We start from the raw sequence: 52,898 nt of genomic DNA, 5'->3' as shown, positions 1-52,898 counted from the left end.
TTTGTCCTTTTCGTTTGTGAAATGATATGAAGGAGCAGTTGGCATTCTTAGGTTCAGTTTGTCTCGCATTTGCTATATAGACATATTTCTTTTTTTGTATATTTGTTAGTAGCGATTAATAATTGAAGGTAAGTGACCTCTAGATGACAACGGAGCTTGAGCTCAGTCTTCTTACAGTATTTACCACAGAGACGGCATAAATCACATCATAGCGTTTCAGACTGAAAACAAGTCTTGATGGCCCTCATGTTAATCAAGTGTGGTATTAAAGAAGCACACTGGGAATAACTGTTTTTTTAAGAGTCGGATTACAGCTGCAGCCGCAGAGAAAGCAACGCAGGTGGCTGTGGATTACAAGAGCTGAGCCGTGTCGCTAATGACTGCTACAAAAGCGAGGGCCAGATCATCCCTGGACAGGTCAGCAAGGTTAAGGAGCATGTTCCAGACTTGATGCACCAAAATACTAGTGCAGGCTCAACTCCAAAGCATCTAGACTGAAAACAATTGAAACATTACCATTTATGACACAAGTTACAAGTAGTTAAAGTTGTTATACATACACAGTTCTTATTTAGTTTTTACGGATTTCAGTTTGAGGGAAGAAAATTATCACTGGTCTGAACGTGAAATGTGTTTTGTGTTTGAAAAGCTGACAACTTTATCATCATCTGGCAATATGATGATAATATCTGGCCACATTTTAATGATCATGGGAGTTTCTCTTTTGCTTTCACTACTTTAACTGCAGACTTTGTTCCTTGGTGCTTGTACAGTTTTTGATCTAGTTTAATGAGCAATTATAAGATAACACAAGATAACAAAACTCGCCTTGCAATGTTGGTTAAGTTCGTAAGTTTCTGTTTTGGTCCAGTCATCTCTTTTGAATCCGAGGAATCTTTCAGACCGCGTCAAGGAGAAACTATTTCATTTTCCTGACTGCACTCAAAGGCATCATCTGTGCACCTGCGTCTGAAGGACGCGAGCCTCTAGTTGCACTGTGATTGGCTGGCTACTCTCGGAGGCGGGCTTTTTTATGGAAATCACCCCCTGTCATTGGGAAATGCACTTGTCAATCAACATCACCGAGTCTACCTGTCACTTCCTGCTGTCGGTATTTATTCATTCGCGTTTCTTTTCTGAAGTCCCGAGACGGTGTGGGACGACTCGGACCCGCTTATATGAATTCGTCTAATGAATCCTGCGCAGTTTGTGTCTTCCACAGACCAAGCGTTGCGACCTTGGCTTCATGTTCGGCTTAAAAGAGGACTAACCCCCGTGGACGTTAGTGGGAAAACACCGCTCTGGTTTGATGAACCTCCGTGGCTGGACTCTCTTCAAATTGGACCGGATTTGTCGTTGGATGAATGCAAGTGCAGCTGCAGCGCGGGGTTGTGGCCGGAGGAAAGGTAAGCAGCTAACTGGTTGCCTTATCTAGGGGGAGCTGCTCGGTAGAGAAGAGTCCGAGCTGACATCGGCAGCTGCAGCCGGGCCTGACCGGGCGCATATAACCGCCTGTCGTGACTGAATTCTGCAACGGAACCCTACGACCGAGACATGCGGACATGGCTGCAGTGTTTACACGGTCATCGTGCCGTGCCTTCTCATCGACAATCTCAGCTATCGATTCATGTTTGTGCGCTGCGCAGGGCCGGTTATAGCTCATATGAGGCTGGAAACATGACCCTCCCACCTGGGGGGTCACGATGTGGATCGGTCATGCAACAGAAGTGGTAATCTACAATTTATTATAAGCAAATGCATAGTATGGGTTAGAGTGTTTAGCCCAACATTTCACCACAAGTGTGCTCCAAACAATATCCATTTCAAAAGTGATAGTGAGATTAGACTGATATGTTGACATGTTGGGCTCATTTACCTCTCTGTCTAGGTCAGATCTCACCTGTCCTATTCTTGAGTTCCGTTAAAAACGAAAGGCAACAATGTGATTTATTTACTTTTTACCATAACTGTACTGCAATTTAAGTCGATGATGAAAGTTGATAGAGGTGTAATAAATTGTAGATTCAGCTGTTACAAACAAGCATAACTCAATAGAGGGAGGACATGGTCTGTAGAATAATTCAAGGTTATCAACCCATCTATGTATTTTCGGTCAATCTGACCCAACACGCTCAACCATTGTTAAAAAGTACCTTCAACGGTAGGGAGGAAGATACAAAATGGAAAGCCTTGATAAAGCCCTGCACGAAATTTCATGCTAGTGATGGATCCTCTTCTTCATCCCCAGAGCTTTCCTGCTGCAACGTTTGTTTTGACTGTGCTCAAATTTATGCCTCAGCTCTGCAGTACTTCAAGTAGAATACTAAGTGGCATTGGTAGACACTAATGCGCCATGGAAGATGAAACCAAAAAACAAAACCCTGCATCAATCAAGCTTGGTGCACTGAAGATCCAGTTAAGCTCGACTGACTTGCACTGTGATCAAATCTTTCATGAAGGTAAAAGTAGCTAATGAAAACAAAATCTATTTGTTTTTATATGGTATATGGTTGGTTTTTATGGTTTTAACTTTGCAAATGCTCTATGTATGAAGGAGTTCTCTTTGAAATCACGCAACGATGTTCAGTATGTTTTGAGTTAAACTGAAACCATCTTGTGTTCACCTAAAACTTTAATTGAAGGAATTTGAAGGATCCCTTTCAAGTTTACAAATAGAGCCACCAACCATATTCAGACACAGTAGATTATATAAAAAAATCCATTCTCACATTTGTATGTAGTTGTAAATTGATATATGGCCCAGTGTGCATGTCATTCTGTGTGGCCATTTTTTTAAATTAATTCTTCATCAGGTTTTTATGCACTTTTTGCTTTATGTGAAACGTATATTAATGGTACTTTGTCATAACAGGACCACCGAATGTGTTGCAAATTTCTGTCCTGTCCTGGTCACTACTTACTTCTAAGGTCTTTTAATAAATGATAAATACAGCTTTCATAAGTGTTGATGGAGATGAGTGCAAGTACACCAAACTCAAACATGTGTGACAGAGAGGATTAGGAGTAGTTTGGATGACAATGCTAATGGTTAAGGTGCGTGTGGAAATCACATGGTGTCTTAAATGAATAAAAATAAACAATTGAACAACGTCTTTAGTTAAGTTCATCACGGATGATGATACCAAGCTTCAGATTTGTTGGTGGTTACACAAATCTCCTGTTTCACCGTCTCACTGAATTTAGGTGCTCAGATGTTTTGAAATGATGATGAAAACAAATTATTTTCAGAGGAATTCTTCTCACAGACACAGCATGTGGTTCTAACAGGATCAGAATCGAAATCAGAATCTGATAATCTTCATTAATCCCAAGCGATTTTTTTTTTTTTTGTTTTGTTTTGTTTTTTTTAAACTTAACATGCTACATAAACAACAAAAATATAAATATACGATTTTATGTCCACATGAAGAAAGGACATCAGTCGCTCTTTGAGATGAGTAGTCTCAGTCCATGGCCCAGGATCTTCATAGTATCAGGATCATCATCAGGACATGGTAGGGAAGGGAAGATCCCAACACCCACAAATTGATCACCATGGATACTGATGCGTACATTACTCCATGTGGTGAAAACTGCTAATGACACCTCACCCAACATGGGCTGTGAAAGAAGTGTTGAGATGGCTTGCTGCACAAAATGAACGAAAAACAAAAACGGAAATAATTGATACTGATCTAGTGCCCTCTTCGAAAAAAACACTTCCCAAACAAAATATAAACTGTATTTTTACATGTCTTGTCTGCAGGAAATAAAAACTATGAATCCTTTCAGATGATATTTGGGAAAAAAAGCTAAATTTCCTTCAAGTTCAGCATTGACATTTGAACGTACCCTGCATGACTTATGGTAAAACACATTTAAAGTGCCATTTTAAATAATTCAGTCTTCACACGTAATATTTTTTTTTACATAGAATGCAAACAATGTCGGCAGCTGTCTGAAGAGTTTGTCATGTATAGATATTCTCTCAACAAGGAATTTATTCTTCACGTATCCCACAGAGAAATCTGGGAAAGTTTGCTAAAAGTTCTGTCAGAAGAAATTCACTGTGACATTTTAAGTGTGAACTTGGTATCGCTCCAGGTTTCAGGCAGGTTTGATGTATATCATGGTTGACAGGAAACCCCTCAAGAGTATTGGAGTAGAGAAGATCTGTTGAGCTGTGCAGAACTGGAGAGGTGTATTTTGGTGTTAAAATGCGCTTTCTTTCTTTAACTACTGCAAGCCTATTTCTCAATTAAAACTTCATAATCACTGGTTAAAAGCGCATTTTGGCTGTTTTTAGATGAGAACTAGGTTATGAATGATCAGAACTCGAGCATTCTTGTGTGCCTGCCAGCAAAAGCTGCATAGCTTTTACTCATGGAGCAAGAAATCATGCCGCATCCCGAATGTGCTTCTGGTTGTTAACTGTATTGGCTTCAGTGGAATCATCAGCCAGTGGACTTGAGTAACAAATCCACCCGAGGGAACAAGATGGAGCCTCCATCTGTTCACTCTACATTAGTCAGGACCCTGCACAGATACTGTTCCAACTCCAAGCTGAGCTGCAGTTTTGATTGGAACAAATGGAGGCTCAGTTGTTGATCCCCATTTATCCTCTTTCCTCTATTTATTTAAGACCTGCTATTTTCCATGAACTGAAAGTGGAAAACTTTCTTATCCTGTAGTGAAGAAATTTGTATCTCTAGATACAAGTGTGATTATGTTGGCTAATACTCTCCGAAAGGAACCTCCTCCTTTTCTAATTGTGCCCAGCTTACAGAAACCTCCAACATGTATGTGGTCAGAATATCAAGTAGAATTGATATTCTGACCACATTCCAATGCAGAAGTGATATTAAATATTCTATTCAATCAGATCATCATTTTCAATGCTTAAAAACACACTTTTTTAAAAATACACCAATCGTTCAATTTTTGGGGCTAATTTTCTCTCAAACTATGCCAACAATCCTTCGACTTCATTGGACATAGTACTGGTTTTGTGAAGAGATAAGTGCAGTATTTAAATATCTGTCCATATTTGTGGAAGAAAGACCTTCCACTGCCACTAAAAAGAAAGAACAACCACCACCACCTTTTTGAAATCTTTTCTGTGGGTCAAAGTTAGCAGTTGTTTGTGGTTCACGCCTGAGGAAGATGAGTCATTTACTTGTGTAATCTCATATCAAGATAAGACCATGGTCCACCGGCGTTGGGTTTTTACACTACCTGGATCTAGTACTTTTGAGTCAAACATTTATCTGTAAAGCAACATTTTTTCAGCCTTCATTTCATGTGTATGGCTCTCAGGGTCACAGACAACTAGATCTCAATTTGTAGTTTTTTATGTTTCTGCAACAGAAAAGCGACACGCAAATAAAAGAACAAACAGAAGAAAACCTTGTTGCTAAAAAGTAACTGCATGTTGAGTTTTTTTTGTTGTTCTCGTTTGACATTTACAATGTATCATCAAATTGTTCCCTCACAAACTTGAGTCTAAAGTCTAAAAGTCTAAAATTACTTAACTTTTTCCAGAAAAAATACAGCAATCCAATGTAGATGGAAAGGTGTTGGAATTGTTCACATGGATCAGGATCCAATCACCGCAGTATGTCTCATTATGCGGAAGACTAACTGAACTGCTGACATGTTACTGTCATGTTGGCAACGATCACTTTGCCCTCCTCCCAGTGTTACTTAATATTTGATAATCTATTCTTCAGTGGAGATTGCGTGACCCCATTTTCTGAAACATGTCTTCACTGCTGAAATTGAGGGTATGGTGAGAAGCTTTTGAGATGAAAACATCACCTTTGAAAGTGCCTGTACAAAGATTGTGATGTTTTAAATTCCTTTTTTGTTTTCACTGTGTCACAGAGTGACAGTCAAACTCTACCATCTTTTCATATAGATGAGGTTTTCTTGTTTCACCCTGATTATGCTATTACCATGACATGACCAGAAGTCAGTAAACAGTTGGACTCTCAAAGGTTAAACCAAATTTGAGTCGGTGCTGCAGAGCCTCTTGGAAGAGCCACTAGATGTCAGCAGTACAACACAGACATAATAGATAGTGATCACTTCAACGCCTTCCGTACGTTCGTTTAGCGTGTGTTTAATACAGTTTAAATTGAGATTTATGCAATTCCACAACGACAACAAGGTGGAACCGAAGTCGTGTTATGGTCAAGTAACAAAGAAGCATGCATTCTTTACAGAGGGGCTGGCACCTGAATTGCATCTGACACCATATATTTTGGAACATTTCTTCATCTTCATTCGTTTACTGAATTAAATGATGGTGATTTCCTGCTCTTCTTTCTTCAATACTGTTTAAAACAGGTGATTAGTAATGCAATGTGATTATAAGAGCCACCAAACTCCTGAATCAGAGTCATTGGTCATGCTTCTGTAACTCCTCATGTTTTGCCGTGACTATTGTTGACTGGCCCTTAGAATCAAAATCAATAAATTGAATGTATTTTGTAGTCTGTAACAGGCTGGCCACCTCTTCAGTGTGCCCTGGTCCTCTAGCCCTGAATTGTTAATGCGCTCCAGGCCCTGCCAATCCAAAAGGGATTCAGCAGGAGAAAGTGATGGATAGATGCTATTTATCTAGTCTCCTTTAGGTTCTTTTGTCTGGCACTCGAAGAATGAAATGAATGAAACTATGAAACATCGTGTTGCAATTGTAAGATTTTGTGAAAAGCAGTTGTTTTTGTAGTATTTTCTCCCTCACCCTGGCTGGCTTTTCTCAATGATGAGTTGCAGTTCTACTTCTAGACATATAGGGATAACTGAGGTTCTCACCCTGTTTGCAAAGGAGAGTCTATTGTCACTTGTCTATCACTATTGGGAGGACTGCAATTTCGGTTGTGGGATTGGATGATTTAATTGACTTTTTTCCCCCCTTAATCCGATGTGGTAGTGAACTCCTGTGGTCTTATTACTCAGTTAATCAAACAAGTTTCTCTTCTGTCGGCAGGCATGGATAAGTTATGTGCATCACCAAGCTAGAGGCCTGTGTCGCCGTGACGATTGCGCCGCCCCTCTGTGAGCATGTATCGCAGGAACGGGCTCTCGGATGGCACCAGCATCAATTCAGTCACCTCAGAGGTAAGCAGCTTGCAATTTCTGTGATCCCACTTGATGGTATTGACAGGCAATGGTTGACTCTACTTCTGACTGCCGCCAGTTGCTGCAAAAAAGTTGTGCCTGGCTTCAATCGTGGTCTGCATCAACAAAGATGCAGTGCATTCCGCAGTCTGGTAGATGCACACCAGAGATGCCCCCGAGGACAGTCCACATTGGTCTCCCTTTTTTCTTTTTGTTTATGATTGAGGAAAAAAATAGTTTAGTTAGGCATAGATAAAATTAAATTCCCATGTGTGGATGTTGATTTTCAAATGCCTGACTCAAGGCAAACCAGATCAGGTTTATTAAAGCCAGGCGAAACATCTGATGCTTTGTATCTGTATTATCCTAATCTGACGTTGGGTGCATTCCATAAGCATTTGTTTTGACTGGTGGGAGTTTTGATTGACTGTGATAATCCGGTGATTCACTATTTCTCTATTCTATTTTTAACCTGTCGACTGTTGTGGTATACAGTGGTTAGATACTGCTGAGCTGTTTCCCAGTCAGCGAATGTTCTGTTTGCGCGTTGGTTTCTTGTGCACACATGTACAAGCCGCAGGAGTTTCGTAATCCGTGTTCCAGATGACGATGGCTTTTTCCATTAAAAGTCAAATGGTTGAAGTTGAAACTAGAAAGGCCCTGGGACTGAATAGTGCATAACTCTGTCAAGCCTATCACTACCATTCACCCAGCCACTTACTCAAAAAAAAATTATGAAGGAAATGGATTTGTACGTACATAAGCGGAACTGGTCGATAAGCCGCAAGAACAGCGGTGCAGTCTATGCCATTGAAAGGTCAGTGATTCTCTGTACCAGCATTAAAATGTAACATTATTTCTGAACAGTATTTGAAAACAAGGTCCTGGATCGAGAACAATTAATCATGAATACAAATATGGCAATGTTCTGAACATGCGGCTAATGTAAACAAATTCATAATATCAGATCAATGAAATTGCAGGCGTTTGTTACATTAAACACAATTGTACAGCAGGTGGCTGTAGCGCTGTGTAACACCAGCAACACATGCAGCGACCGAGGAGGCCATGCAACTGGTAACTGTGGGGTAACCGTCCATGAAAACATTGATAGATCCCCATGTCATCGCTCCAGTTGGATGAAAGTTTATATCGGTGATTCAGAGATATACAACATCCGTAAATCCAGACAAATATTTTGAACACTGCCTAAAGCAAACCACATCCAAGTCTCCACAACCAACTGAAGTGTGTTTGAAATGTGGTTGCCCGTTTTGCAGTTATTCCATTTACAAACAGTTGAACAGATGCATAAACAAACAGAGCATTATTACGTAACAGCAGAGATAAAAAGTTTTCTTCACTCTTCAAGCAAACAGGTCTTTTAGACATATGGTTCAATGGCTGCTCTGTGCTTTAAGGTGAAGTTTGAACTTGCAAATTATATCATACAGCTCCAGTTGTTGAATTCATTTTTCAATGGCTGCTCTGTGTTTTAAGGTGAAGTTTCAACTTGCAAATTATATCATGCAGCTCCAGTTGTTGAGTTCATTTTGTAATACAACTGTTTTCATATCTGCTAAAGGAATAATGTTATATAGAGCTTGGTGGATAATTGGAGCACAGCTGTGGCTTCTCCACCTGTAGTCCTGCTACTATCATTGTGTGCTCTGTGGGTTAAGGGAAACAGAAGTGAATTGATCACATTTCTGCAGTTGATCCCTGTGATATATTTTAACCCCTCATGATTACACTTTGTAATTCTTTTCCAGGTGAGCAGCAGCTCTGATTCTCTGGATGGCTCCTGTGTGGACTACGCCAAGAGTTATGATGCCGTCATCTTTGATGTGCTGAAAGTCACTCCGGAGGAGTTTGCTGTGAGGCCGTTATTCCTTCATTTATTTCTTTGAATAAAAATGCACTTTAGTAGATATCACTGAAAATTCAATGAAAATGTAGATGAAGATGTCATATTTGTGTCACGGGTCAGACATCCTCACTATGACAAGTAAAACTGTTAAATTACTCAATTGGGATTTCTTTCATCATCTTGTGGCCACAAATCTGATTTGTTTTCTGGCAGGCCCCCACAGATTCATAAATTGCATTAATAATTAACTACCTCATTCAGCTTTCAGGCTGCATTCACATTTGGCCGTTGTCTCAGGAACGATCTAAGGACTTCAAAATTGATGTTGCCAGCTCTTGCGTAAGCGCTGCAACTGTTATCTTGGTATCTTCACATATCGCCCTCAAGCTGTCCAGAAACACGCTGTAGGTGTAATCAAGAAGTTGTCTGTCTGAGGGTTTTGCTTTCATTTGTAAGCCAAATATCTCTGCAAATATTTACAGGAAACCCATCCAGACAAAGTTGTGTTTGTGAACCTGGTTCTGTTTTTGCTGCTTTTGGTCTTGACCTACTGTTATTAGCTCAAGGATTTCAGTGAACGATGATGATGAAGTTCCAGAGCAAACGTAAAATGGCAAGTCAGTGAACTATCTCCATGACTCTGATCGACATAGATATGCATTTAAACAAATCATTATTCTGCTCTCCTCCTCCTCTCAGTTTTTACATCCAAATATAGCGGTAGTGATGTGTGCTGCAACTAGTTGACCTAAGCCAATTCCACTTAAAAGCCTTTATATTCTGCCAGAAGATGCAGTATGCTCGTGGTTAAAGTTTTCAAATATTTGACATCAAAACAATGATGAGTGAAATAAACACACATTATCACTATTGACTGACTGACAAGAAACCGTGGTTTCATAAACCATCTCTCCACTGTTTGTTGACTGGCCTAGTGGTTTCATCACCAACATAATAGGTCTTGACTCGCAGACAGTTTCCAAATTTGGCAATTAGGGTTGCCACTTAACAGTGTCATTTTTATATGACTCTGGTTATTGCCAAAAACGAGCAGATGTCATGTTTGAAAATATTGTACGTTCTGTTGTTGACTGCGCTAATCTGACTAAAATTATGCATTTTATGACTGAGTCTGGGGGCTATGTACAATATGTACACTGTGATCTATATGATAGTGTATTGATTGAGTATTGAATTCTCTGTTGGAATGACTGTGTGTGAATGGTTGTTTGCTTTTCGCTGCTTGAAGCTGGCACCTCCACAAGGGGAATAAGTGGAAGAACCGGGAGTCGCCCATATGATGCCTGTGGGCTTATCGTGTTTGATTTTGTGTTTCCTTTCTTGTTTCACCATCGGTAATTACTGTGAAGAATCATAAATATTAGAGGAGTGTAATTATTATTATCCATCATAACTATATTATGTTAATACTTGGTTTGGGCCACGCAGTGCCCTAGGATTAGCTTGCAGTTGCAAAAAAGTTGGTGAGCCCCATGGTAGAAAATGAAAGGTTGTATTGAACTAAATGCTAATTGTTTTCTTTTGGGGTTTTTTTTGTTTACATTCCAGAGCCAAATCACTCTGATGGACGCTCCTGTCTTCAAAGCGATACAGCCAGAGGTAATGTTTGGTTGTCCTATGTAATAATATACATTGTTATAATAATATACATTTTAATGGTCTTACATAGTAAAAGGTTGCATGCATTTATGATTTATTTATGATTTATTAAATGGCCAGGTGACCATTCCTAACTAAATGGCTTTTCTTTACATGATCTTCGATGGAGGACTTGTAGGTCTTAACAATGCCCATGAATAATCATATCAGTATGTGTTGGGGTCCATTGATTCAAAATTAAAACAAGTGGTTCTTGGAGGTTGTAAGTAAGTGCAATGCATGACTAGCATATTTTGTGGAGTCTGAAATACTTACCCTTGATAGCTTAATTTAAGTACGTTAAATGTGCTGTAAGATGTAATCTTTTTCACTGGATGATGGCAAATGAATTTCTTTGCTCATCATCTTGAGACCTTCACAGCTGTTTTAACTCAGGTGAACCCTAAATGGCCTCTGTGGTCACAGCTTTGGCTGGAAACTCTGGGCAGCCTCAGATAGTCAATGAAATTCCTCTCACTGTTCTGCCTGGAGGGTGGACTTGTCACTTCACTTTCACCACAGACAACCATGTAGGGATTGAAGAGACATTAATTGCTAGCTGATGCTGCGTTCCCTGCACTGAACTTTCCTAGTGTCTACCATTAGAATCATATCGAGTGAAATTCTCCGTTTGAAATGCTGGGAGATGTTTTCTTTAGCTGTCTCTGTCGTTCGGCTTTGTTGTGTAGGAGTCTTGACTGCACCCGTTCGTATTTAGGCTTACAATACAGCTAGCAGATGCTTTATTTTTTTTAACTTGCAATATGTTCCGATCCCACACGTAATAAAGAAAGGTGTGTGCAGTAAAACGCTGCAGGCATGTTTTTGTCTCGAAAGGATCAGCTCACCAGTGTGGGCTGACAGGATGCCTTAGGAAAATGTAAGGTTCATATAGAATATTGAATAAAGTGAAATAAATATCCAATTTTGACTGGAAGCTATTGAGGTAGATGTCAGACCAATCTTACATAACATGTCTGTGAGCGTTCCTGCTGTCTGACCCCAGATAAATGAGAGGAAGGAGAGGGCTATTTTTGTTTGTGTGTGAGTTACTGTGATCAAGGTTGAAAAATAATGACTATTGATTTTCCAGATTGTAAATGCTTTGGGGAGACTGTCTTTTTTTGTAATTTAATGTTGTGATGAACAGGAGCTGGCCAGCTGTGGGTGGAATGGAAAAGAGAAGCATAGTTTGGCTCCCAATGTGGTCGCTTTCACTCGCAGGTTCAACCAGGTAATTCAAATACTTTTGCATTAGTTTAGACACTTTTGCCCATGTGAAATGCTTACTTTAAATGAGTCCAGTTTTCTCTGACCAACTACTCTATTAAGTGTTTTCTAGTTAGAAGGTTATTCTACTGTTTGTTTATCTTAAAACCAAATGGATGACATCTAAATCTTACCAACAGGTGCTTTTGCAGTTTTGGGCCAAGCTTTATCAAAGGCTAATGTTAGGAAAGGATGCTTAAGTAATTCTGCATTTCTTTGATTTCTCAAGAGTTTCCTAACCAAACATATACCTGTCTCATTCTAATGGCTTTGTGTCTTTTCATGGTTCAGGTCAGCTTTTGGCTGGTGAGAGAGATCTTAACTGCACAGACACTGAAGATCAGAGCAGAGATATTAAGTCATTTTGTCAAAATAGCAAAGGTGAGTTTTGATTTCTGAAAGTAATGTAACTTCTGTAACATTATAAAAGTGTAAGATGTCTATAAATTCATTTTGTTTAATGTGCATGTAAACAGCCATGATGAGAATACGACTTTAAGGCTTCTCTAATGCTGAAATGAATGATTAACTAAAGCTTGAATGATTTCATGTATATTTGGCCAGTAGAGCGAGCTACGGTGTTGAGTTCTACATTCCTCTTGATCATCATTATGAATAGCTACTGTCCAAAATCAGCATCCTGTCGATTTGTCAGTCGACAGACGAGTAGTTCTGCTGTTACGCATGATGAAGAACGCAACCTGTCTAGTGACCAATGGCTTTCCAATGTAATTGTCAAGTTTTTTTTTTTTTATTGAACGTGCTAATTTCATTTTCATTTCTCTGCTTTACTCCAGATGATAAATGATGGTCTTGTGAAATATGGCCTTTGTCCTTCAACAACAAACACATTTCTCTATTTGTTTTCAGAAACTGTTGGAGTTGAACAATCTTCACTCTCTGGTGTCCGTGGTGTCAGCCCTGCAAAGCGCCCCCATCTTCAGGCTCAGCAAAACCTGGGCGGTGAGCTTTTGGCACAAAAGAACAGGCCTCTTGAAAACATGAAAATATTGACATGTCGAATGTGGTTTCATCCTTTTTTCGACTCCACTATAATGGGTCAACATCTTGACCAGTTCATCACTATGACACGTTTGTGTGAAAATCATATGTAGCTTGAACCAGTCTCCTGGTCTTGTCCATCTAATATCTATATCATCTAATATAAAATTTGTTTATCACATTTGCATCTCCCTTCAGCTCTATAAAGCTCTGGAAATCTGCTTTTAATCCACATTTTGCCTACTTTGTATTGCTTATATTCTCATGTGTGAGACATTTCTTCCAGTTAAATGAAGGAATTTGATGGAATATTTTTTCTGCAAAACCAGAAAGTTTACATGTAGGACTGATCTCACAATGAGGAATTTGTGAGTCATTACAACATGTTGATGATTTGCCAAAGGAGATTGTTTCAGACATACTCTCTACCCCACCTTCCAGCCCACATGGGCCAACGTCGGCTAAATTCACATTTTTGTCACTGATAGCTCATTCATTTGTCTCCTTTTTTTCAGCTTCTATCCCTCAATATTATTTTACCTTTTAGTTAGGATAAACTTTCTATTATGTTGATGTGTTCGCAGGCTTGTTCTCTCATTTTCCCTTTGCTCTGTAAATATAATAATATAATAAATATACCTGTAATATGGAAATCTTTTCAAAATACCTAAAATTCTACTAATTTCATACATCAATCATGAAAAATTCATTTTCTTTCAGCTCATCAGCCGAAAGGACAAAGCCACATTTGAGAAACTAAACTATCTAACATCCAAAGAAGAGAACTACACCCGCATGAGAGAGTACATTCGCTCTCTAAAAATGGCGCCATGTATTCCATACCTTGGTAAGTTCTATACAGCTGTTATTCTGTTTTGTGGGCAAGTATGTTTCACTCTTTTATTTAAAAAATGTCCAAGCTACAGCCGCAGAAGGGTTGAGAATCGACCAATTTCAGTCATATAACCCCGCTTTCATGGAAACCAATGTGATGACACTACGAGTAGGACATTTTGCAGGCTGTAATAATCGGACATTTACTGTAGGACGTCCTGCTGTGAAAAACTGGGCGTCCATTTTTTCATGTTTTGCGCCCTCCTAGCTAAAAGCCTTTAAAGATACAGACAGATAGATTGACATAGCCTTCCTATATTTTTCTCTTACCCAAGCCAGTTTCATATGAATCTTTCTGCATAAATACAATGTTGGAGTTATGATGATTTTGTGTATCACCATCAGCTGCTCTTCTTTGTTTTACAAAATTTTTGTTTTATCTCCAACTTGAGCTAAAATTGATTGACCTAACTACATTATTATTTTCAGTGAGTTTAGATTGTTTTAAAACTTCACTTTCTAATTACTGGACAACGGTGAAGGTGAATTGAAGAACACTTTATTTTTGGATTAATGACATACACATAATCTGGATGAAACATCAAATATACACAGAGCACCTTATTACAAACTGAAAGAAAAGTATTTGCTCGCTGGTATTGGTGTCATGACTGTAAGAAATGAGTTTACACAAAAGTGTTCTGTTGCACAAGGGTCTGCACTGAGAGAATGATCGTTGAGGTATTATGAATCAACCCCTTTGGTTCAACTTTATTTAAATACATTTTTAACAAACATTGGTCCCATACAGCGTCTCTTCTTTGTTATCATGAAAAAAAACAGTCATTAATGTTGGGTCAAATATCCCTTTATATACAAATATCTTTACATGTGTTATACATATTAACTTTAGATGTTATTACTAGTTTACAACCGTTGTATATTACATTTCACAAGAACAGATCAATCTGCCACTGAGCGCAGTGTTAATTGTCGGAAATGGTATATTTGGGGAGAAAAAAACAAACATCTGGTGTGCGCTGTAGAGAATCAAGCAAAAAAATGTCCTGTGACTTCAGTTTTTCTTTGAATCATATCAATGGAGATTGTTTGCGTTGGGACGGATCATCATTGTCACTTTCTTCAATGAGTAAGCTCCTCCCCTGAACTCGGCCCAGTAGACCCCGTCTTGATATCGGCTGCGATAGTGCCCGCCTCGATACCACACACCGTTGAGGTTCGAGTGAGCGCAGGCGTTGTACCACCATCCTCCCTTCTGGTAGTGGGCACAGTTACCTGGAGAAAGATGGAGATAGAACTCAATGATTCATGTTTTGGCCATTGTGTCCCACTGCTCTGGTGATCCCCTTTTTTTAAATGTCTCTCCAAGTGGTTATACTGACCTGCATAGGCATCATGGTCTCTATCCAGTGTTGTGAACTGCTTGCCATTGTGCCAAGTTAAAGAATCTCCCGCATTTCCATGATACCGGCCCACCCGCATCCTGTAGAAGTCTGATTCGGGCTCGACTCGAAAGCTGGCATACTCCGCGAAAGTCTTGCGTCCAGACCAGTCTTCCAAAGTCACCAGCAGCTTGTAGGTTCCCTGGTTGGTCAGCCAGTAGATGTTTTCCAGGCCTAACCAGTATTCACTGTCAATGTTTCCAAACCCTTGCTGTAGAAGAACAAACAGGAGAAAGCAAGCAGATTGTTTATGTCTCGTGAAAACTTGAAGACTTGATGGTTGGTGGAGCAAAAGGCTCGAATGGTGAAGGCGTGTGTGTGATTTGTGATACAATGTGTACTGGCTGGTAAAACATGGACAATGATGTCACTTGTAAACCTCACATGGACCTCTTTAGAAAGTCGAGATTGTGGAAAGTTGTTCAGGTGTCTTCTTTGTTTATGTGAGTAATTTTGGATGGGTAGTGCAAATTTGACAGATGGTAAACTATTGCTCAATGGTTACATTCATTGGAAAAGGATGTCCACTATATTAGTAAACTACTCTGGTACATCAATTCATGGCTATCTAAATAAAACAGCTATGTCGGAACATAAGTAGGAGTGGGCCCGCCAACAACAAGCAGCAGCTTTCTGTTCCCTCTGGACTTCGCTCAGTGAAGTCAAGTTAAGTGCCAGAAATGTGAAACATTTTGGAAATGAAATTTATAAGCTTCAGTCAATCTATTTAGTTAAATTATATTGTCGTGCATTGAGTTCCTCCCTATAGTCGCTTGGGCTGAAAGCCATGCTGGAATTTGGATGTTGTGGTTCTTCCAGTGGAAATCATGTTTAGGTGATGACAGTGAGCTCTGGACCCTTGGTGAAGGCTTGTTACAGAGGAGCATAATGAATTTTAAAGTGTCAGCTGATTAAGTTGTTATATAACTTTCGTTTGGCCTTTTCACTTGTAATCTAAACTATAAAGTAGCGGTGTTTTCCAGGAATTTGTGAAGCAACACACTGATGTAACAAGCAGAGACTGTCAAACCAACAAGCCATGTGTGGAAATTACTAACTTCTCAATGTCAAGTAAAAGAAGGAAATATAATTTAAATACATTTGGCAGGTTTTGTTGTGATCTGGACATAATTAGTTCAGAGAGTGGAAATATCCACAGTTGGGTAATGCTACAATCTGGATTTGTTTAACTGCATATGGATTACATCAAGGCTGAGTTCTGGCTCAAGATGCTACATTGTCTCATTGACATGAGGTGAGTTTAGGAGTCGTTGGCTTGAGCTCCTGCTGAAAGGACTTCCACTTGAGCTCATATTGGATGTTCTTTTCATGTTTTGATACTGAATAGTGACAACACACTCCCACTTTTGCACCCGTGTTTACGCAACAACTGATGATCAACGACTGCTGATGACGTTTTTGGATCCCTGCTTCGACTTAGATCAGTGGAAATTGAAACACTGATCTCAGCTGTAATTTTGTTGCAGTTGTGAACTTCAGTTCTGATATTTACTTAGACAGTGATGAAAAGACTAGCTGTTAGTTCTATGGTAGGGACTTTATGAGATTAATTTCAATTTATTGCACAAAAATACACCCAGATAACACAGATTAATATTGTATAAATGTTCATGCACAGGACTGATCAGGTTTACAGTGCTCTACCTTCATGTGCACTGCACTGTACAACGTGATGGCATAAACAAAACATCCATGATCCATGAGACTATGTGAGATTGGTCTGATGGACGGAAATTGAAACTTCAGGATAGAAACCTAAAAAATGTTGACGGATTTCTTGTCACTGAAGCACTTCCACCCTGATGTTGTAGTTGAATGATCACCCTGGTGTCAAGTATAAAAATGCGAGTGTGATTTTTTTTTTTTTATTTATTTATTTTTTTTATCGTTTTGTATTTTTTTATTTTTTATTTTTTTTTACCAAGTCCAATCCCTAATTATTGCAGTACAATTATTTGTCTGCCACATACTCTGAGCACTCCAGGTTCACAGGGGTCTGCACCAGTTTACCTGCTGAGAGGCGGGGTACACCCCTCTAGATACACACCCTCAAAAAGGAGGACGGTTCAGAATCACCAATTTTTACCTTATATGTGTCCCAGTTCCTGAAGAAGTTAACGGAACCGTCCTGTCTCCTTTGAATGACGGTCCAGCCACCGGGGTCGTGTCTCTGGTCACACCAGGCCTGCATGAGACTGTTGCTGTTTTCTGGTTTCAGTAGGTACATGCCACTGTTGGTGTACCCTGCCTCCAGAGCCTCCAGACAGTCTTTAAAAGGACCTGAAGGTCCAAGAGACAGCGGATGTCAATGTAGGAAATGCAACGTAAAGTCCCTATTGTCATTCCCTTGAAGTCCGAACTTCATGAATGTACTTTCCTACACCTGTGCAACTTTTGCAAGGATTCCATGTCTAGTGTAAATGCATAATTGATTTTAGCTGGAAGCAATAAATGTCGATTACAGAAAGGCTATCCTATGTTGCCGGTATAGGTATTTGAAAGGTCTCACCTGAGGGTTCATTGGTGAAGCTGTATGTGGCACTGGGCATTGTGGGCAGCGGAGGTGGCAATGCTTTTATGTTCTGATCATTCTGGATCTCATTTGTCATTGGTTTATTGATGTTGCGATTGTATGTGGGTGGGTGGAAAGGTCTGTACCCTCCAGGAGACAATGCAGGTCTAGCTAGGGGAGGTGGTGCGACGGCTGGAGGCTGTGATCGGACTGCCGGTCGGACCTTGTCTTGCGCCGTGCTAGCTGGAAATGTGGGGAGTCCACCTCTCTTGCATCGCTCCTCCAGCTGCACCAGTAAAGCACTTTGGTTGCTAGCAATCCCTGACAGGTGTTGGTATTTGTGTTCTAGGTCACGGTAGCGTGCCGTGAGCTTTGCCATCTCGTTTGTCTGGTTGAGCACTCGGGTCTCCATCTGTGACACTTCCAGAGCATTGTCCCGTTTGCGAATAATCTCGTGCAAGAGCTGCATATATAGCTGCGTGACCCTGGAGTTCATGTTGCGGCTCTCTTTACGCAGTAGCTTGACCTCATTGATTATACCCCCGTCCACTTCCACCAACTGCTGCAGAGCTTCGATCTGCTTCCTCTGCTTCTGCAGCTCTATGTTCAGAAGCTCCAGCTCCTGTTTGTTCACCCTGTTCTCCAGCACAGAGTCCGGGTCTTTGGAGTTCACGCAGATGGCCCCAGTATTCTTCTGCTGAGGAACAATGAAGGTGTAGGAACATTTGTCCGTCTGGGAGGCGCTGTGGTCAAGCACCGCGCGCTTTTGACGAGTGGAGTAGGTAAACCCACGTGCCAGTGACTCCTCACTATTCCCAATTTCCTGAGTGTCCCCCTGGAGTGAGGAATCTGGTCCAGATAGCAGCAGCAATAGCAGCGGCACCACAACGACAGGGAGAAGCATGGTACAATTGTGTTGCACCACAAACACAGAAGTTCTGGAACAGAGAGCAACGGAATTCATGTGAGTCTCAAAGGAAGAAGTGGAAAGTGAGATACATGTATTTAGTTGCATGGTGAAACAAATCCCCTTCTCTGTCGGTCGTACAAATGAAGAATTTAAGGAGTCCACTTGTGACGCAAGCATGTGCAGTCGGATCTTTTACTGTGCACGTTCTTCATCTGACCTATTTTTCATGTTTTTCATCCCCGATTTGCAAATCTGGGATCCCAAATGCCAGTAAAATCATCTCCCACATTGCTCCCCTTGTTGTGGTTTCTGTGGTTGCCATGGTTACACACCATGGTCTCACAGGGGGTTTTCTGTTGAACCAACACCAACTATGAATGTAGCAACAAAGCGTTAATATCATTCAAGACCACCTCTTCCCCCCACCCCCTGTTTGCTATTGAAAAGGAATATGAAACATTGATGAGACCTGCAAAAGAAAATACATCAAAACAAACTAAAGCTTATTTTCCTATAACCTTTGGGCAAGAGACTTTAGTTATTTAGCAAATCTGAATTTGTTATCAAAGACATGTATTTGATTTTTAAAGCAGTCTGCTCATCCAGAGATTACAGGATCATAACTCATATGTCCGTCATGGTCGGTCTGAGATTCCTGCTATATCCAAAGCTAGCTTGTATGGAAACCTGTTGTGTGATAATATTTCTTTGTGGTGTTAAGAAAAGCCATCATGGTGATGGAATGTTCTAAAACACCACAGAATGTTGAAAAATCTGCCCCTGATAGTATCATTGTTGGCTTTTCTTGTTGGAGAAGGGTGTTCCCACTTGTGAACAAGTTCTTTCACCCGCAGCATCACTCCGTCACTGACTTCATCCACGTGGCAGCATACAAATTGACATGTTGCTGGCAACTTGAGTTTTCTGTCACAACAAAAGTTGTGAGATAAATGTTGTTGATGGTAAAAGTGATCATGTGAGCAATTACTCTTTATATATACAAGTATGGCATATTTAAAGTCCACACATGTAATAGATTGTCTGCTCAGAAATGTGGGTGAGCCACAAATGATGTCAACTTTAAATCTCATGTGATGTCTTGAAATGGAAGTTGAAGAACCTCATTCAAACTTCATAAGAGCCAAGATGGTGTGAGCAGATGGAGAAATAACTTCATGGTATATCAGCACCAGTAACGTTTTGCTTCCACCAGAATGAAATCGTCACCCAAAAAATTCTTGTGACGTTTCAGAGAACTTGTTTTGGTTTGTTTTTGAAGTTTCTGTCTGACTGACCACAGGGAAATGCTGTTTTAGCCGTTGCTTTTTTGAACAATTTTTGATGAAAGATCAGGGTGGACTGACTTTTTCTAAAATGGCGAGCACCGACTTTTCAATCAAGGTTTCGTATCATTTTATATGTTTGTGTTTGAATAGTTAAGTAAAGAGAAGTCGTTGGGTTAAGTCATCGTAAATGTTGTGAGCGACAGTGAAATTGAAATGAAGAGACAAAGCTTTGCTGGTTTAAAAGTTTCCAAATCAATGACTTTATGAGTTGTGCATTTTTTCCTTACAATGGGCCTCTTTTTATAAGATTTGACTGCTCACTCTCAATATAAACTTTTTTGCTCCAGATTTCAAACTTCTAATTCTGGTGGCTTTATCTGTTTCTCACATGTACTCTCGACCACACTAAAGCACCCCAAGAAACGTGAAGCCCATTTTTACTGGTAGCTGTGTTCCTTTTGTAAAATGTGTTGGATTGCTGAGGCAAATCTCCACACAAGTTGCTAGTACAAAATGACTTGCACCAAAATGTATGCGTGACTTCTGTGTAACATAGGAAGCTTTTCGATCATTATTGACATTTAGGTTTGTGCCTGAACTTATCAGTCAAAGTATACATGACAATGCTTTTGGTTTTATGCTCTGAGCAATGATGTAGTGCAGCGGTGCTGTTGCCAACAGTTGTGAAGGCTCTGTTCTACTCACAGAACTTCCACTGTTTCACCCAGTGGTTGTGCGTGTGCTGTGCTGGATTACGTAACCTGACTTTATCAGTACACTAAACTCAATCAAACAGCTGTACACATGAATTCTGTTCTTCTTAACTGCATCGATCATTGTTTGGGTTTCCTCATTGAATGTCAAGTCTAGTTAACGTCATGATTCTTGCATGAAGTCAGTAATCAGTTCACCCACGGCTCAGTCATTTCATTGAAAAGAAAATGGTGTATTACTTGAAAATTCTGGAAGATTATCTCATCAACGTTTGGAGTCCAACTCAGTGAAACACTGACGCAAATGAGGAGCAGTCGTAATTCAAGTACAAATATTTTTTCACCATAAAAAAAAACAAAACATGATGTAATTTGGAAAGTTGTTTTCAGAAGTGAGACTGACATTTTTTTTTTAACTTATCATTTGTTTGCATGAGAGTGACTTGATTTGCGACAGTAAGTAGTTATTACTGTTTCCATCACATTGCCACCACTTTCATTTGCCCCCACATTATATAGCGTTGTTGTGTAAGAAAAAAGTGGATTATTGGCTTTAAATAACATTCATTTCTGCCAGAATGTCAGATGTTGCTGTGCATAATGGGACTACAAATATCCCACGAGTGCACTACACATTCGTGGGATATTTTCAAACAATGTTGTGGGCTGTATGTGATTTTTATCGCTGGTTGAATAAAGGCCTTGTTTAGTCTTGGTTTATAGTGCATTTTTTTTCCATCCATTTCTTTCCTCACGTCATTTTGGAATGCAAATTACCAGATTGTTCTTGGGTCTTCATCTGTACATGCATGCATGACACACTAAAGTGTTGGCCAGGGCTATTGGTTTGTTATTGAAAACCTAAAGCCAACCAGTAAAATTCCTGGTATCTGTTTTTGAGGTTAACAAACAGATCCAAGAGCTGTAAGACTACATTGATTCTGGGAGGAAGCTATGACTTGGATAGAGGACCTGAGGCTGTGGAATTTGCGTTGAAAGGACCTGGCACAGGTGTTCAAGTGAATAGCTAACGCCACTTGTGTTGCCCTTAAGAGGTCTGCTGGCTGCAGACAGAGCTGCTGGTTTCAAAGATCTGTTTCTGAGGTTGAGAAGTGGTGAATTTATAAAGGTGTGAGTATGGAAACAGAACAGGAAACTTGAACTTGAACTACTCTGCTTTGTCGTATTGGAATCGAAGAAAGTCAGCTTTCTTCTACTGAGTGACTGTGGACCTGTAGAGTGGTAAAAAGCAGTTGGTCGTAATGTTTTATAGCCCAGCTGTACTGAAATGAAGCTTTTTTTTTCAGACTTGGCTTTTCTATACGCCCCCCCCCCCCCCCCCCCCCCCCCCCCCCCCCCAATATTAAATGGCACCAAGCAATTCATTTGTAATATCTAAATGTAGAAAAATGCTTTTTCGGTTGTCAATCATTGTGTTGGTTCTACAACCCTTGTAGAAAACATTGTTTTCAACTAATGTGTAAATTGCATCGGCACCCAACTGTTGGTACTAGCATAGTTTTGGAAGAACAGGAGACTCTTAAGTTTGTCTTGATACTTGGAACAATACTTAATACTTTAAATCAAGTCACTCTTTTGAACATATCCGACACTGTCTTTCAGCCATGCATGTGATCTTAAATTGTTTTCACACAATTAATATACATTTTTAAAGGTTTTGTTGTTTTAATCAAAGTTATCAGGTTATTATTATTAAGATTATTAATGTTGCATAACTCTCCGTTTGGGAGTGTTCTCTATAATAAGTATATGAAACCATTACAGGCATCATTTTTTTGTGTTAGTTTGACACAACTCTGAAAGGGACCTAACAGGCTACCCACTTTGCTGTAAGAGGGTGTCGGTGGAAAATGCAGCATGAACCCGTAAAGTTGGTCCAGACACACACATGACCATCTGTCAGGCAGACGTCGTGTAGGTGCCAGCAGACACCTTCACGACTGCACAGAAAACAAACATGACCCTTTTTCAGACGCTTTGCAGGACAAAGGTGATAAATCAGTTTGTCACACTAGACGTGCCCCACTCACTCTTATTTTTATCTCTGTCTGTTTCTGGCTTTCGTTCAAGAGTTCACGCACAAATACACACCACAGGGGGAACAGTTGCTGGTGGCCCAGAGTCGTCTTCGTTGCAAATGGACTGAACAGGTTCTTGAAACCGCTGTCTAAGAGAGACACTCGTCTCTTCTCACTCAGCAGATTTTGGCGCGGGTGAGGTTTGAGGAAGCACTGTATTAGAAAGACCTCACTGTGACCAAATCTTAGTGAGGTTGCTAATATAACAGGAGAAGTTTCTGTATTTGGTTAGAATCTTATCCTTTGTTCCTTTGTGTGTTCAGTTAATGAAAACAGCATTGATTAAAACATTGGGTTCCATCATGTTCATGTAGCAAAATATCATCCCCACACATACATCTATACTGCTGATAAATGCATAACTCCCGAATCTCCTGCTGCGTTTGCTAATTATTTTGATGTGTTGTGTTGTGTGTGTGTTTTGTTGTTTACTTGTCCCAATATTCTTGTTGACTGTAGATTTTCGCGTGTAGACAATAATATATCTAATCCTTTTGCATTTGAAAATTTGTCATTCATGGTCATATCAACCGTTTCGATTCTGCTACAAATTAATACAATACCAAAGAATAGTGAAATATTAGTGCTAAATCTAACAAATAAATGAATTAATGAAACATTTAAGATCTTAATCTGACCAGGTCATTCAGTCTCGCTATATTTCCAGCCTTTCTGTGTCCGCTTGAACATCATGCACCTGATTTGAGGAGGCATTTTAGCATAACTGATGTGAGAGGCAGAGTCTCAGGCACTTGAGGAGAAACAGTTCAGTGGGCACACAGGTCAATTATTATTCAGAGTGTTGCACATGAAATGAACACGTCAGATTAAATTAGGTTTGCACTCACCTCCGCTTGTGTCGACCACGTGTCCTCAAATGCCCTGCCTCATCGGCAAGTGGGACTGAAAGTCTTCACTAGTCATTTCACTCTTCTTTGTTGGTGGCTGAACTTGATATTATTTCCATCACCTGCTGACAGTCAGAGTCAGTGTCCCGTTAAAAAGTACTGTGATCCTTAATTGTCCAGTCAGTCTGCAGTAACACTCAGTCTATCTTCTCTGTAGTTTATTCATCTGCACCAAAGGTCTTAAACATTTTGTAGCGGAGTAATGAGTCAGAGTTTAGAAGTAACTGCTCCGCCGCGCTCAAATAGAATCGGTTTCTCAGTGACTCAACCTCCCTCTCTCCTCCTGCCATTAGCAGTGAGATCCTCATTGTTGGTTGAGGTAATTAAGCTGTGAGCTGGGGACACGCCCCTTTCCCCTCCTCTTGACAAAAGGGAGCTCACAAAACCAGTCCCCCCACCTCAACCCTTGTCCCCTGCAGCCCCCCTGTATCTCTGAGTTCAACATGTTTTTTCCACCGCTCTCCTCCGTGGAGGGGACCAGGAAAGCAGACGCATGACAGCAGATGCATGCGCTCGACTGAGGTCACTCTTTGGAAGCAGCAGGATCTTGACCTGCACATGTGGAGAATTGCTACTTTTCAGATTTAACTTCAGGAATTTGCACTGCTCTTTTATGTGGATGAACACTGTGATAGAAGTGTTTAATTATAGTTTTTTCAATGTGGTGCTTTCATTCATACCGCCACGTTGTCTGCCATCCGCCCTTTATCTTCCAAATAACGTGTTGACATTGCTGATCTAGAAGAACTAACAATGTTATTGCTATTTTTCCCAAATTACAATTTTAAATTTACAATTATAAAAATTATATATTTTGAGTAATTCTTTGAAATGGACCAAATTCCATGACTTGTCCACTTGGGTCTGCACTATATATTTGGGGGAAACTTGAATAATCCTTTTTTGATCTTTGCTGTTGGTTGAGGATGGAACCAATTATGTGCCGAACATATTGGCACAATCATGCCTCCTTTGTCTGGTGTTTTATAAATTATGCTATTGATAAGAGTATTTACTCTTCTGGTGTTGATTCTCTCTGTCTGAGAGAGTCACCTCACTTGTCCAGGGAATGTTGAGGTTCATCGCCCAGACTTCAGTAAAACTGCAGCCTCAAAGTGAAGAGGTCCATGGCTGTGGTCCAGTTTTGGGCAACCCCACAAGAGGGGAGGGCTAGCAGATTCCTCAATGCAAAACAACACAAGATGATGGACTTCTGTACTGTATAATTGTGATTTCCTAAAAATAATGGGTTAATGCTTATTCTTAGTATATCATATTGACATAATAACACACTTTAGAAAAAATCTATTTTCAATCCAAAGTGAATCTGTTTTCTGCTCGTGGTAGTAAATCAAACATGGAGAACATCATTCTTTTCTTGCCGAGCTGCAATATATCAGAAAACCATCAAAATGTTGTTTTTTTTTATTACTGTACTGTTAGTATTTAATATTATCACATTAAAATATGGTACTCTGCTCATCCATGCAGGTGATGTATTTGTATATTATACCAAATGTATTTATTTATTTATTTTTAAATCATAAAGACGTAAATGACCTACATATAAAGGTTGCTTATGAACTGAGCTGTAATCCTAGACCTGAGTACAAACAGTCTAAAAGGCGCATGAAAAGGTCTGAAGAGTATTTTGTTATCTTTTAAGAACTACTAATCTGGGCATCTGATTAATATCTCCCAACTCGCTGGAGACGGTCTGTTGACACACTTTGCTAACGGCAGAGGTGGAAGTGTTTGTTGTGTTGTCATAGAAATCAGTTACATAAAACCTTCTTCAAACAAATATTTGGTGAGTCATCATTTTTGTTTGTAATAGCATGAGATGCTCACACATGCGCGCGGTTGTCCAGGGATTACACTCAGACAAAAGAGGAAGACTGTCATCCTCACGGAGCAGGGGTTAACGTTTGTGTAAAGAGTAGCAGAACATGATTTTGATTCATCTGTCGCCCAATGTTTTCTCAGGTGATTTAACCTCACTCTTGCATGTAAAGGAAAGAAAACAGGAAATGATGCATGTCAAATGATGCCATCTGATTCAACCTGCTTGCAGCTGCGAATACAACATCGATAACATCACCATCAAGATTGTGTTTGAATGGTCGGAAATATTTCAATTCCCTTGCAGCTGTTTTGGATCATCATAATCATTGGGTGTTGTGTGTCTGTCCAGCTGTGATGAAAAAGGCTGACAATTTACTGCTCCATGTTTTACTAGAGCAATTCATGTTTGGAAAACATGCATATAAGGTAGAGTTGTTGAAACCCATTATCAATGCATGTACGGTATAAAATGCTCAAGCCCTGCATATGTTTTGAAACCAACACCAGATGCAGAGGTGTTCATGAAATTCCATGTTAATTTGAAAAAGACATTGTAATATGGCTTAACTGTCATTACATCAGTACCTCCCTCTAACTGCCCCTGTATATCCCCTCATTTAATTTTTGTATTTGAATACATGGTAAAGCTGTGAAGCAAAAAAAGTGTTTTCTTCAAAACAAGCTTGACTATCCCATTATCCAATTCTCTAAAAAAATGACCGCACAACAGTGGTTGAAAAAAATGGAAATCCATGAAAGAGAATTTAGTGGCTCAATATAGTCTCGAAACGGCACACATCACATCAATGAGCACCCGAGCATGAAAGCAGACCCATGACTCCTCTTTGTCCCAATGTTTCCTGTGCACTGGCAGCCTCTGAGAAATTCCTGGCACTTCCAGTTTTGCCTTTTATTCAATTTAAGTTGTCTTTCTATTACATCTTGCTGTTTAAAGATGAAGACAAGCCACTGCATGTGACTCTCCTCACATGTCTGTCTTCTTTATATGTTCACACAGGCAGCATTGATGCTTCTCATTGTGAACTACTGTACACCACCTAGAATTAAACAGCAGGGATTTAGAAAGAAGCGAGGAGCTGTGATCTGTATTACGTGCTCCTTCCTGCTCTTTCTTTCAATGTTGTCGTGTAGAAGCTCAAATCATATTAACAACATACCTTGTGAAACTTAAACCAACATATATGTCAACGCCAATAAATAGTTTTTTTGTCTTTGTCATACTGTATGATGTATGGATCATACAATGTTATGCATAAGATGCTTTGTCAGTCAGGTTATAGTGGATGTGGCAAGAGATTGTGAATGAGTGAGCAATTGCTGTGGCCTGAACATCACTGTACTATAAAGACTTGATTGATTCAGTTGTCAAAAAGCATTACTGCTCTTAAAGGAAAGTATCAGTAATACATAAGATGCAACAGTATTTATAAGTTTTGAAGTGTTGACTGAATGTCGGTGAATGTTATGTTCAGTCCTTTGCTTTGGACGGTGAGATTTCAGGTGAGAAGCTGATGAAAGCATTATGTCAATTAGTGGACCCCACAATGATGGCGATAACGACAAGAATGTGTGTTTGTGTGTGTGCATGTGTGTGTACCCTGCAACCCTGAATTGTTGAGGCAAGGATTTGGAGCTCCTAAATCTTACCATCACCTTGAATGCAGCTCAGGTTGCTGAAAATGGTAAACTAACAAAATGTATTTGTTGAAAATTGAAGGTTTTTTTTTTTTTATACAATATAAAGTGAATCATTTGACATTTTATTTCATGCATTGTTATTGTAGGCTGAAATTTAACCACAGGATTACTGTGAACAAACAGTGCCCATAATATCAAAGCTTGCCTTTCAGAAGCTGAAAGCCTGTTTTGCTTCTGCTATTAAACACATAAACTAATTTACACATTAAGAAGAACAACATGCACTTGTTTTATGACTGCTGGCTTTGTTGCTCCAGCTGACTGCTGTTCTTAGAAACATGTTTCCTGCCTGCAGTGGTCTCACAGTGTTGGTTCCATCACATAAACCGAGTCAACGCCTGAGCACTCTAAAAGGTACTCTTGTGTCTGGGCTTTGTCATATCAGATAAGCAGTTAAACTGGAAACCATGAGGCTGCGCGCATCTGACATTTATAACACTGGGAAACACACACAGATTACCATGCGCACTAGCACTTTGAAATCATATCATGTTGAAGTTATATCGGGCGTTGGTTTCAGGTTGTTCAGCCAGTTTTCATCATGGACCATGGAAGAGTGGGTAAGCTTTGATGGAAAGCTGAATTTCGTAACTTTCACGGAAGCTTTGCGTCACTGTGGTTTCTTGGCAGACTACACAGTCTTCACAACTTCCTGTGCTGTTGAGGTTGTAGACTGTGCTTCCTGTTGGGAATGTTGTTAAAGAATATAACATTAGAAAAAAAAAAAAAAAAAATATATATATATATATATATATATATATATATATATATATATATATACATACACAAAATTGTCATTTACAGGAACTCAAAGTTAGCAGTTAACGCTCCATCATGTTTCATGCTTTGCCAAATTTGAGGTTCGAGGAGCATGCCAGAGTTGCTACCTTGTATTTCCAAGAGTCTTTTCCAGCTCTTACTAACACCACATTTTCAGCAGTTGCTGAATACGCACCCTGCGTGCTGGTCAACGTGATGTGTAATCATTTATGATAAAAAAGAAAATGCCTGCAGTTTTTGCAAATGCACCATCTGTTCTTTCACTGCTGGAGGATGAAATCATTATTTTCCACAGTGAGTGGGAGTGATAAATGAAAGTGAAAGATGGGAGTGTCGGTCATTCAAAATAAATGTTGCGACTCTGTGATTGTGCTCGCCGAGTTATCTGCTACTATGAAGTTTGCTCTGATCGACTCAGTAAATTGCGCAATTTCTTTTTATTTGTATTTATTTTATTCAATGGAGATCAAGGTGAGACCAATCTAGTCACATTTGAACAGAACTATTGCCATTTCCATTAATGCTGGGTGGATGACTAGACATGTACTCATTTTAAATGTGTTACTATGCTTTGATGTGTGATGTCAAAATTAGTTAAGTGTTCCCACAATATTTCTGGCACCTATCAGAAGAGGCTCATGCGATTCTCTAGATTATTGCGCCCTCATGCCCATGTAAATTTTGCTTCCCAGCATTATCTATGACTGGAATTCCGTGTATCATAATATAAATAACTCTGTAAACTGTAGACGCTCTTGTTATTAGTGTTTCAGAACCAAATGTTGAAACTTGTATTCCTGGTTAAACACTCACTGTTGAAGCTGTGTGGACTTTTTTTGTATTAGTAAGCACAGTAGTGTCCATCATATTTTACTATAGTGAGTTTGAATCCTCTCTGTTGAAGTAAAGGTTTTGTGGTGCACACACACGTTACTCATTGTCAATCGTAGAAATACCTAATGAAGTCAACTTCTTCTAATGAGTGGTAGTCTGATAAGTCAGGAGATAATGTGGATGATCCCATTTATCTTTGCCCTCTTCTCAGCCCTCATTGTCGTTGACAAAATAAATGAGGCCTACAGCTGTCACTTCTGACCCCAGAGCAAAGCAAGTAACAACTTATCTTGTCTGGCAACAGAATAGAAGTGGACGCATACAAATGGTTTCTGTCCTCCTCTGCCTTTGAGAAGGATTTTGCTACTTCCAATACTGCACTTGCTGCATTGTTTGGCCTCCTTTGACTGTGAAGCTGGACCACACATGTCGTTGGTAGAAGAGATGGTGTGCCTCATGTTGACTCCAGCAACACGATTATGGTTTTGGAGTGTTTTGGTGTTGGGTGATGCGGTTGTAAGCCTGTGGCAAGTAAACATCAGGGTACAACTTTGTAAACTTGTCACCCTCCTCCCGTCCCTCCTGGGTGTAGTAGACCGAGAACAAGTGACCCTCAACCTCTGAACTCCGACCTCCCTGATGCCTGGGCCCCTGTGGGGCGTGACTCCTTTGTGCTACTTAAGATTTGTTTTACTGCAGGGTGAAGGAATTTCTATTGTTAATTATATTATAAATTTACTAGGTGGTAAATTGAACATGTGTGGCAGTATATTTTCATTGGCTTGGATATCAACATGCAGTTTCAATACAATAATTTCCACTTCCCAAGATGAGTAAATTGTGACAACAAGGTCAATAATTTTAGACCTTAAAATAAGAAACACTCTTAACACAAGCGTCACTCTATTTTAATCTTATTTTTCATAATAATACACTTGCATCTATGCGTACAGCAAATATAAAGGATGCTAGTCCAAAAGCCCAGACAGAACAAACAAACAAACTGATGTACTTTGATCTGGCTCATGAGAGTGTGCGATGTCTTGAGGCCATCACATTGAGATGATTAATCACACACTCTTAAAATAAGCACCCACACAAACACATTCCCCACTGATCCTATTGTGTACAACGGTGATTCAAATGAATGTTCGGTGTTTGTCTTATATTTTGGCGCGAGACTCTGCTGCACAGGTGCAGAGCGGATGTGAAGTCTTGTTACTTTTATGCATTCACATTCCCTGGCCCGTCCACCTGTGCTCTCTGGTCTTTTCCAAAACTCCATAAAATGTTATGTCTTCCCCCATTTTCCACATCTTATCTGGACTATGGTGCCAACTTATACATGGTGTTTTTTGAAAGCAAGAGACCTCTCATACAGTATGTGAGGGTGATATTTAAGTGCATGACTTGGAGTGTCGTAAATATAATCATGAAGTTCTTCAAGCAGAATGGCTTGGTTTAAGGAAACCCTGTCTTTGCCATCATATACGTAGATATACAACCAGTGGCTGTCACTTTGTCTTGAGGGCCTGAAGACCTTTCTAACCTGTCAGATCCGGCTATTAAACTCAGAGGTTATTTTGGACTTGTAAAGACATGTGCTTTAAGTTTCTGCTGCCCAGCTTTCATTGTGGCCTGCCTGGCCTAAAGTTAAGAACAGACACTAACCTGTCTTTGTATCCAAACAAAATTGTTTTACAAAAATAAAAAATAAAATAAAATACACTGCAGCTGTTAACGTGCCGAGGTAAGACGCATGTACTTTGCATCATTAAAATGCAGTGGTCAATATTTATTCTTCCATGCTTTTTGGTCAATTATTTCTGTCTGATTTTTCATTTCAAATTTAAAAAAATAGTTGATAAAAATAAATTAACTTCATGGTAAGTAATTGTAATTGAATATATTTTGTTTTGGGTTTCAGTGCGTCGTTGGTTGAAGGAATATAAATTCTAAAACTGGCAAGAAAAGCAAAAATATTATTCTAATGTAACTTCTTTAGGCATTTCTTATCAGAGGTTGCACGCTTATTTCACCTCTAAAGCCTCCCATGAAGATGCTTTTTTTGTAACAGTGCAGTGTTTTTTTTTTCAAATCTTAATACAAATTATGAATGAAGTTCAATTAAATGACAGATTTCTATCTCACAATTGGGTTGTCCACCTCAGCATGTAAGCAGTAATTGAAGGAACCAGGTAACTCAGTTCTACTTGAGACAAACTTCTATCATTGTCTTGTGTAAAGAATCGACCTGCCAGTATTGTTCTTTTTTTAATTATTTATTTTATATAACTTGATAAATGTATGTAAAATTCCACATTGTCTAGTGTTTTTTTTTTCTCTTCAGTAATCAAATCTCGCATACTAATAGAGTAGTTTACATGAAAAGGAATGTCAAAATGTGTCAAAATGGCTGTCTCGCTCAAAACGCTCTCTTACACTCTGTTTACCACGAGCGGCATAAATCGCATGATTCTTTCCAAGTCGCATGAAAATGCTACGCGATGATGGATCACGTACATGTAGGGGTAATGTTTTGTACAGACATATTTTTAGAACTAAATTACAGTTAAGGTGAAGTTTCATCTTCCTAACACTGTCAATAACTGGTGGGTTACCATTCATGGTCCCCTTTAAAGAAAATTGTAATCTATATATTGTATTTTATCACTTACATGTTTAGAAATTGTCCTGAAGCCTATTGAATTCCATTTATAGTTTGCGTTCTGTGAAAGCTGACATGTGTATACATAAGGAAAGAAAGAAATGCGGCGAGGCTTGGGGTGAGTTTCCAGTCTGGTGTTTATTAAAAGTTAGTACCAAGACAAATCGTAGGAAAGATGGTGACTCAACAAATGTTTTCCAGGATATTTTTTGATGTTCTCCCAAGTTTTTTTTCCCTTTTCTTTTCGTAAGACAGGCCAGAAATTAGACATGCAAACCTGTCCACTCCGGTGAGGAGATGTTGCTTGGACGATTCACACTTCTTGATAGAGACTGTTTTTAAAATCGAAAATCAGCTTGTTTGTAGAGACCACAATCAAATGTTGGGTAGTGACTTTTGTGTGTATAGAGGGTGGTCAGGTGCCATATAGGCAGACAAGTTCAATTCTCCCTGTTATGAGACTCTGGCAGAGCACAGTTTTCCTCCGCAATAACAGATAACTGGAAAATGTTTGTTTATGGGTTTTGTCTCTTGAGTTTTCTTAGTTGTGACCGCTGTTGTCTAAGCTACTCTCAGCTACTCTCATCGGGTATGAAGGTAGAAAATAATTGGATCACTAAGTGGTTGCCATTCTTGCCTCTCAAATGGATTGATAAACTGCCCAGGTTGTCCCCTGAGTCACTTTAGTTTGACTCAAAAGCTCTTCAAACTTGTTGGCCAGTCTGCAGATAGTGGATGAATGAATGGGTCTGGAAATTCTGTGGATTAAAAAAAAATAATTTGAGGAAAAGTGCCTGTATTGGACATCTTTTTTTCCTCTGCTACTGACAGGAACATTCACTTTTTTTTTTACAGAAAAAAGTGGTCAGATGAGTTAGATTTATGGTTTGATTGTGATCTGCTATGTTCCTTGTAAGAAAATGTGACCAGCTGAAGATAAGGTCATTCTTCATTGACTAAATGTGGTGTGACTGGAAGTCCTTCAGCCTCATTTGATGAAGAAGATGCTGACCTTTATATCACTCCACGGGGAGTTCTTTCATACTGCAGCCAGTTAGATCTCGGGCCCGGAAATAGGTTTGAATGACTGCCATGGCTCCTGACTGGAAGTCCTTCAGCCTCATTTGATGAAGAAGATGCTGACCGGATGCTTTTACTGTCCAGTCGCAATATGTGTGTTTTGCTTGCTTCTCTTGATAGATATTTGTTTTCCCATCCAGGTATCTACCTGTTGGACATGATCTACATTGACTCAGCTTATCCTGCGTCTGACAGCATCATTGAGACGGAGCAGAGGACCAATCAGATGAATAACCTCCTGAGAGTCATCTCTGATCTACAGATGTCCTGCAAATATGGTAAATGATAAGAATACATTTTTTGAAGACTCATCAGTTGAAATCACAAGATTTATGCTGCGGTTCCGCATTACACATTAGGTTTTCTAGCAGCAGAGTTTAATTTAATTCATTCTTTTTTTTATTATACTGTAGCTTTTAACACACCACCTGGCTGTTCCAGTACACAGCCTTTCTGTGCTCACTTTTTCCTGTTGACATTTGAAAAACTGTTTGGAATTGTAGAGGTTTAATTTACTCACAGATGTGCTCAACACAACCACAGATGGATTTCCTTGATTTTGCAGTTGGTATTGCAGAAACGCAGGGCATGAAGACCCACAGCAAGTCTTTGGATATTATTATTTAAAAGGCGGCTTTATTGTTGATTGCACAGAGTTTTTTTTTGTTGTTGTTTTTTGTGTATGAATGTCATTGAATTAAGTATCAGACACAGGAGTAAGATTTAATGAATTTTCATGTTTAAGCAGATTTGAATTATGTTAACATGTTAACTTCTTTTTGAAGAATATAATGTGTTGAGATTGTTGACTTGTGTGACAATTTATAAATAGCACATTTGTGAGGGTGTATATGTCAAACTCCAAATCCAGCACAGTTATTTTCTTTTCTTTTCAGTTCATGATGTTGAAATCAAAAGTTTACCACTAAATTTCAATACCATCACAAAGATGACGATGTTCAAGCCCAGCCGTCCAACAGTCGGGTTTCTTGCAAATGGAAATAGTGAAAGAGTGTGAGAAATGATGGATTAGCAGACAGAAAAGCATACATGAATGACACAGGAAATGAGAGACTTTTCTTGGCCTTGAGCATGTTAGATTTTAAGACCCCCTTGTATAGGGCATTTCTGTCAAACCCACAGCCTGCACATGCCAGCCATGACACCTTCAAACACTGTATGACTTCTTGAAATCTATTTATTGCTAATGTCTAGTCATTACGGACTGCACAGTATATTATTTATTCCATTATTAATTTTTATGGTCATGCTTTTTTCACCCCTGTGATCGAGTGATTTAGTGGGCATTTTATTTAAATTAAGCTTACCCACAATATTAAACTATATAACCTGTCTAATACCTTTAAAAGTCAAACAAGTATTTATTCTGAATTTCTCTGTCTGTCAGATCACCTTGTGACTCTTCCTCACGTCCAGAAGTATTTGCTGTCCGTTCGCTACATCGAAGAGTTGCAGAAATTTGTGGAAGACGATAACTTCAAGTAAGTTTAAATCCGCTTGTGAGGTAGGCCCTTGGCTGAAATTCCCTCATGACCAAATAACCCTCAGAACTCTGCCCATTACGCGCACACATTGAGGTTTTTCCCTCCAACACATGGAAACATGGAAGTGGGCGTGAAATTGCCAGGGGTCATTGGACAGGAAGCAGCATGGAAAACGATGGCTTTATATCACTCCACGGGGAGTTCTTTCATACTGCAGCCAGGGTAGGTTCTCAGCCTGTTAGATCTCGGGCCCAGAAATGGGTTTGAATGACTGCCACAGCTCCTCATGGTTTTATTTTAACACACGGCCATCATTAGTTTGGAATATTGGTGTTCAAGCGGACAGCGTTCACATGTATGATGCAACATGAAATATATAAGTGATGATTACAAGGCTACTGTGGGGTGGGTCGTCTTGGCAGCCAGAGAAGTGTGGCTGCTCATCTGTGGAAAAGTATTATGACTCCTCCTGGAAAGGTTGCTTTCATCAGCAGTAAATTGTGCCTCAGTAGAAAAAAGTCAAAAAGAATTTTACTGCTACAACTCTACTTCGTGTTTTATGAGATAGAGGCTTAAAGTGTCTAATGCTAGCAGACTAACTTTATGACTTTTGCTTTGCTAAGGCTTCTGCGAACTCATACTTTATGGAGGAAATTTTGATTCTAAATATATCCACTCTGTTAAATGCGATTTGCCCCCCTAAAGCCACATAGTAGTGATGCCATGTATGAAATTGTCCTCACAGTCACAAAATGAAATTTAGGCTTCTGTGTTGGCGCAGAGTGAGTCAGGTATGTCTTTATCTGTCAGTGTCTTTCACCTCAGATCTTGTCGTGTGCACATGTGGATCTTCATAAAACCACCGAACAACTTTAGAACATGTTTGCGTCAATGAGTGGACAGCAGCCACCTCTGCTCTAAAACCACCTCCGTGACAGTCGGGCCTTTGGCAGTGAAAGACTCTCCAAAAACAGCTGTGGTTGGGGGTGGATGGGAACTGATTTTACTTGTCACCAAAAAAAACGACCTCTAAGGTCTTGCTTAATCCAAAGCTCAGAGTAGTAAAGATCATGCTGCCAAAGTAACAACTGAAATAAGCATAACAAGCAAGTGTTTTGTGAATGGGTTTGCGACCTAAAGTTGATGATGTTTGTCACAAATCTGACAGCTTTTGTCATATTCTAACTAACGTCTTAAACATATTATTCATCAATAATTCAAAACGTTATATATATATATTTGGAAATCTGATTTAGTTTCTTTTGTTTCTGATTCCATTAAGTTCCAGTTATCCTCGCTCTATTAAAGTGGATTAATTTGTTTAATCATTTCATGTTTTGACTGCATTTTGAAAAATATTTTATTATTGTTGACAATTTAGATCAACTGTTTACTGAACATGCTGAGGCAACAATAACTACCCTAGATTTATTTTAACTTGGAGTTTTAATCTATTAATTTCCTTTATTTATGTATCAAAAGAACGTTAGATATTGTGGATATGATTGACTTTTTAAAGATATGGCCATGTATTAATGATTAACACCTCATTCACCAGTTATCTCCAATGAGAGCAAAAAAGATTAATATATCTGTTTGAATGCTTGAAATTATGTATTTTGTTATATTTCTATTCTTGACATTGAACATTGAACATTGAATTTCATTTTTGAAATTAGGTGGTTTCTGGTGAATTCTTTTCACCAGAAACATCAACTTGGTCACAACCATGGTATTTGTCGTTTACACCAGGAAGTGAGCCAGAAGATCCAAACATGAAGTGAGGAAAGCCTTATTTTATAGTAAAATTAATTTTACATAAACATTTCCTGTAAAACGCAATGAATACTAATATTAAAAGAGAAGCTCTCTATAGCAGTGCAAATGAATACCCGAGGTCCATAAAACTAACGTTGAACAAATGTGTTCTTGTGTGGTGTAACCACTTCATAACAAGAATTATATGGAAATGTAAGCGTGACTCTTACCAAATCTGTTTGGATTACACTGACAAGTCGCCACAGTGTCTGCTAGACATAAACTCAAAAGGAAAAAATCTTGTGGCCACCTCCAGATCTTGCTGTTTTGCCTGCATGTATTATGCAACTTTCGATCAATCAAATAATCTAACTTTTCCTGGAGAGCTTTTTAATATCGACTGCAGCCTGGTGCTGAGGGTGGTCACAAGACTTTTTTTACGCAAGGAAATTTAACTGGAAAACTGAACAAAGGCTGAACATTAATTTAAAATCAGTGGAATAGATGCAGTATCCATGCAGTATCTCTGGAAGATATAAATTCACAATGAAGCAACTGGAAACTAGTGGCGAGACATGCTCCTAGCTGGGAAGTCTTCCCATGAAGTAATGATGACTGGGTGAAGTTTAAAAATACCTTTCTCTAAAAGTCCAAAAAGATAGAAGAGATTTGTTTATTAGAAATGAAGTCTTTGTACTCAAAGTTTTTCTCTTTCGTCATTTTACAAAATAGCTTCTGTTACACACTTGGAGTATGCTAGTATTTCACAAAATGGAATAAATACCATAAAATTAAATATAAAATATTTATTGTGCAACAGTACTTTCTTTAATTGAATCCTAAACTAGCATATAAACCATGGACTGTCACATGACCTTTGAGGAAGTACAAGAAAGGTATAGATATGAGTTGTTATTGTTATTCACAGTACTAATACCACAAGTAATAGTAATGTAAAAATGACTATTGTGAGTAAAAGTGAAGAGAGAAAGTGTCTAACATTTTACTCAAGAACACTGAAAGACACTGAGTTTTTCATTTCTAAGTCCCACAGTTGATCATGACAAACGAAGATACATCAAGTCTAAATAAATGTCTCTCAATTGAAGTGGAGAGTTGAAATGGAAATGCTGCTGAGGGCTGTGATAATTTCAGCACAAGCGCCTTTCACGTCGGCCTCCAACAGCACTAGCCAAGTTGGATGGTGAAAGTTTCTCTTTCTTAGTTAAACAAGTGTGTCTGGAAACTAAGGGCTGCTCTGAGATCTTAGATGCACACCGATGTTTCCACTCTGCTGGTGTGATGTAATGAGGACAGGTCATGACTCAAATTGGATTGGACATCTGAATGTCCCTGTCTGCTTTTTATTTGTCTTCTAGTTCACTCCCTGCAGCCTGACCAAACCCTCGGCCCGCGATTAATTCTCATTTCACCCAGACTTTCCTCAAACATAGATACTTTCCAAATGCGGTGGTTATTGGCACAATCAAGTTTACCAACACTCCAATATGTGAGACGCAGGACGTCTGTTGGGGGGAAAAAGGTTTCATATATGATTGGATTTCATTGCATCCATATGTTTGTCTCACTTCACCACTTGACTATTTAACTTGCACTTGATTCCTCTTCTGTGGCAGATTATGGTATTTGTTTGAAGTCCTACTCACGGGAACCCTTCCTCTTTTGCTTGGAGAAGTCTGAAGACAAAGGTGATAGCTTGTGTGGAGAGGAGACACAGTAAACATGAAGGATGATGTCGATGTCTGGAAAAGAGAGCCACTGAGGTTCATGGCTGTGGGGAAGGAGTACACGAAGAAGACTGGTGGAACCCGGGGGGACTTAGGTGAAGGCTCTCTGGCAACCCGGTGATGGGAAATGCCATTAGAATAATAGGGAGTAGAAGAAAAAAAAGGCATTGATATTGTCGATGCTATTTCTTCTGGTAAAGCTGCCATAGACTTGATCATTTTCTTCTATGCTTCTTCAGACTAAAGTGTCTCCCTCACCTAAAAATGTCTCCTGTCAAAGCACAGAAAACTGATGCTGCACAGAGGGGTGCCACGACCTGATGTGGAAAGTGGCTATTTGTCTTAACTAGAAGCAAATGCTGCAAGAGCAACATGTCCTGCTCAAGTGTACATTGGAACGACCCAAACACTAAATTATCAGCTTTGTAGTTGGACCGATCTTCTTCGAGAGAAGACACAGAGGAGATCTGTTTTATCCATAACTTCTTTCCGAGTCTACCACTTATCACTGCCTTGTCATGTCTTCATGTGTACTGACCCATCATGCATTACCCCAATTCCCTTTTGTTACTCAAGCAGTTTGTTTTTGTACACACCTCTTCAGTGGTATATGTTGTTGATGTAAATGTTTTTGCTTGCAGGCTTTCCCTGAAGATAGAACCTGGCAACAGCTCCCCTCGCATTGCCTCCTCCAAAGAGGATTTGGCCGGTAGGAATTACAATTTTGTGTTCCAGTTTAGGAGTCTGTTGTCTGCCATACAGGTACTTGTTCTTGCACCAGTCTATGATTCTCATCAATGATTATGTCTTTCATGTGTAGAGCATGAACCAGAATATATGGAACACACTGGGAGAAAAGACATTACGTTCTGAGTTTTGTTTGGTAGCAGCTCCACTATGACGTCCAGGGCAGAGGGCTAATGTTCTATATTGGGTGTTCACTGTGGGAGTAGTTTCCTATAGTCCCATAGCACTCATGATCACTTTAATTAACATGCCTTTTAAACATCACCATCTGGAACCTGCAGTTGCTCTGCTTGTAAAGTGAGTGGACAGAATGACAAAGCGTGAGTGGAGCGAAAAGTTCCATGAGGACGGTCAGCTTTACTTTATTTCCCTGCATTGTGTTCTGCTGAGGTCTGGGGGGGTTAGTGGGAGCAGTTGGGGGGATTGGTGAAGTCATGCAGTGGATAAGCCAGGAGCAGGATGTAATTAAAGAAGGATGAACCACAGCTACATCAAAGACACAACACTGGAAATTCTCTCCACCACAGTTAGATAATCGTGCGTAATTTTCTTTCTCTGTCTTAATCATCTTTGCTTTTGATACAATGGTGCTGTGGCTTGAGTAACTGGTGATGGAACTTGCCTGCTTGTGCATGTTGGTCGAATGACTGTTTGGTCTTGTGTGCGCAAGCTGCAACTAAGCAAATACAGCAGGAGTGGTGTCATGCAAGCACATCCGTTTGGAATTCAGACTCGTCCTGATAGATGTGTCATATGACCTTGACAGTTTTGTGCGCTATATGTACAGTAATATTCCAGTTCTTTCATAAATTCTGGTTTGCAAAAAGCTGCAGCCCTGCTACATCAGTGACAACCACTCACTTTGAGTTAGCTCAAGCTTTACATGAACATTGGACAAGTTTGCATTGACGCTGTATTAAAACCACTTTGCCACTTTTGCCTGAATAGGATGAAAACTGTTGTGAATCTTTGTTTTAGCTTCTTGCTTCATACTGACCAGTTAGGATCATGAGCTAGGATTTTTTGTGCCACTGTGGTTTCCTATTCAGTCTTTTTAGCTTTGCTTACATTACTGGTGGCTCATCCAGTTCTCGCTCATTTCAGAATAGAATATGTTGTGTTGTATTTTCATTGACAGACTACATTGATTTTAACCCCATTCACAAACAAAATAGTTGACAGATAGCATTCTTGTATACACATTGCCAAAAGAGCTCTGGTGTACAGGGGAATCTATCAAGAGGAGGCCTTCAAACTGCACTGTTCCCACTAGAGAACATGCACATCTTTTTCCATGGACTCATGTCTGAATGGCTGGCGAGCCACATGGGTTTGTTTCGAGCCGTTTCCATGGCAACTCCTGTTTGTGCGTTTATCCACTTAAGAGGCAATTTTGGACAGTTTAATCATGTCATTCAGAAAAAGTTGCCGTTTAGGTGTCTCGGCTCATGATTGAAGATAGGAAAGTGCCAAACAAGCTTCACTGGAGTCGGGTTTTGCATTCACAGACATTGAGTGGTTTCTGATGCTGTTTTTTTTAAATGGAACAATTTGTTTTCTATCAAATTGCAATGATAAATGATAGACAAGTTTAGTTTTAGTTCAACTGCCATCCTCTTAAATGGTCATACTTTAAGTCTTTAATGCCACTGCAGGTTATCTAGAATTCTTTGTTTTCGGCGTCTTGTAAGGCTGTGGTTATAGATCTATCTGTGATTTTTCTGGGCAGAATTCCAGGGTTCTCTTTAGAAGTCTGGGAACCACACAGCAGTCATCACCAGAGTCCATGAGCTCCTAGCCTGGTATCATACTTTGAGTTACTGACTCAGAGCATGTTTTAATCTTACTCTTGCTGCTATGAATGACGTGATTTAAAGGAGCATCTGATGTCCGATAGGCTACACTTTTGTCAATATATTTCTCTTTACTGCCAGTTGGTGCCACTCATGTGTAATAAGGGCCATTTCTGGCTACCTTTTTTTAATTCACTCTCTGTCCTAAACCATCAGGTGCAACGCTTGCAATGCGTTTTTTATGGTTTTTACAAGTTCAACTTATGACATTCCCACCTTGTTTTAATCTATTGTCCTTAAAACCACATTGATTTGTGAATGTGACTTTTGATGTGCTGCAGCTGAATAACACATATTACATCATCTTCTTTTTGAAATGAAAAAAATAATAATATTGAACTTTCTCTGGAGCAAATTGACACAATTTTTACGTTGATGATCGAGGGCATCCTCCAGTATGCTGGCAGCTGCTCATCAATGTTCACGTTTAGAAGGAAACATCGAATCATTCTGTCTCAAGCACTCTCTCTTTAGCCTGTGTTATGGTCTGGCAATACAACAATTCCAGACCACAGTACAGTGACTCAAAAGCCCACTTTAATATTCTAATAAATGTGACTTGACAGATGTGACGTGGTTATAGGTGCTCTGAGATTTGCAGTTTATTAGAAGCAGGATGTGGTGAGGTCATCCAGCTGACAGCAAATGTAGGTCAGAATAATGAAGCTTGGTGACGTGGTATGGTAATTGATTCGACTTTAACTAATAGTAAAAAGCATTTTACTATTTGGGAAAGTAACATATGTGCGTTTGTTATTGAATCCATGTACATGGTCGATTGGCTGCTCATACCTGACTAATAGTCGTTGATTAAACGGATTAGACAAGAGGCTGTGTCTTTGATTTTTCTTGTAGCATCTGTGACTGTCTGGAACCTGGGGTGAGTCACCAGAGTGCACTGAAGGCTGCTGCTGTTCAACTAGAGTTACATAACGTGGAAGCCGAGTGTTGTTCTGGCCTTGTCCGCAGCACATTCATCATAAACAACTCCCATGCGCTCCTCAGTCTGCCAAACAGAAGAAATCGGTTTACTCATTCTCTCCTACTCCAGCTCAAGATGGCGTGATGGACAGAGAACATGCCCAGACCAGGCATGTTTTTACATGGCCACGTCCATCTGGCTTTGATACTCCAGTGGTGTGACAACCATAATGATTGTTTAAAAGATTGATTTATCACTCACATCCTTGTATTTGTTTGACAACGCAGCATCTCTTCTTGTGAGTCCACAGTCTGAGCAGCAGCCCAGGAGCTGAGTGAGCCCACATGCCACCCATCAGCCAGTTTGTGAAGACTTCATTTTGAGCCTTTTACATGAGGTTGTCCTTGCTTTGCGTTGTTATTTAGAAACTTGAAGTTGCTCACGTTGTTACTGCTCATCGGGGGCTTTATCATGGAATCACACACAATGGCCGACAAATGGAGAAAAAAATCTATATGATGTCAGGTACAAGCTTTGATTAAAATAACTTTTACTGACTTTGTGGTTCATTGTCACCTGCTGTACTGTTGGTTAACCCAAGTTAGCAACTGGGACTGTGTTTTGAGGTATACTGCGTCAGTAAATGCACCACATTTTTGATTGAAATACTCAAAATATATTGAATTTTGTGCCTAAAGTTAACCATATCTTTAAGAATATCTTTATCCTAAGACATTTAAATTACCAAAGCATATGATGCATGAATCAAAAAGGTTGTCCTGGTTTCTAAGGTTCTGCAGTCAATGTATTTTTAAGATAATAAATACAATATTTTGGAGACTCAAAACTCGTATCAGGACAAGTTGTGTGTGGAGGACTCAAGACTTCATTCCAGCTTTTTGCAGCTGATCTAGATCCTGAAGTGTCACTGGATGATGACCTCATGGTTCTCAGATGTTTACAAAGGAATGCCATTTATGGAATGGGAATTATTTGCAGTATCTTGCTAATGCCCTCTAACAGGAGAAGGATGCTGGAGGGCCCTCACCCTCAACTCATGTGGGTAAGAACAAGATGACAGATGTAAGCGGCCCTTGGCGATGGAGCAAGTGCACCGTTTATACAGGAGAATTTCTGAGTAGAACCACTGATGCTATGTGTCAAGAAAGGTCAGTCGAGGTAACTCAGGCTTGTGGTCGGGATGTATTCTGAGGGCCTTCATGGTGAGGTGTTCAGCCAACTTGAGGGAGACCAAAGATAAACCTGAGAGATTACATCTCGGCAGGTCTGGATTTGTGGTCTCTAGTTTACATGTGAGGTTGTGATGCAGTTTCCAGAAGGTTTTCCACTCAGATTTCCAATGATCTAATTGCATCCCTGCAAGTTCCGAAACTTTAAATTGCCCAAAAGCGAGTGTCAGCAAGGATTACATTAGGCTCCCCATGGTCTCCTCTTGATCAGGATAAGTGGTAGAGGATGAGGGAATCATAAATTAGCAGCAGCTGGGGGATCATGGCAGCAGAAGGTGATTTAAAGTTGGTCCAGGTTGCTGTAACAGAAAGAGAAAATGCTGTAACAGCTGCGCGGTTTTTGTTCTGTTGAATAAATAAATGAATGAATGAATGAATGTGAGAAAACAGTCTGTCGTTCTTTGTTGACTGATGTTGCTGGATTGATGGAGCCAGACTCTCTGAGGTGTTGATTAGAGCAGCATTGTCAACAGTTTTGTTAACTATTTTGCAGCTGCAGGGTGAAGTCATTGTTACATCACAGTGTGAAGAACCTTTTTTTGTTTCCTAAAATCACTGATTATTGTCTTTTAACGGCATCTAAACAAGTGTCCTGAAGGAGGGCGAGGTAGCGCAACAAGAAGAAAAAGATTGATCACAAAAATGGTGTTTTCATTTCAGTTTGATACATTTTTTTTTATTTTGACTCCACAATGGCACATATGTTTTGAATAGTGTTGCCCAATATTTAGATGGCAGTCCATTTTTTGACCCGACCAACTGGCTGTTGCTCATGCCCAACATGGATTACATTACTGTTCTAACTGCGCAAAATGATGTCAATAAAGATAAGAAAAGCTGCTCCTTCATTCGTCCCACCGACACTAAACATTAAAGACATACTGTATACAGAAACAACACAGAAAGCAGACACTCATTGCATGTGCGCAACCAACAACATCACAAATCAACAGTTTAAGACACCAGAAAAGTAAACTTAAAAAAGTTCTACTGAGAATAATGATCCGTAATTTTGTGACACACATTTTCTTACATGTTTTCAACCTAGCATGGGAATTTTAAACCTGTAATAATGATTTTTACTGGACATTTTAATTGGTCAATAAACTGTTGCAACAGTATCCAAATTGTTAATGTTTTACTGTGTTATTACCATCTTTTTTATTTTTAATTTATTGGTCTATCTCTGTCTCTTGTGCCCTGTTCAGTACAGAACTAGCAATAAATAAAACAAAAAACAGACCAGAATGCCTGGTTCTATAAAACATGACATTGAGTCACTAAAATAAATCATCTTGTTTGTGTGCGTTCACCTTGATGACCCGAATTTTTGACGTGGGCCAACAGAATTCTTGAATTTTGAGTCATGTGATGTGAGCTCTCACATTGCTTTTCTGGTTGTGTCTGTGTATTATATCTGTCTTCGTTCGTAAGTAGTCAATAACTAAGCATTCGTCTTCAGTCCTTATATTCTTATGTAATAGCTCATTGGACTCATTGATTTAAAGCCCTTGATCGACTTTCTGTGTCCAGCATGACAAATCCTTCTAATAATAGTCAGCCACCAATTGATAGCCAGAGAACCTCATACTTGTTTGAAGCCACCCTCTCTGAAAACGTCCATTAACCAAAACTAAAAGTGCCACAATGCATACTAAATTGTTAGATAAACCTTGAAATAGAAGCCACCATGAGGCCACTCAGAATAAGTAACAAGCAAACTCTTATTAGTCAGGCTTGTAAAGGCTTCCCAATAAGTTTAGACCACAGAACGGGGGGCAATTCAGTCACACAATGTGCAATTACGCCGGCTCAAATCAATTTATATTCAAACCAGAATCCACATTTTACCCTTGACAAACCACATTCAAACATCAAATTAAATAATTAGTGTGTGAGGGGTGCAATCCTCGATCCAGTAAAAGAAGCCACCACCTCTCTCATGCTGAGGTTTCGGTCTCCACAAAATTACATAAAAAGGCCACAACACCACAGATGGGTGGAGAAAGATGGGCCTCCTCACAACGAATCACGAGGCTCGGCGTGGTGATCCCGGGTGGGCCGCAATAGTTCATGCGTTTTTCCGTGACAAGCTACGTCATCAAACAACTGCTTTTCCTGTCTGCTCACTTGCACTTACACTGCTTCTCCTCCAGGTTTTGTGTTACTGCTATTTCACTTGAAGTTAGCAGATGCTATAGTCACGTTATTATTATTGTTGCTGAAAGAGACGGTGATGATTTAAACAAACCATTTAAAGTGGTGACATTATAAAAACTTTCATTACCGCGTGGAAAAGGAGAGCAGCTTCTCTTTTGTTCCGTCATGTAGTTCCACTGTGCCTGCATAACAGTGTGGACTCGAACCAGCACACCTTTACTGGCTAACCATCCGACAATTAAGATCATTAAGAAAGACAGCATGAGATCAGCTGTGTGCTGCCGTGTTAGAGAGATTCCCCTCACGCTGTTCGAACCCGCCTTATTCCTGGAGGTTACGAAACTGCGCAGGGGGAAAGTTCTGCTGGTTATTTGGAAAGATTGTAAGTGAAACAGTCCGCTGTGTATTGTGAATGTTGACTCTGTCTTACAAGTACTTTCAGCACTTACGCCATAATCTTTTTTTTTTTTTTTTTCTTGTCATAGTGACTGGATTTTAAACCGTACCAAACCAAATCCAGTGAGGTCTGAGCTTGAGCATGCTGTCTGTGGAACTCAATCCCTGACTGGTCCAGTCCAGTCGGTCCAGTCCAGTCCAGTAAATGGCCCCTGGGGCTTCACAGTGTGAGGGACCTGAGTGACTCACTGGTTCCACTGGCACGGGAGCCTCTTCTTAACACTAAATCAATTCACTGGTCCAACACTGCTCTGCCAGAACCAGCTGTCGGTTGACAGACAATTATGAAAGCTGCTCTGTTCACATTATCGCCGTCTCAAGTGATGTTTGGGATGAAAATCCTTCGAGTCCCTTTGCTGCCATCAAGTGGGCGCAGCTTGCAACTACAACATCTGAAGAGCGGCATTAGCCTATCAATATGACTATACTGTATGCGCGCAGTACAATATAGGAATATATAATATAAGTTTTATTATAATCTGTCAAAATGTCCAAGCTGAAATTTAGGGTTTTCTTCACTGTGCTGTACGTTACACAGGTGCATCACTAATATGGTCCTCCAAACAAAGAACAACAAAAGCAAGAATCAAACCAAGTTGAATGATGTTTAACCACTTCCAGGGTCTAAACTGGTCCTGATCCATCAGTGGCCTGGTAGGAAAGTTGTAGACTGATTCTAGCTGATTTTGGTGCGGAGTTGTGTGTGAAAAATTAGACCTGTCTAAGACCAGAAGAGTTGGATGAGTAGCATAATATCAATTACAGTGTTCTTCCTCTCCATAATGAAAACCTCTTCTAACAGCTTCCTCTCTGAAAATAATCCATACACAATTTTATGACTATTTAACATGCAGGTAATGATAATGGATGGTACCTGAAATACTGTATTAATAACTTGTTTCATCAAATCTGCTTCATCTGTTGAACAATGTAAGGTGTTTGTTGCAGGTATGTCAGAGGTGTGTGCCTCACTGAGGTATAACCGAAGGCCCACCTGTCCTGACGCCTCTGTAGGGGTCCGGATCCCCACACCTCCCCCGTCACACCACAGAAAGAGCCATAGTCTCGGAAACAAGTGAGTATGAAGGGTCTAACAAGGTGAAATGTGTAGAAATATATGTGTATGTTTGCCATTATAATTACATTTAGGAGATGTCATCTTTGAAATATTCAACCATTCCAAGTAAATCACACATATTTAACCGCTCTAAAATATATTAGTCAGTCACAAATGTCTGTTATTATTATCCTTACTGTTTTGACCCAGATGCCATTTTTCTTTGTGCAACTATATGAGTCTTTTCCACCCCGTGGGGCAGATAAGATTCACTCTATTTCAGAAACAATGCATTCATTTATTAAGAAACATTCCATGTTTTTCAGTAAAAAAATATCTTCAATTTAAACAAATATGTTTTAGAGATAAACGTATTATTATTATTGTTATTATTAATATTATTATTATTATGGGGAAGGCTTTTTCGATTTGCTACATATCATTGGCAAATATTGCGTGTCCGCAGCATGATGTGTCAGTATGGCATGTCAGAGAGCAGAAGTGCAACGTTTCCTATCGAGAAAGCTCGCCACCTGCTGGACGACAGCTTTCTGGAGTCTCAGAGTCCCGTGAGGAACGATCCGCAGAGCACGTCCGTGTCCAACGGTCTCTCATTAGGTGGGTGCTCGCATGCAGAGTGTGTGTGGTTTTGATCCCTGACTTGACGGTTTTCTGTCGTCTGATCACTTTGTTAAAAACAGGCAGCAGCGAGAGTTCGTTCACTGAAGAACTGTCTCCCGGAATGGAGAGGTGAGAGCTAATAAATTCAAAGTAAATTGTAACGTCGGAGCCAGCGGCCAATCAGTTCATCTATTTAGTGTTTTGCTAAAAAAAATGCACTGTTCTCTGTCTGTCCCATCCTTATGCATAGTTGTTTACATACAGTGTTGATGCTTTTGTACCTGTGAGTGACCCATCTCATGTATAACTAAGTAAAATCCAAGAGTGTCGACTCTCCAACTCTCTGTCTGTGCACAAACAGGGGGCGCATGTACGCCACTTTGGGTCCCAATTGGAGGGTCCCACCTCGCAACTCCCCGAGAAGCCGTAGCTACATTTTCAGGTAGGGTGAACTGACGCAGCCGCATCGATCAGCAACATAGTACTTATGAGTGAAAGTGTGTCCCTCGAGGTCACTTTCAGAATAGATGCAGATCTAGCATTTCTCACAAGAATGATTTGCTATAGTATTTTACTCTGACTCATTCTGTGCAGTTCAATCAATTCATCTGTTCCTGTTGACACTTGGTAACACTGTTGAAGAGTGATCAGCTCAACTTCCACCCATTTATCAAAGCATATTTACAGCTCTTTTTAAAATGTAAAATGAACGATCTGTTGTTGAAAACAACTCAGACAAAATCAGTGTGTCTCATGCCTTTTAAGAGGCCTTTTAGACACATGTTTTGTATATTTCAGCTCCTCTGCTGGGAACTCCTGCTACGGCTGCAGTGAGTCAGGCGGCGTCGCCATCGAAGGACCACTCCGGAGAAAAACACTTCTGAAGGAGGGACGGAAGCCCAAAGTAAGACCTGTGGCTTCAAAGGAACTTTAAATAAAAAATAACTTTTTTTTTTTTTTTGCTTTGTTTGTTTCAGTTGTCGTCCTGGACACGGTTCTGGATCTCGCTGTCTGGTTCTACACTTACTTTTTATGGAGCAAAATCCCTGAGAGCCTCTGAGAGGAAGCATGTGAGCCAGCAAAATTGCATTCAAAAAAGTCTTTAAGTGATTTCTGATTCTGATTTCTGAAGTGAGTTCTGATGCCTCACCACAACTTGAAAAGCTATAACATTTATTGACTCTCACCGGGTAAATGCAAGTCCGTTTATGACACGTGAGGTTTTCAATTTGTTCGAATGACACGCAAAGCTGCAACAGAGACTAAATGTTAAGCTCTTTATAATCAGAAAACAAAACTAATGCCTTTATTTTTCGTTATACTTTTATTTGTCATTTTTTATTGCATTATTGTCTAACTAACCCGCTACAATTCAAACTATTATTTTACCCATTCTTTGCTCGTCGCTGCTGTAAAGTCGTTGTACCACTAGAGGGCTGTAGAGTGTTTTTGTCTTCGCCAACAAGGCGTTAACACCCGTTAGCTAGTGTTTGTGGCTCAAGTTTGAATCTGAAAATCACGACGTTGCGATATTTAAAGCAATTGTGTCATATCCATATGTAGTAAACACCTAAGTATTTTCATGTAAACGTTCAATATGCATGGAACAGAGCCAGAGCTGGCTCTCAGGAGTGTGATCGGTGTGATGTTGTCCATCCTAGTACAAGTCCAGTCCTTGTAAGAAGGTGTGTGTGACTGGATGGATGGTGGTTCTGCCAGACGACCCGGCCCGACCCAACATCTTCCAGCTCAATGATCCTGACAAAGGTTAGCAGTCTATTAGCTCAATCTTTTTTCCCACAACTCACGGTTAGTAAAGCTGGAAGAACGTGTCTTTGCAGGGAATGTTTACAAGTTCCAGACTGGATGTCGGTTCTCGGCGATCATCTGGCACAAGAACCTGGAGGAGGCGTGTCGGAGCAGCAGACCTCAGGTGTGTTCAGGACAAAGCACATCCGTCCGTGACTGTCATTGTATGGATTATGTATCATACATCGATAAGATATTCGGAAATCTGAACCATTGACTTCTTCCACATTCCCTCGGGTCTGTTTTGTGTTGTGGTATCAGATGAGCATCGCTTCTTGTAGTTTAGCGAGTTCAATGAAAATGTTTGGACCAGACTTTCAGCAAAAACAAACCCCTCAACTGAGTGGTGAAATGATATGTTGCAGCACTATATTATGACTGATGTGTTCCTCTTTCTTTCTGTCTCACCAGATACCAGCAAACCTCATGTCGTTTGAGTGATGAGACTTGAACCAGCAGGAAGTTTCAGTGCCAAACCCACCTGTGTGGGACGTCACTATCAAACGAGGCAACTCTCTGGATGTGGATGGGATCCAGACCTCTGACTCTCACCGTCACCGCCGCCAACGTGGAGGAGCCATCGCACGTGATGTCTGTGAAAATTGTCGGTCGCGCCTTTTTTTCCTTCTTCTTTTCTAAGATGTGCTGTCCGTCGTCACGCTGCTGGGCGGTTTTGGCGGGAAACATCTTTTTTGGGGAGCCACTTTTATACGACCCTCATGTGGTCGCACCTGTGAAAAAGACGGCAACTAGACAGTGACTTTGGACGTCCGTTTCAACACATTTCATTGGCATGAAGGAAGTTCCACCTGAACATTATGAAGGAACGTCAGTAGTTCAGCCTGGCAACGTCACTGACAACAAAACACCGACGAGAGTGTCGTCCTCACGCTGCTGCAGCTGGTAGTTCTCCCACAAAACATGTCAGCTTTACGAACAACCACTGCGAAGTTTGTTTTCTACACTTGATACCAACATCTCAAACGTAACAGATGGTGTGTGTGTAAATATTGTATTTATATTTAAAAGAGTTTATTTTTCTCACAGCCAGCCAACTGAAGGGAATTTATTGATCGTGTTGATGGCGCGCTCCTTGCTGGGCGTTTCTGCGTTACGACTGTAGGTGGACAGCCACCCTAAAAATGAGGTTGTAGGTAACCCTGCGACTTTGATGCTGCGACGTGACCTGACTCGAGTCAGTGACAGTTTAGACCATCTGCCCTCATCTCTGTCAGCATTTATTGAGTTGAACCCCAATTTGTCATTGGTTTTCAACACACTGCCGTCTGACACTGACGGGAAACCAAAAGTTCTAGGGATGTTGTCGTATATTCAATGGTGCACTTTAAAAATGACTTTTGTATGGGAAGTGACAGCATTACAAAGAACCCCGCATGTGATTCGCTCGACTGCTTAGTATCCGAGAGCTACACTTGTAGTAAAATGCTTCTGGAATGAGCCTCCCAGGTGATTCCTGTGAACTGTTGCGTGGTGCACTATGCTATACTGTGTTGAAGTGAGCGCTTTTGAATGGGTGTGAGTTGTGAGACTAGACTCTTTGCTGCTACACGCTTCTGACTGATTTGAAAGGAAACAAGAGGCAATCCAAATGTTGCGGTGCATTATGGGAGTTGTAGTCACCAGGCGCTCCGTTCATAGTCGACGTAATGAAACGGTGTCGTAGACCACACAAAATCCTATCCACCAGAAGCTTTCTGAAAGAGTCAAATTTGAATTCTGCATCACCAGCAAATAAAGAGATAAGGAGTCAGTGTTAGGTGTGAAGAAGCCCTCCCTGCTGGCAGAGATGAGTCCTGACATTTGAAACTGGAAAACAAGCGAAAGTAAAGCGAAACTCCAAATATGTGACGTGAACAAACGTGTTTATAGTGTAAATTTATTTGTACATGAATTGATATTATGTCTAAATAACACAGTCATTAATTTTCACCATTTCTACTGTATGGTTTTTTTGTGTGGTTGAACTGTGGTTTTCCTTGGACTGCAACTACTCTAGTATTATCGGCCTGCAGACGGCTGCAGACTTTTATTTCTCTCAATGTAGATGTTTACTGACAAACTCAGCAAATTGTTCTGCCAGTCGCTGCTGTACATATGTATCCTCGAGCAAAGCTTTCTGCTGTATGAATTTACCACTGAACATCGGTTCTGTTGTTAAGCTGAGGTATTGTGAAGAGAGCTGTCGAGCCTAAAGTAATGTGATGTCATGCGATTTATTCTAGTGATTAGCATCACTGGAGTTATGTGTCAATCATCTGAGCCCATTTTCCTTGTCTTCATATTCCAGTGTTCATATCAATCATTTCATATGATCTTTGTTGTCATACGTACGTGTCAAATGAAAGTCTTCATGTGAAGTTTGCACCACATCACAGTGAAACATGAGGTTTTTTCAAATGTGTGAATGAAAGTGACATTCTTTTTTAAGTAAAAGTATTTTCCTCTGTTTTGGATTTTCACTGCAGAGTTTTGTGTTAGCTCCGCTAATAATGTTGCCAAAACCAGTAAGAATGATTTCACGACTAATGGAAGTGCAGAGCAGCTTCGTTTACCGAGTCTCCAACTGATTCTGACAGGTTTCAGTAGCAATCAAAGTGTCGCCACACATTTACAACCAGAAACTAACAAGTGTCTGTTATGTTCGGAGCATAAAGATTCAAGACATCAACGGTGACAATCTTTCACCGATCGTTCTTGATTCAGCCGAATGAGAGCAGGAAGCCTGAGTAGTGTGTCCCTCATATACAGGTTACTTCATGGCTGGACACTAAGAAACACATTGAGGAGCAATGAGTCATACACAGACTGGCAGGTTGGTACTGTTCTCACTCAGCTGTTTTGAAGGGTTGCATGTACGATTTCCTTATGTGCATTTCCTCCAGTGGAATAGCGCAGGTGCACAGACGACCTTCTCAGAGTGGAACTTGCTGCACCTCTGAGTGACATGTTCTAGTCTTGTGAGTCCTCGTGTCGTTCTCAGCGTGGCACATGTTGTTCTCCATGGAACATTAGCCGTGAGCATTTTCCAGCATAATCAGCAATAAGAAAAAAAAATGTCCCCATTCTTACCATATTCTTAAGTATGGTATGAAACTCATTCATCTATCTAAAAAAAAAAAGTGTCAGGTCAGCACTATTATTACATTTTGATCTCACTAAAATGTGTTATCTTGTCTGAGCAGGAAACCTGGGACACGTGACTGAATTGCTGCTTTCATTAGGTTTTTTTGTTGTTATTTTTGTTGGATGTTTGTGTCACACTTACACTATAACCACCTGCGTCTTATTTCTGTCCGCTTTGTTTCTGATCTGTGTGAAACAGCGCCTCCCAGTGGCTGTACAAAGTTAAGACGTGGTCATAATGTAATGGCTCTACATTTAAAATGCTGTCATTCACATTTTTTTACATATGTACAAACGTTCCAAAGGACTGAAAGTTAAGTTCATAATGGAAGCAGCTAATAGGTTTAGTCACCAAACATGTTGATTTGATTCTCAAACCATGAAACCTGATTTGTATCATCTGACTCATGCTGTTGTCACAAATCAAGTCCATAAAATCTACCGTCGGAATCAATGATGAGAAATTTGCACTTAAACTTGCTGTTGCCAGACAGTGGCTACTTCTGCGCCGGCGACAGTCCGACTCATCGGTTTTGTTCGGTGGGACGCTGCATGTGACTTAGCCAACGGTTTCCTTGTGTGTCGTTGCTGTGCAGTTCAACACCGAGTCTGTGGTGCACTTCATGTTCAATAATTGTTTCATCTCACGCCGTCGCTACGTGCTGCTGTGTTTTTCAGCTTCAGACTCTGCGAGCTGCGAATAAAATGTCCTTTTTGACGGCCTCGTGTCACATGAGTCTCTTGATTCTGGCTCGGCGGGGTTGACAGGCTGACAGAGCAGTTGAAGGGGGAGCTGCCAGACAGCAGAGATGGGATAAGAGCTGGAGGGACAATCCTGCTGTCAGACTGAAGGGTTCAGCATCCAGGGCGCTAAGCAAGCCGCGCTGTGCGAGTCTGTCTGCTGAACTTTCAGAAACCGCCGATGTTTCCTCACCACACGCAACTTGGTTAAGCTTTTTGTCTCTTGTGTTGTTGACTATTATGAGAGCGCCTGCTGTGGCAGGGTTTGTAGTTCGACAGGTCGAGAGGCTGATCACAGTTGGAGATCCAGGTGGTTCCCTACAGACATGATCCTCCCCACCAGGGCTGAAAACACAACCCAAGTCATGGGCCGAACACAGTTTGATGAGTCCACAACTGTCCTTCTCTGATGGCGAAATGAAGAAACGGATAATAACAAGTCTCTGCTTCAATAATGGACCACTGTGGTTCAGCACAAAACGTGAGAGACTCTGCTTCAGCTATTTATTGCCTGACTCATGAAGGATCGAGTC

At 40.1% G+C, this 52,898-nt stretch overlaps 2 protein-coding genes across 3 annotated transcripts; one reads left to right on the top strand and one right to left on the bottom strand.

Annotated features, from left to right (window-relative positions):
* Positions 1-1,086: 1,086 nt before the first annotated feature.
* Positions 1,087-52,338, top strand: LOC128762665 (ras-specific guanine nucleotide-releasing factor RalGPS1-like). Its single transcript, XM_053871085.1, has 20 exons — positions 1,087-1,406; positions 6,992-7,122; positions 8,895-8,999; positions 10,562-10,612; positions 11,802-11,885; positions 12,212-12,301; positions 12,791-12,883; positions 13,643-13,769; positions 32,735-32,872; positions 34,003-34,096; positions 38,247-38,314; positions 45,942-46,068; positions 46,517-46,668; positions 46,752-46,800; positions 47,033-47,113; positions 47,470-47,575; positions 47,649-47,741; positions 48,333-48,438; positions 48,513-48,604; positions 48,892-52,338. Exons 2-20 carry the CDS (start codon positions 7,066-7,068, stop codon positions 48,919-48,921), a joined length of 1,743 nt encoding a protein of 580 aa, XP_053727060.1. The 5' UTR covers positions 1,087-1,406; positions 6,992-7,065; the 3' UTR covers positions 48,922-52,338.
* On the bottom strand, positions 14,357-23,944 carry LOC128762675 (angiopoietin-related protein 2-like). 2 transcript variants are annotated; one of them, XM_053871107.1, is made up of 5 exons: positions 23,609-23,944; positions 17,750-18,690; positions 17,327-17,520; positions 15,160-15,430; positions 14,357-15,052 (listed from the first exon to the last, which is right to left on the bottom strand). In XM_053871107.1, the coding sequence occupies exons 2-5, from the start codon at positions 18,654-18,656 to the stop codon at positions 14,853-14,855; spliced, it is 1,572 nt and encodes a 523-aa protein (XP_053727082.1). In that variant the 5' UTR covers positions 18,657-18,690; positions 23,609-23,944; the 3' UTR covers positions 14,357-14,852. The 2 variants fall into 2 exon arrangements, with proteins under 2 accessions (XP_053727082.1, XP_053727073.1); XM_053871098.1 differs by lacking the exon at positions 23,609-23,944 and having other exon boundaries at positions 17,750-18,756.
* Positions 52,339-52,898: the final 560 nt, after the last annotated feature.

This window comes from Synchiropus splendidus, chromosome 1 (assembly GCF_027744825.2).
Source record: "Synchiropus splendidus isolate RoL2022-P1 chromosome 1, RoL_Sspl_1.0, whole genome shotgun sequence".
Classification (NCBI taxonomy): domain Eukaryota; kingdom Metazoa; phylum Chordata; class Actinopteri; order Syngnathiformes; family Callionymidae; genus Synchiropus; species Synchiropus splendidus.
The sequence above is the reverse complement of the archived record's forward strand: the minus strand, read 5'-3'. Positions and strand labels throughout refer to the sequence as shown.

What these genes read in the sequence shown, in the direction of transcription:
- LOC128762665 (XM_053871085.1), top strand. Translation starts at nt 7,066, where the DNA reads ATGTATCGCAGGAACGGGCTCTCGGATGGCACCAGCATCAATTCAGTC. An exon ending in TCAAAGCGATACAGCCAGAG is followed by an intron (nt 10,613 to 11,801) that starts GTAATGTTTGGT and finishes TGTGATGAACAG; the next exon opens with GAGCTGGCCAGCTGTGGGTG. An exon ending in CTCCAAAGAGGATTTGGCCG is followed by an intron (nt 38,315 to 45,941) that starts GTAGGAATTACA and finishes TGTTTGTTGCAG; the next exon opens with GTATGTCAGAGGTGTGTGCC.
- LOC128762675 (XM_053871098.1), bottom strand. Translation starts at nt 18,716, where the DNA reads ATGAATTCCGTTGCTCTCTGTTCCAGAACTTCTGTGTTTGTGGTGCAA. An exon ending in GGAACTGGGACACATATAAG is followed by an intron (nt 15,431 to 17,326) that starts GTAAAAATTGGT and finishes GTTCTTCTACAG; the next exon opens with CAAGGGTTTGGAAACATTGA. An exon ending in AGACCATGATGCCTATGCAG is followed by an intron (nt 15,053 to 15,159) that starts GTCAGTATAACC and finishes ATCTTTCTCCAG; the next exon opens with GTAACTGTGCCCACTACCAG.